The sequence below is a fragment of the Lonchura striata genome, chromosome 6 (assembly GCF_050655825.1).
Source record: "Lonchura striata isolate lonStrDom1 chromosome 6, ASM5065582v1, whole genome shotgun sequence".
Taxonomy (NCBI): domain Eukaryota; kingdom Metazoa; phylum Chordata; class Aves; order Passeriformes; family Estrildidae; genus Lonchura; species Lonchura striata.
In genome coordinates this window covers 40,098,231-40,169,376 of record NC_140708.1, presented here as the reverse complement: position 1 = coordinate 40,169,376, position 71,146 = coordinate 40,098,231, and the positions used below count along the sequence as shown (strand labels likewise).

Below are 71,146 nucleotides of genomic sequence, written 5' to 3'. Positions count from 1 at the left end.
CGTGGAGGGTTTGGAAAAGCTGGAGAGACATTTTCTAAACATTACTATTTTGAGGTGTAGGTTTCAATTAGGAAGAAGGTCTTTACTCAGAAGGTGCAGGGGAGATTTCCCAGAGAGCTGTGGCTGCCCCTGGATCCCTGGCAGTGCCAAGGCCAGGCTGGACACTGGGGCTGGAGCAGCTGGGACAGTGGGAGGTGTCCCTGCCATGGCAGGGGGGCACTGGGTGGGATTTGGGGTCCTTCCCACCCAAACCATTCCATGTGCCACCTCCTGCACTCCAGATGTTGCCAGATGTGCCCTGCTTGCCTCGAAACCCCCGTGCTGTAGGAACACGGGATGGAATTCCCCCCATCCCCATGGAGGCAGGCAGCTCCTGAGCTGAGCATTCCCCCAGGAATTCTCCCCCTGGAGAGCACAGGAGCTCCTGGGAGCTGGAGGAGCTGCTGGAGCCCTCACTGCAGTGGAGGAGGCCCCTGGGTGTCACTGCAGGGTCCCTCCAAGGTCCAGGCTGTTGTCCCCTTCTCCCAGGCCCACAGGAGCTGCAGCACAGCGTGCATGGCACCCAGGGCAGGCAGGAGAAGGAACACAAATCCTCCTGGCAGGGGTTTTTGTTCTCCCAGTTAGAGGCAGCAAAGGCAGGGCAGGCAGGAGATGGAGTTTCATCCTGCCCAAGTGTGGCCGTGGTTAAAGGCACTTTGGAGTGATAACTGGAGCAGAAATTGCCCCTCTCTCTCTCTGTTTTTCCTTCACATGCACCCAAAAGCACATCAATATTTCTGTTCCGACAGCCCAGACCCCACTGCTGGGGTGCCACCATCACTCTTTCCCCCCCTCTTTAATTATTTTCTCCTGTATAGAACAATTTGTTTTCCCCCACTGATAAATATCATCAATTTGAGCAATGTTACTCTAATATAAGCCATGAATATATTTAGCATATAGAAAGCATGCTCTCCCTTTGTCGCAGGAACAGAAATACAGCTTGATTTATAACACTGCTCTGCCCCATAATCAATTCATTTTTCCAGTGAAAGAGCTGCAGGTGTGGAACAGAGAGGAGAGAGGAGTTGCCAGGCTGCTCCAGCCTCAATGTCCAGCCTGGCCTTGGGCACTGCCAGGGATCCAGGGGCAGCCACAGCTGCTCTGGGAATTCCATCCCAGGGAACAATTCCCAATTCCCAATCTCCCATCCAGCCCTGCCCCTGGCAGTGGGAGCCATTCCTGTGTTCTGTCCCTCATCCCTTGTCCCCAGCCCCTCTGCAGCTCTCCTGGAGCCCCTCCAGGCCCTGGCAGGGCTCTGAGCTCTCCCTGGAGCTTCTCCTGCCCAGGTGAGCCCCAGGTGTGCCAGGCTGGCTCCAGAGGGGCTCCAGCCCTGGAGCAGCTCCATGGCTGCTCTGGCAGTGGCAGATCTGTTTTACAGCCTCTGTGTTGGGTGGAAATCCTTTGAAATCAGTGTCTTACAACCCCTCTGTGGGTATTTCTCAGAGAGAAAAAAGAGGAAGATTTGTGCCAGGCTAAGCCTGGGAAAAAGTCCGGGAGGAACATAAACAATCGATTACCTTGTTTTCTGTTCAAATTGCTCACAGATGTGTTCTACCACACTGACCTGAGTCCAGTGCCCCAATCAGGAGAAATGTTTTTACTCCAAGACCAATGGAATGAATGTTCATGATGTCCTCTATAAAAGAGAGAAGTGGTTTTGAGTAAAGCTCATTCTTTGCCTTCTGGAATCATTTTGCCCATCCCTGGCCCAACAGCATCACCCCTCCTGCTCCCTCTCTATCAAATGAGCCTTGGCTGTAACACTCATTTCTGCCCTCCTTCCTAAGGAGGAATTACAAACACTGCCTGCACCTTCCAGAGTCTGCTCCAGCCCCTCCCAGCCCTGGATCGATGCTCTGTGGGTCAGTAAGAAACCTTCACCTGTGTGACACAAATAAACTATCACCTGTGTGACACAAAGAAACCCTCACCTGTGTGACCCAAAGAAACTCTCACCTGTGTGACACAAAGAAAGAAACCCTGCCCTGTGTGACCCAAAGAATCCCTGCCCTGTGTGACACAAAGAAACGCTTCCCCTGTGTGACACAAAGAAAGAAATCCTCCCCTGTGTGACCCAAAGAAACCCTCACCTGTGTGACACAAAGAAACTCTCACCTGTGTGACACAAAGAAACCCTCCCCTGTGTGACCCAAAGAAACCCTCACCTCTGTGACACAAAGAAATCCTCACCTGTGTGACCCAAAGAAACCATCACCTGTGTGACACAAATAAACCCTCACCTGTGTGACACAAAGAAAGAAATCCTCACCTGTGTGACCCAAAGAAACCCTTCCCTGTGTGACCAAATCAACTTTCCCCTGTGTGACACAAAGAAAGCATCCCTGCCCGGTGTGACACAAAGCAAGGAGCCCTCCCCGGGGATGGAGGATGTGGCAGGGATCCCCAAGGGCTTTGTTCCCTTCAGCCCGCTCACAAACGGGAGCACGGAGCTCCCTGGAGCAGGAGCAGAGCCCTTGGCTGATGGCCAGGGCAGGAGCCGTGTCCTGGGGGATTCCTGAGCATCACCCCGCTCCTGTCTCAACAGCAAGATGTGTTTTCTGCCCCCATCCCACCAGACACATTTTCTGATGGATTTTCTGTTCTGCTGTCGCCTGGGCTGATCCAGAGACAGAAATATCACAGCAATATCCCCGTCTGCAGCACCTGAGCAACCCAGGCTGCTGGGGACAGGCTCAGCCTCCTTCCACTCCTTCCTCCTTCCATGGGGACAGTCCTCGGCAGGCTGGGGTGGCCAGGAGCCAGCACAGGGCTGGCACTGCCCGCAGCTCCTGGAGGGTGCCTGTGCCCAGCTGGGGCTGGGCTCTTTCTCCAGGAGCTGACAGAGCCAGAGCACACAGCCTCGAGCTGCACCCAGGGAAACACAGGCTGGATATCAGGAAAAAGTTATTTACAGAAAGGTGGAGAAGTTCTGGAATGTTCTGCCCAGGGAGGTGGTGAAGTCACCATCCCTGGTGTGTTTAACAAAGCCTGGATGTGGCACTGGGGACCAGGGCTGAGCTGAGGTGTTGGGGCTGGGTTGGACTCAGATCTTGAAGGTCTCTTCCAACCCGGTGATTCTGGAATTCTGTGAAACAGAGAGAACAAAGCCGGGCAGTCGGGATGTCCCTTCCCCTGCCCCCTCCCAGCCCTGCAGCCCTCAAATGCCCAAATTGCTGCATTTCCCTCTCAGAGTGTTCTGTAAGGAGCTGGGGCACAGCTGCAGGACAGGGCTGCTGTGCGTCTGACACAGGTATTATTAGTATTAGTATTAGTATTAGTATTAGTATTAGTATTATTAGTATTAGTATTAGTATTAGTATTAGTATTAGTATTAGTATTAATTAGTAGTAGTAGTCGTAGTAGTAGTATTAGTATTATTTTGTCATTATTGCTGCAGAGCTCTTCCCAGCGTGTCCTCAGGTGGCTCCTGCTGCCTGACCCCGGGGTGTCCATCGAGCTGGGAGCTGATCCTCCCCTAGGACAGAGGGAATCCCAGAAATGAGGCTGGAAAATCCCTCCCAGCCCACGGAGTCCCAGCTGTGCCCATCCCCAGCTCCGAGTGCCACCTGCAGGGATGGATCCAACCCTCCCTGGGCAGTGCCAATCCCTGAGCCCCTTTCCATGGGGAAATTCCTGCTGGTTCCACCCTGGCTGTCCCCTGGTGCCACCTGAGGCTGTCCCCTGCTGTCCTACCCCAACCCCACCGTTTCAGCCCTGCCCAGTGGAAATTTGGGGCATGGGGGACCCCAGCTCTGCCCCCAGCCCAGGCTGAGCTCAGCCTGCTGAGCTCCAGGCTCAGCTCTGACCACAGAAATGCGATTTTCCATCACCACCTCTTGGGAAACAGCCCCCAGAGGTGCTGCTGTGCCCTGCCCAGCTCTCCCTCCCTTCCCGTGGCCAGGCTGGAGTGCCAGGGGGCATGGAGCAGCTCCTGCTCCCCATCCATCAGCAGCATGGTGCCAGGATGGTGCCAGGATGGTGCCAGGAGGCTGCTCCTGCCCAGGCTGTGCTGGCCATTGCTTTGGGATGGATGAGCCTGTGCCTGTCTCGGCTGGCTGGCAGGGCAGTTATTGTGCCAAAATCCTCTGTAATTACAGTGCCCGGCGTGGAAATGCAGGGACAGGGAGGAAGGGTGCAGGACAAACAGGAATTTCACCTTCAAGGCCTTGCCTTCACAATTGAAAGAATTCCTCCCAGCCCAGCCTTTGCAAGGCTGGGAAGCTCTGGAGGGCCCTGATCTGCAGGTGACACGAGAGCAGAGGCTCTGGACTGCAAATGCAGTGAACCTGGTGGGGAGAAATGATGTCTGACTCCAGAAAGCTGAATGATTTCTTTATTATAACTGTACTATAACACATTAATATACTATTTAAAGGAGATTCTAAAACTACAAACCTGCTTTTTCTAACATAAATAAAAAGCAGGCGCAGCCCTTGGCCATGGAAGCTGGACCAGGAACTCGGGGCAGGAGATAACCCAGATGGAATGAAAGCTTTCAGCTTTGGCTGGAACAGGAAAGCTGGGGGAAATATCCCATAAACTCTCCAATGAACAGGTCTAAGAGGGATGGGGGGAAATCCCTGTAAAAATCCCAAAGAGCTCCAAGTCCAAAAGTGGGACTGAAATGCAGTTTTGGAAAAGGGGCACTGTGTCCTTTGCTCCAGAGCCGTGGGCTCAGGAGGGCTGGAAGAGGCCTCCAGGATCATCCTGAAATGTTCTTCAGATAAACTCAGGCTCCTCCAAAGGTATTCTGAAACAAAAACCGAACAGTCCTGAAGGTGGTGTAAAATGAAAGCACCAAAATGTTACTCCTAAAACTGGTTAGTCCTAAACTCACCCTGGTCAGCCCAGAAATGAGCCCTGAATTAGTCCCAAATGACATAACCCATCATCCCTTAGTGCAACAGGAAGAAATTTTAAACGTGCAGCATTGAAATGATTATCTTAATGTAAAATAATTATTTTAATGCTTGCTTGTGAGGCTTTAGAAAACACCCAGGAACGTCCCAGAGGAAAGCAGGGGGGAGCAGCAGGGATGAAGCTCCCGAGCTCAGCCCCTTCCTGCACCAGAGGAGGAATTCTGTTTGCATTTCTGTGCATTCTGTCTGCATTTCTGTGCATTCTGTCTGCACAAACTCTGCTCTCCTTTGTGCTCAGCCACACAGAAGCTTCCAGGTGAGTCCCCTGGATGAAACCTGGCCACTGGAGTCTCCAGGTGGGACAAAAATTCCCAGCAAAGGGCTCAGCAGTGGCTCCTGCTGCTGCTGAGCAGCTGCTGGGGAGGAGGTAAAAATAAACCCAGCCTCGTTACCTGCTGCTAATTCTGAGGCTCATTAAGGGTTTTCAGAGCGTGCTTTCATTCCTTCCTCCCTCAGCAAAAGGAATCTCATAAACCCCAGCCTGGCCTTGTTTGCGCCACTTTTAAAGGGTTTTTTTGGGGATCTGGGCTGTGATTGATGGCTCCCAGACAGAGCAGTGGAAGCCAGACCTGCCCCAGCCCATCCTTCCCCCTGTTGAACATTCCCTCCATGCTTTTCTTCCCACTCTTCATTTTCCCACGTGGCCATTAAAAGCTGACACTGGCTGTAATAATCCTGGAGCAGTAAAACCAAAGATAATTGCATTTAAAAAGGGATCTCGGCCCCAGCAGCTCCAATAACATCATCCCCTGCTTTTTCACCTGCATCCCTGAGTTCTGAGCAGGCCAGCAGGGATGGGACAGCCTCACCCCACAGCACCAAAATCCCAAAATCCCAAAATCCTAAAATCCAGGGTTCTGAGTCCTGGCAGACAAGAGAGCAGCCAGGAAAGGGCTGAGGGGCCATCCTGGGACAGCCCGGGGTGCCTGCTCAAATCCCCCCCACAAAAGTTCCAGGGAACTTTATTTTTTTCCCAATAAAAGCCTCCCAAAGAAGAACTCCCTGCCAGAGACCTTTAAGGATTGTTCAAGCAAGTGGTAATAAGCATTATAAATGTTTTCTGGGTTTTTTCCCCTTTAGAATATATATCAGAGAAATGAGTTTCAACGGCCTTTATTAAACTGTTCTTGTAGCCAGCAGTGCATTTTCAGTGGTGGGGACTCTATAAAAAAGCAAACGTTTATGATGTACACCAGGAGATTTTTGCATAATAGCTGATGTTTTTCATTTTAATTTATCTACCACGATTTATCTTCTTTATTCTTTCCCAGCCTTTTTCCCCCTAACCTACTGAACAACTTCCTCCTCCCAGAAATTCCCTTTGTCCTGCCCTTAATTCAGTGGGTTTGAGTCACCGTGTTCCAGGATGGAGCAGGACAGTGGTGCTAATCAGGGCTTCCAGTGTGCAGATAAACAGACTTACCCCAGCAAACAAAGGCATGTGGAAAGGACATGTGCAAGCTGCTGGGTTTGAAGCTGGAGACAGGCAGGAAAAAAAAAAAAAAAAAAGAGAAGGATCCTGGGATCACAGGAAAATCTCCACACAAAGCTCGGAGCCGAGCCCTGACCCGGAGGAGGCTGCAGAAGTGGGAGATAAGACACATTTTCTGGTTTGATCCTCCAAGAAAAACCAGACTTTTATGTTGTGTGCAGCAGCCTTCAGGCAGCGATTGCCCAGCAGCCCGGGCTCCCCGGGGACTGGGACAAACTCTGATCCAGGGAATCACAGAGCTGCCAGCACAGCGAGGGGCAGATCAGGGCATCCTGGGTGGGTTTGGGCTGGAGGGACCCCAAATCCACCCAGCGCCCCCCTGCCATGGCAGGGACCCCTCCCACTGTCCCAGCTGCTCCAGCCCCAGTGTCCAACCTGGCCTTGGGCACTGCCAGACTTTGGCACCAGCTTCAGGGTCCAGGGAGGGAGAGCTTACCCTCAAGCACAGCCCAAGTGCTTCAGCTTTGCTTCTCTGTGAAAATCAGCACCAGGAATAGTTCCAGGCACCCCTGAAGTGGAAGGAGTGAATCCCATTAAAATCCCACGGGAATGAGGGAATGTGTTTAATCCCAGTGGTGTGGAGAGCTTGGGCTCACCAGAATGGATTGGAGAGATTTCCATAAAATCCCAAATGCTTTGGGTGAGAGGGACCCCACATCCCACCCAATGCCCCCCTGCCATGGCAGGGACCCCTCCCACTGTCCCAGCTGCTCCAGCCCCAGTGTCCAGCCTGGCCTTGGGCACTGCCAGGGATCCAGGGGCAGCTTTATTCAATGACTGCTGGAGCAGATCAAGTGAAAAGAGCTTTCTCTCACACTTATCTGTCCCCATCAAGCTTTTATATCCTTTGTCAGCTGTGATTTTGAAGTAGCAGGAGCCGTGGACATGATTTTTGATTTATTTATGGTTCAGAATTATTATTGTTTTTATCAAAATGCAGCTGCTCCGGGCACCCTGTGCCAGGCCTGGGGTCAGAGACCTTTCTCCAATCCTCCTTCCCAGCTCCGTGATAAATGTTGGTGTCATTTTGAGGAACTCTCACGCTGATCCCACCCTCAGGTGTGTCCCACCTGCCCAGGGGGACACTTGCTCTGTTCCAATGTTCAGCCAGCTGGGAAAGCAGCCCTGCCCAGGGCAGCTTTGTTATTACTACCTGAATTTGCTTTGCCTGGAGAAATAAGATTTGCTTACAGGAAATCTGCATAATAATGGTCCCTGGTGCTGGGGGTGAGCCCAGCAGAGAGCTCAGAAACTCTGGGTGTGTTAAACATCCCAGGCCAGCAGGGACCCCTGCTCAGCCCCCAAATCACAATCTGATCCTGCTCTCATCGAGGGGGCTCAGCTGTTGTGCTGGAGCTGCTTGTTGAGCACAAAAGAACGTGGTGGTGGTGGGTGCCAGTGACAGCGGTGGAAAAGGCAGGTTCAGAATTGCACCCCAGCCCAAAAATTGCATCCCATTATTGGAAATGCAGGGGAACCCGGTGGGAAGAAATGCTGATGTGTGACTCAGCTCAGGATGAATGATTTCTTTATTATAACTATGCTATAACACATTAATATACCATTTAAAGGAGATACTAAAACTACAAATCTACTTTTTCTAACTCCCATATCTGACTCCCAGCTTGTGACCCTGTCTGAGAGCCCAGCCCCAGGTGGGTTGGATTGGATTGGATTGGATTGGATTGGATTGGATTGGATTGGATTGGATTGGATTGGATTGGATTGGATTGGATTGGATTGGGTTGGGTTGGATTGGGTTGGATTGGATTGGATTGGATTGGATTGGATTGGATTGGATTGGCCAAAAGACTCAAACAATCCTCACCAGAACCCAACCAAGCAACACCCCAGGGAAACAATTCTCCACACACATTGCACATGGGAAAATAAAAAGTGGAAATAAAAATTATTTTCTCTTTCCTTCTTCTGTGCTCCTCTATAAAAAATCCTGAAAGAAAGAAGAATGCACCTGCAACACCAGATAAAAACAAAACCCTGCCAGGTCAGTGCCACCTGTGTGAGGAGGAATAACCCAGAGATATCGGGGGAAAATCCAACAAACATCATCCATCATCATCCAGGAGAGATTCTGGCTCATTCCTCTGGGAAGGCTGGGTTTGGCTCACCCCCCTGAGCTGGAAAAACCAAACCCCAGCTTTTCATAAAATAAAATCATAATTACAGGATCTTAGGGTTGGAAACGACCACCTGTACATGAAAGGGCATCAGACCTGTGGTGCTTTGGTCCTGATTTAAATTAATGGGATCGATTTTCATTAGGAAGGAAATTGGCTCTGCATGGAGGAGATGGACAGGAGATGGATTTGTGAGCTGGCCAACAAGACCTAAATATTGTAATGGGGGGGTGTTAATGGAGGATTTGGTACAGAATGATTGGATTAAATTCCTGTCCTGGCCCTGGTCCTGCTCAAGGCTCAGGAGCAGGTGAATAAAAGCCTGCTGCTGTTTTCTCCCGAGCTGTCAGCACATCTTATTTAATGACTGCTGGAGCAGATCAAGTGAAAAGAGCTTTCTCTCACACTTATCTGTCCCCATCAAGCCTTTATTTCCTTTGTCAGCTGTGATTTCGAAGTAGCAGGAGCTGTGGACACGATTTTTGATTTATTTATGGTTCAGAATTATTATTTTTTTATCAAAATGCAGCTGCTTTTCCAGAGTTATTCATTTCGTGGTATCTCAGATCTCACACACACAGAGAAGGGAAGGTGCTAACTAACTACAAAAGCTGAGTGTGTTGTTTGCCTTCCCAGCTTTGATTAAAAGCTCTTTTTATCTCACACGATCAGAGAACCCCGGAATGCTTTGGGACATGAAGGGACCTCAAATCCCATCTATCCCCACCCCTGCCATGGCAGGGACACCTCCCACTGTTCCAGGTGCTCCAACCCCAATGTCCAGCCTGGCCTTGATCCCAAATGGAAGAATCTGAAGAAATCCTTATGTACGAGCAGCCTTTCCAGGGAAATGGCTGTTATCCCAAAAGATATCCCAAAATTTACCCCAAAAGATATCCCAACAGTTATCCCAACAGTTTTCCCAAAAGATATCCCAATAGTTATCCTAAAACATATCCCAAAAGGTATCCCAACAGGTACCCCAACAGCTACCCCTACAGTTACCTCAAAAAGAGATCCCAAAATATATCCAAACAGTTATCCCAAAAGATATCCCAACAGTTATCCCAAAACATATCCAAACAGGTATTCCAAAAGATAGCCCAACAGTTGTCCCAAAAGATATCCCAAAATGTAACCCAAAAGATATCCCAACAGTTATCCCAAAAGTTACCCCAAAAGATATCCCAACAATTGCCCCAACAGTTACCCCTACAGTTACCCCAAAAGAGATCCTAAAATATATCCCAACAGTTATCCCAAAAGGATTTCTGTGCCCACCATGGGCTGGCAGCGGAGGCATCGTGAGGGGACCCCACGAGTCACACACGGACACACAACAAATCAAAGTGCCAGCAGTGCAGCCCCAGAGGGACAGGGGATGGCACAGATCCCTCCCAATGCCTCGGGAAAATGGAATTCCATCCCTTTTGTGATTTCTGCTTCGAATCTCAACAAACACGAGCGTTATCTGAGCTCAAACACAGCCTGGCACAGCCTGGCACAGCCTGGCACAGCCTGGCACCCCCAGCTCTGCTTCTGCTCCACTCCTGGAGAGCCAGTCCTGGGGAATCCTGAGGGAGCTGGGAAGGGGCTGGAGAATTCCTGAGGGAGCTGGGAAGGGGCTGGGAACTCCTGAGGCTGCTGGGAAGGGGCTGGGAACTCCTGAGGGATTTGGGAAGGGGCTGGGAACTCCTGAGGGAGCTGGGAAGGGGCTGGGAGCTCCTGAGGGAACTGAGGGGGCTCAGCCTGGAGAAAAGGGGGATCGGGGGGACCTTGTGGCTCTCACAGCTCCTGCCAGGAGGGGACAGCCGGGGGGTCAGGCTCTGCTCCAGGAACAGGGACAGGAGCAGAGGGAACGGCCTCAGGCTGGGCCAGGGCAGGCTCAGGGTGGAACCAGCAGGAATTTCCCCATGGAAAGGGGCTCAGGAACTGGAAGTGTCCAGGGAGGGTTGGATCCCATCCCTGGAGGTGTCACTGGGAGCTGGGGACAGGGTGGGGATGGAGCAGTGACAGGGTGCATCGTTCTCAGCTGTGCTGCTGCAGGCCCTGGCTCCCCATCAGTCCCTGCTGAAGGAGGCAATTTGTGCCTTCGGTCTCACTTGGAAGTGACTTGGGGAGAACTCGTGTCTGGGATAATGTTCTTCCTGATAACAAATTAAGCTGCTAAATTAGCATGTCTCTGCAGCAGCAGCTGAAAGAGAAACATTAAATTAAAAAAGCAATTTTCTCCATGAGGTGATGATTTAGCAAGGATTTGATCACACCCTGTGAATCCCAGCCTGCTGCTGGGTCAGGTGGTTGTAATAAATATTGGAGAATCAGGGTTTGGATCTGCATTTCTCCAACCTTTTTGTTGTTCACAGTCAGAAATAATCCCAGGAACATCTGGAGCTGAGTGAAATCCATAAGGACCATCAAACCCAGCCCCCTTTTGGAGCAGGATTTGATATAAGGAGCATTCAGACCTCACCCAGTGCAGAATTTTGGGGGTAATAAAAAAGCATTTGATGAGAGTGTTGGACCAATCCCCATCAGGTGATTTCCATCCTCTCATGCCTGAAAAGAGGTTTAGGACAGAGCTAAAAGCTTCATTGGGAAAGTTGTATCTTCCACGTTTCATAGCATTAGGAACAGAGGAAAGGAGTGTCTGAGGGGGAAGAAGAAAATTCTGGGAGCAGCTCTGGAACTGGGCTGGGGGCTGTGCAGGCTGTTCCTGGTTTAAAGGGCTAAAAGCTCACCGTGCTGCTGGTTGATGCTCTCAGATGCCTTTTCCAGCCTGAACCATTCTGGGATTCTACAAAACCCCCTGGGGCAGAAAACATTCCAAATCCCCAGTTTTTCTTTCCTTTTCAGTTCCTTTGGGTGAGCTGGGAGTGGAGCCTCAGGCAGGGCTCTGCTGCCCCTCAGCCTGAGGCTCTTCCCTGACCCTGCTGCTGAATTCCCAAATTCCCCAGCCCACATCACCTGCCTGGGGGTGCCTGGGCTGGATGGGTTCCCCACTTCCCCCTTCCCTGTCCCTCGGTTTGCGCTTCCCCCTGCACTTCTGGGAGCAAAATGTGAATATTGGAGTGGAGGGTGAAGGAAGGGCCTGATTGAGATCCTGTGAAGGACTCCAGGGGAGGAGGGTGGGACACAGGGAGGGACAGAAAACAGAGCTGGAAGTTCTGATGGAGTTCCCAGGGAATCCTCTTTACAGGGAAGAACTGTAAAATCAGGGAATAATGGAGATTTTTTTCAATCTTGCTCCACCCACCTTAAATCAGAGTCGTTTTTCCAGCCCTTTTCCCTCTGGGAGGAGGGCAGGGAGGGGAGGTGCTGATATCTTCACTTTCCACTATTTCACCCTCTCCCAGCTCCTTTCCCTTCCCCTTTAGCTCCTTTCCATCCTCCCTTTCCAGCCCTCTCTGCTGAAGTCTCTGCCCTGGTTTTCCTCTTCCACAAATAAATGATGGCCCCCGCCAGTTGCATTTTAAAAAGTAGAATTTTGTTATATACGACTCCATATTTTTTATACTTTTTAATTTGCAACTCAATTTTCTGCCCCCACTCCATCCCCAAGTAGCTTCTTCTTGGTAAAATATTTTCTGTAGAAGTTGTTTTCATTGCCTGGGCTCTCCCTGCAATATTTCTCATCAATTAGATAATAAATTATGTCTCCGACAGTGTTGCTGAACTGGAGTTCACGCTCACAGTGACTCCTGAAGAATCCAAAAGTTAATCCATCCTGGGCAGTTCCATTTATTCCCTTTAGCTGGAGAGTAGGCATTGATTAGTGCTGGAATTTCTGATTGTATCCCAAGGGATAGCGTGGAAAAGAGGGGCAGGAGGAAAACCAGGGTCTCAATAGAGACTTCTTCAGAAAAATCCGAGATTTGCCTCAAGATTCTTCAGAATCTTTTCCCTAAAAGCCCTTTTGGCAGCCAAGGCAGTCTCCTCAGTGGGAATAAAAATCCTTTGTGTGGGTAGGGGATGTCAGCACTGCCCCAGTCCCAGAGCTGCCAATTCCTGACTGACTCTGCTCCCTTCCCCTTCCCCTTCCCCTTCCCCTTCCCCTTCCCCTTCCCCTTCCCCTTCCCCTTCCCCTTCCCCTTCCCCTTCCCCTTCCCCTTCCCCTTCCCCTTCCCTTTCCTCATTTCCCTTTCCCTTTCCCTTATTCCCTTTCCCTTTTCCCTTTCCCTTTTCTTTTCCTTTTCCCTTTCCCTGCCTGGGCTCTCCTGGAATTTCTGGAGCTCTCCTTCCTTCCAGCTTCCTCCTGCAGCCCTTCCCTCATTCCGGGCTGTAAATGTCCCTGTAAATATCCTGGAGCTGTGCAGGGCTGGGGCTCCTGAATGCCCAATACTCAGCACTAAAACCCACCTGCTACAGGAATTTTTCCCCACCTTTTCAGGAGACAGAATGGTCTGGAACTCCTCTTTCCTTCTGCCTCCTGCTCTGCGGGAGAGTAGCACAGAATGAGGGAATAATTTGGGTTGGAAAAGCCCTCAGGATCACCGAGTCCACCCTGTGCCCATCCCCACCCTGTCCCCAGCCCAGAGCTCCGAGTGCCACCTCCGGGTGACACCTCCAGGGATGGGATCCAACCCTCCTGGGCAGTGCCAATCCCTGAGCCCCTTTCCATGGGGAAATTCCTGCTGCTGGGCACTGGGGCTGGAGCAGCTGGGACACTGGGAGGTGTCCCTGCCATGCAGGGGTGGCACTGGGTGGCATTTGAGATCCTTTAAGCTGGGATTGTGCCAGTAAAACCTGGCAGAGGGACCCCAGGGGAGGCAGAGCTGCTGGATTCCAGCTCGGAGCAGGGGAATCCCTCTGGGAATGGCACAGCCAGGAGCACAGGCTGCTTTCCCTCTGTATTTTCTGTTTTCTCCCTGCTCTGCAGCTTGGTGCAGTCGCTGTTCCCCTTTCAAGCCGTCCCTGCTTTCTCTCTGGGAGAGGGGAGAGTGGGGAAGGAGAGGCAGCAAAAGCAGGTCATTATTTCCTGCCTTCCCTCTCACACCTTCCCCAGGCAGCTGCAGCTCAGTCCTGGCTGTGAACATCACCTGGAGCAGGGATTCTTACATGGAAAAAGCAGGATGGGAAAAGGCAGGACAACAAACAGCATTAAAAAAAAAAAAAAAAAAAAAAAGAGGAGGAAAAAATATCCAAAAGTAACAAAGCAACCTGCAGCAGGAAAGTGCCCCTCCCCAAACCACAGTGTCCCAAAATTCCCTGTCCAGAGGAAAACCCCAGCACTGTGGGAGCAAGAGAGGAAATCTTTCCTCCTTGAGGTGCAACCCAATATTTTCTGCTCAACCCCAAGGCAGTGTGACAGTGGCATCCTGCCAGACCCAGGCAGGGCCAGGATTCCCTGCTGCTCAGGGATTATAAATCCTGGAACCACAGCAGAGCTTGGCCTGAAGGGACCTCCAAAGGACACCTCTCACTGGATCTGTCCCACAGCCAACTTCCAGACAATTTTACCAAGGGCTTTGCCCCTTCTGCATCATTGCTGTGGAGTTTTGGGGCCGTTTTCCTGCAGTCAGACCCCACAGCCTGAGCGCCCCCAGTGAGATTTTCTGAGCCTGGTCCGTGCACCTGAACACGGATTCAGCCCCTGCCCTGCTCCTGGGGCAGAGCCACAAAGGGCTTTGGCCTGGCAGAGCTCCCAGGACATTCTGGGCTCTCCCAACATCTCCAGACCTCAGGAGATTCTGGGCCCTCAGCACCTCCAGGTCAGGGATCCTCAAGCCCAGAGCTCATCACACAGCACCTGAATTTGCCCAAAACCCTTTAAGAGCACAAGAATCTGTTTTGGCAGCCAAACTTCCCAGAACTGATGGCTCCAGGGGAAAAGCTTTCCGTGCACATCATTTCCAGCACTGCCAGGTCCCTGGGAATCCAGGGAACTGCAAAAACGAGCAAATATTTGATTTTTAAATCATTCAGTTGTGGGTTTTTTTTTTTTTTTTGTTGTTTTGTTTTTTTTTGCAGTCTCTTCTTCTGAAAGACATTAAAGGAAGCCTAAGGGATTGTCATTTTTGAGGGGGAAAAATACCTCCATTTTCTGCGATTTCTGTCACTCACCAAGAAAACCAACACTGAGCTGAACCAAACCCCAAACTGGGATAAGCAACCCAAGCTGAGGAAGTGACTGGCAGAGAGAATAATTAGAATTATAGAATCACAGAATATCCTGAGCTGGAAAGGACCCCCAAGATCATCCAAGTCCCATTCCTGACCCTACCCAGAGGGAAAAAAGGGATAATAAACCCTGGAAACATCAACCTGGCAAGGCAATTATAGCTTCTGTCTCCCTCTAAAAGGCAGCAAAGAACTCCCTCGAAGAAGAATCATCTCCCTGTTTCAATGAAGGGCTTCAGCAACTGCAGTGACAAGAAAAATATGAGGAGAGTTTTTGTAAAGGCTCGGGAACAAAGCAATAAAAGGATCATTTGCTTAATTCCATCATTACCAACAGCAGGTGTCCATGGATGGAATCAGAATATCAATTTGGGATGCCTTTTTTCCCATTAAAAATGGGGGGGAAAGACAATGAAGAGAATACCTTTTCTGTGCTTTTATGCTTTTAAGCACCATGGTGGGTTTGTTTCCAGCTCCCAGCATCAGGAGCTCTCCTTGCAGGAGCAGCTGAAGGAGCCAGCCTTGGTCTCCCACAGGATTTGGGAACCACCAAGGTTCTGGACACCTCTGGTGGCCTTCCCTCAGCTCCTGATGGGTCAGGGTGATGCCTCAGGTTTGGCTTTTCTATTTTCAGATTATTCTGCTTTAGGTGTGGGTCTGGGATTTATACCAGGGGATGCTGAGCTCTGCACAGAGCAGGGACACAAAACAATTCCTGCTCCAGCTGGGCACCAAGGACAAATGATCCAAACCTCAGCCCAGGAGCACAAACACCGTGGGCTGGAGAGAGAAAATCCAGCAGGGTGGGACTGCCTGGGCTGGAGCTGGAATGGGACAATGAACTCCAAGGTGCCAATGGAGCAGAACTGATCCCAGGGAGAGCCCCGGGAGCGCTCGTGCATTTTGGGACCATTTTGGGTCATTTGGGTTCATTTTGGGACCATTTTGGGTCATTTGGGTGCAGCCCTGGCTGGGCTCTGGTGCTGCTCGAGGTGGATCCAGAGGAGATCCTGGAATAAATCCCTGCTTTGTTCTGTGACTCTGCCCAGCCTCTGCTCCAGGGCAGCCTCACAAGGCACCAATGGCTCTGTTAACTCCAAATTCCAGGTTCACACTCATTTCTTGGCTTGGGGGCTGCAGCTGGGGCCCGGCACAGAGGGACCTGGATCTGCTGGAGAGAATCCAGAGGAGGCACCAAATGATCAGAGGATGGAGCAGCTCTGCTGGCAGAGCTGCACTGGAACCTGGAGAAGAACCTCTGCGAACTGCTTGGCTGGGACACAGCTGGAAAAAGGGAAGGAAACCACTCTGATCCTCAGCACAACTCCCAGCCTGGTATTTGCACTGGTTTTACATTAAAGATAGGTGGAAACCGAGTCTGTGGGCTCAGCCAGGTCAGAGCCATAATCTAACAACCATCCCTTAATGAGGCCTAATGAGGGATCAGAGGGAGCTGGGGGACAGCCCGGAGGGAAAGGTGAAATCCTGGAGCTGCTGTTACAAGAATGTTCCAAACACCAAAAACTCTTTGAGCAGCTCCTCTGCTTGCTCCTGGAAATGTGTTAAATTACTGGAGTCACTCTGGATGTGCTGGGGAAAAAATCTAAAAGGTGAATTCATGAACTTGCATCAAGCTTAATTGGTGAAATACTAATTATCTTCCAGCTCCTCAGCCTGGATCTAAGACATTGGAGCAGTTCCACTAATTAGGGCATGGATTGATAAGGAGAAAGGAGCATTTCAACAGGAAAAAAATAGGTGCTGGAAGAGAACATTTTAAATTCAATTATTATTTGATTAGGTGAGAAAATAAACACTAAAAAAATGCCCCGCTTGGCTCTGCTCCCTGGATCACAGAATCCCAGGATTATTGAGGCTGGAAAAGCCCTCCCAGCCCAGGCTGTGCCCAGTCCCCAGAGCTCTGGGTGCCACGTCCAGGTGACACCTCCAGGGATGGGCACTCCAACGCTCCCTGGGCAGTGCCTGCCACAGCTTGGCATCCTTGTCCACTCAGGAATTCCCACAGCTGGAAAAGGGCTCAGAACAGCCTGGCCACAGACTGCTTCCCACCGAGAACTTCCCGTTATCCACCAGCCTGGGAAAAGGCTCTCCAGGGCAGCGCGGGCAGGGCTTGGGGCACCCTGGGGTGGTGGGACGTGTCCCTGGCCTGCAGGGGTGGGATGGGTGGATGGATGGGTGGATGGATGGATGGATGGATGGATGGATGGATGGATGGATGATGGATGGATGGATGATGGATGGCTGGATGGATGGATGGATGGATGGATGGATGATGGATGGATGGATGGATGGATGATGGATGGATGGATGGATGGATGGATGGATGGATGATGGATGGATGATGGATGGATGATGGATGGATGGATGGATGGATGGATGGATGGATGGATGGATGATGGATGGATGATGGATGGATGGATAGATGAATGGATGGATGGATGGATGGATGGATGGATGGATGAATGGATGGATGGATGGATGATGGATGGATGGATGGATGATGAATGGATGGATGGATGATGAATGGATGGATGAATGGATGGATGGATGGATGGATGGATGGATGGATGGATGGATGGATGATGGATGGATGGATGATGAATGGATGGATGATGAATGGATGGATGATGGATGGATGGATGGATGGATGGATGGATGGATGGATGGATGGGATGGATGGGCTGCAGGAACCCTTCCAACCCAAACCATTCCCTGATCCACAGCAGCAGAGGCCAGGGACACATCTCAGATTCCAGAGGCGCTGGTTTAAAGCCTGGCAACTTGTATTTTATATTTTACATTTAATATTTTACATTCTTTTCAGGTATTGGTGACAGGGCTGTGGAGATTTCCCTCCACCTCTTGGAGAAAAAGAAACTGCCAGGAAATATGCTGGAGTTTCACTCTGAGGTGAGTCAGAAACCTCTGGAGAGCTCATCAAGTATTGGGATCTTCCAAATAAGAAGTTTTTCTCACAGATTGGATAAAATCAGCTCTCAGTTTCCTCCCCACCCATCCCAGCTGCTCCTCCCGTGGCATTTCCCACTCTGAGGCACCGTTTATTCCGGAGTTTCCCTCCTCGCAGAGCTGGTGATCCCTTGCACCCCTGTGCTGTTCCTCACAGCCGTATCTTAATTAAATCACCCCCAGCAGCAGATCGGCCGATTTCCATAACCTCGGTGTCTGCCAGCAGGACAAGCCCAGGCTGATTTAAGGAGCCTTTTCCCTCTTTACAGAGACACAAAAGCAAATCCCATTAATCCTTCATTATCTTCACTCCCCGCAGAGTAATTTGCAATGAATTCTGTCACCTCCCTGACTCAGCCAGCCCCACTTGGACTCCAAGCTTTATTTTTTGGGGTTTGTTTCAGGTTAGGGTTCAGTGTTCTGTAAAATTAAAAATTCTACAAAATGCTTTTGCTGGTATTTACAATCTTATTAAAATATATTTAAAAAATCAGTAATTTTTAAAATTAAAAAATTTACAAAACGAATATTTACTATTTTATTAAAATTAAAAATTATTCTGTGCTTTGTAAAATTAAAAATTCTATTAAATGCTTTTACTGATATTTACTATTTTATTAAAAATTGCTCTTTCTTTCCCCAAAAACTTAATTTTTTAACCCAAATTAATTCACTTTTCCCTACTTAATCCATGGTAAAGCAACCAGTGATTTTAGCAGCAGATTTTGTATCTTTGTGCTCATACACAGAAAATTCCTGCAGGAGCAAGCAACAACATCCCCCCAGAGGGAATGACACAGACGTTCCCCAGATATTGGATATAAATACCAAGGTTTGCAGTTGCAGGTTTTCCAGGTTGTGGTGACTTTTCTTCTTTTCTTTCCAGGAAGCCTTGGGACTGGAGAAAGCCCTGGAAGCTGGCAGCACCTGGAAGGGCCAAAGGTGGCAGGGGGGACCATGAGAGTGGCACGAGGAGAGCGGGGACAGGGTGGGACACACCCTAGAAGAAATCCATAAATCCATCGGATCACAGAAGCTTTGGGTGGGAAGGGACCTTAGGGATCATCCAGGACACCTCCCACCTGTCCCCACCCTCTGCCATTCCCGGTGTCCTTTGACTTCTCATACCCCACAAAAATCCCGACCAGCTGCTGAGAGGTTCCTGGAGCTGGAGCTCGGCACAGCTGGGGCTGCTCCTCCCGAGCCCAGCAGGGCAGGAGGATCTTCTCAGGGTCTGGGTGTTGGGATGACCCCAAAAAATGTAAAATTCCTCATTTCCCAGCCCTGCAGTCAAAGGAGCCTGAATGTGCAGGATCAGCTTCTCAAGGGTGTTTATTTTCCCTTGTCTAGAACATTCTCTCTCTGCCCTGCTGAGCTCTGGCCAGCAGCTCGGCCATGGCATTCTGTCTGCCCTCAGGGGTGTTTGCATTTTATACCAAAAACTGCCTGTGCCATGTTTGCAATAACGTGCCAATATCTGTCATTTGTGTTGGACAGTGTGTCTGTGCCTTAAACCAACAGAAAAGTGTCACCAGCACAGCAAGGCATGGAGGGCAAGGAGAAGGAGAAGAAGGTCAGGACATGCCCAAATCCATCCATTTTGTCCCTTTGGGCCCCATTCTAAAAACCCCAAAACTGTACTTTTTCACCCTGTGTTAACTCAACTCCCACACTGCTCAAGCCCCTGTGGCTTGTAATTCCTCACACAGAGCTGGCAGCTTTTTCCACGGGCTAAAATCGAAGCCATGGGTGTTTGTGACTTCGTGCCAGGGTCTGGAGGCAGCCAGGGCAGCCAGAGGGATGTGCTGGGCTCCCACAGGATCCTTCCTTCCTTCCTTCCTCCATCTCATCCCTCCGTCCCAGCCAGCCCCGAGCCTGGAGCACACCAGGCAATGGCTTTGGCAGTTTGTTTGGGCTGAGGAGCTTTTACAAAGCGTTCTCCTCGCTCTGGAGCACTGGGGCTGTGGTGGGGTGGGTCATCAGATGTCCCCTCCACCCCCAGAGGCTCCCCGGGACAGCCTGGAGTCAGATCTGGTACAAGGTTTGGCAGGCTGAAATGTCTCAGAATTGAGTAACTACAGAGGAGGGGTAAGTTCAATATCCCACTGCCTTATTTACCATCAGGAAATGTGTCTGTAACGAGGCCCAGGACTGTTCCCAGTTGTCCTTGGCTGTTTATTTCCGTTTATCCCAGTTTTGCTCTCTCCCTGGAATGAGAGCAGCTCTAGAATTAAGCAGGGCCTTGAAGTTGATCTGGTGGCACACAGGCACAGCTTTGCCTGGGTGTTTGCCGCTTCCCTGCCCTCCCAGTTCCCCTTTTGCACCCCTGAGGGGTGAACCTCCCACCCTTGCACGCCACATCTGAGCACACAACCCACGGCAGCCCTGTGAGACACGGGCTGGATCACACCAAAGCCAGGCTGGGGCTGTGCCAGGCAGCAAACACCTGCAAGTGTCACTTCCAGCCTCGTCACTGTCACACGCAGCCGGGCACAGGCGGGGCTGGCAGCTGGGACGTGCCACGGGATGTGCCACCAGGTATTTCCATAGCAGTGAGCCTCTCCCAGCAAGGGGGCTCCTGGAGGCTTTGGGAATTTCAGTGGCTGCAGCTGATGCTCAGGGCCAACACAGGAATGTGACACAGAAGGGATGGGTTGGATGGGAGGGATCCCAAATCCCATCCAGTGCCACCCCAAATCCCACCCAGTGCCAGCCCAAATCCCCCCAGCGCCCCCCTGCCATGGCAGGGACACCTCCCACTGTCCCAGCTGCTCCAGCCCCAGTGCCCAGCCTGGCCTTGGGCACTGCCAGGGATCCAGGGGCAGCCACAGCTGTTCTGGGAATTCCCTCCTGTGCCAGGGCTGCCCACCCTGCCAGGGAACAATTCCTGGCCAATATTCCATCTAAATTTTACCTTTTCTTAATTTAGCCATATTTCAGCATTTCAGGGGCTTACCATTCTCAAGAAAACCACCCTGTTCTGGAAGGCAGCAGATCCAAATTTCACTTCTAGGCACCATCATCTCTCCTGAAATAATCCAGATTACCTGTATTTGTAAACATACCAAAAAAGAATTTAATTGAAAGCCATTTTTGCCATGTGGATTGCTAGTAAGGAACACAACTCAATTTCAGAGTGAGAAGGAAAGAATAGGAGCAAAATTCCTGAATGGGGAAAAAGTAAGAAAACAATAAATTAAAACCCCCAGAACTTCTCCTAACCAAAATCTCCAGCTGCTCTGGGCACCTGTGCCAGGGCTGCCCACCCTGCCAGGGAACAATTCCCAATTCCCAATCTCCCATCCAGCCCTGCCCCTGGCAGTGGAGCCATTCCCTGTGTCCTGTCCCTCATCCCTTGTCCCCAGCCCCTCTCCATCCTTCCTGTGGCTCCTCCAGCCCCGTGAGGCCACCCTGAGGTCACCCCACCCTTCTCCCCTGCAGGTTCCAGTGCAGCTCTGCCAGCAGAGCTGCTCCATCCTCTGATCATTGGGCGCCTCCTCTGGATCCTCTGCAGCAGCTCCGGGTGCCTCTGTGCCAGCTCTGCAGAGACCCCAAGGATGAGACAGAGGCCAGGAGAGAACACAAATCCATTTCCCATTGATTGGGATGTTGAACATGGTTACTCTACAGAGCAGCACAGCGAAGCTGAGTCGTTTGTCAAAATCCTTCAGTGTGGCAGTGGATGGACGGGGAAGGGCTGGGGGTGCCGAGGGAATACAGTGAATTATCTCCTGGGGGCTGCCCGGCTCTTAATGAAGCAACACAGAAGAGAAACTCCAAGCCAATTAACGTTTCTCAGCTGTCAAACCAGGCTGACAGCAAAAATCATGGAATCAATTGTGGTTGTTCAGCCCGAGAGGAGGAATTTCAAGGTGACCTCACTGAGGCCTTGCAGGGCTGGAGGAGCTGCAGGAAGGATGGAGAGGGGCTGGGGACAAGGGATGGGGAGCAGGACACAGGGAATGGCTCCACTGCCAGGGGCAGGGCTGGATGGGAGATTGGGAATTGGGAATTGTTCCCTGGGATGGAATTCCCAGAGCAGCTGTGGATGCCCCTGGATCCCTGGCAGTGCCCAGGGCCAGGCTGGACACTGGGGCTGGAGCAGCTGGGGCAGTGGGAGGGGTCCCTGGCATGGCAAGGGGGACACTGGGTGGGATTTGTGGTCCCGAACAAGTCGGGAATTCTGAGATAGGCCCTGTTTATTGAAGGCATGCATCTGGAAGTGCATTTACCTTGTGCTCTTTATGCTAAAGGACAATTATCCAGCTTTACCTCTCCCTCAGGAATTTCCCCAGCTTCCTTCTCCTCCAGCTTTTTCTTCTGGATGAAGCAGCAGCGAGTCCATAAAGAGAGAAAGGGATTGAAATGAAGTGATGGATAACCATGGTGTGCATGGGGAGAGTTTGGGATAAAGAGCCTGGCTGAGCCTCTCCTGGATCCCTCCCCAGGGAGCTCCAGGAGAGTTTTCCATCACCTCCTAAGTGCCCCATGCCAAAGGTTATTTCACTCCTTGCAGCCCCTAATAAAGATTTACTTGAAGCTGTAAAGCAGAAAAATGTTAGCCTGTGATTATAATTCCCTTTACGCTGAGCCTGACAGGAGACTGTAAATTCAACATTTACATGGGAAAAAGTGCTGAAAATGGGAACCAGTAAATTCCAAACACCTCCATAACCAGGGCAGCTCCACACCCAGGAATCCCAGGGCAATTTTAAGGAGAAAGGGTGAATCTTTAAATTTGCAAGGAGACGGTGCCAGGATTATCACTGCTCTTCCTAAGGACATTTTAAACTGCAGGCAGGGATTTGCGCAGGTACTTTAGGCTCAGCTTTAGGATCAGTTTCAGGGTTAAAAATCCCACTATTCCTTGTGTGCCCAGCGCAGACCTGCTCAGCTGGTGCCAGCAGAAATCCAGAGGAGCTTCCACAGCCAGCAAAGCCGGGAACTGCAGCCAGGGAATTCATCCCCACTCTTCCCACAGAGCAGACTATTCCCAGTGGGTAACACGGGCTCTGGGGTTTCCATGGCCTGAGGGACACAGAAACAAACCTGGAAGGAAAGGAAGCCATTCCCTGACCTTTATGCAGAGGCTGAGGCTGCTGCATTCAGGGACTTTTCCCACTGTGCCCGTTTAATTCCGTGAGAAAATCCCAAATTCTCAGCGCCACTGGAATTGAGCTGCACGGAGCAGAGCAGCAGACTTGGAAGTGAACTGGGAAAGTTTCCCAGGGTCTTCTCCTGGTTTTCCAGCATTCCCTCAGTAGTTAAAGGGGAAGGGACTGAGCTGGGCTCTGTGATCCCAGCAGGAGCCAGCCCCAACACCCCCCTTGGGCTGGATACCACGGCAGCATCAAACCAAAGCCCACCCGGTGCCAAGGGCAGGGATTCCTGTCCCTGTGCCAGGCTCCCCCAGCCCCACGCAGTGTAAAATATCCCGGGATGGGCCAGGGAGAAGGGCCAGGGCTGCCTGGGGCTCAGAGCTATCCCGACAATCCCAAGCAGCCAGATGGGATCTTTGTTCTCCCAAAGAAGAGACTTTTCCACTCCAATCTGCAATTCCTGCCCTTTTCACTCCTCTGCACATTTGCCATGAATCTTTTATGAGCCCTTCATTAGGATTTCAGGGAGGCTTTCTCCAGCCAGGAGTGAAATATCCCAGCCTTGGTTTTATGGAGTGGTACAAAAAATGGGAGTGTTCTGTGCATGGTTTGAAGTTTAGAAACTGCTTTTTTAATGGGGCTTTCCTTAGGTGAGTGAAGTTTACTCTCATGCTTTTCTTAGACTTCATTTTCAGTTCTGAGCTGTTTTAATGCCTTGTTTGAAACACAGTAAGACAATAAATATCAATCATTTTTTTTCTCCTGCACAATGCTGTCAGGAGGATGTTCTTGTTACTGGCCTGCTGCTGGAATTATGGGGACTTTAAAAAATGCTTCCTTCAATCCTTTATGAATATTTTCATGGAAATCTCTGGAAGTTTCTTGAAAAGTTTCAGTGCTATTTTAGTGCATTAAATGTAGAGAGAGAATTTTCAAGGTTCAGTAATTTTTTTAAGGGAACTCCTATTAAATTTGGTATTTAAGATTCTAGAGCACAAAAAAAGCCTCTGTTTGAGGCTTGCAGGGCCTGAAGGGGCTCCAGGAGAGCTGCAGAGGGACAAGGGATGGAGGGACAGGACACAGGGAATGGCTTTAAGCTGACAGTGGGGAGATTTAGATGGCATTTTGGGAATTGGGAATTGTTCCCTGGGATGGAATTCCCAGAGCAGCTGTGGCTGCCCCTGGATCCCTGGCAGTGCCCAAGGCCAGGCTGGACACTGGGGCTGGAGCAGCTGGGACAGTGGGAGGTGTCCCTGCCATGGCAGGGGGGCACTGGGTGGGATTTGGGGTCCCTCCCACACAAACCCATCCATGATTCTGTGCTTCTGTGCAGAATTCCCAAATTTCTGCCCAGGAGGAGGAAGGGAAGTGCCTCTGACATTCCCTGGCACTGCACAAGCCCCAGTAACCTTCACAGGCAGAGCCTGGAAGGGACAAAGTGGAAATTTTCATGGAATGTAAATTCAATCCCTTTTGTTACACAATTGAATCTGCATAATTTGCTTGGTGCTTCAGTCTTTTCCTGGTTTCTGTATTAAAGGAACATTTTCCCTCTAATAAACACCAGTGTAGGCTCAGTGCCTGTGAATTCTATGGAATTAGGCTGACTTTTCCTCCCCTAATAATCAGGAGAAGCAGCTTGATTTTTTATGACACACTCAAGTTTTGATTTTAAATTTTAAACAACTGAACACAGAATTAAGTTTTGTGTTTAGCTGAGCTCCAAATCCCATAACCAGTGGTATTGAGTCTACAGAGCTTTGATGATATTGCTCTAAAGAACCCAAAGACAATTATTGGCAAAAAAAGTCATTTTAGTTTTAGTGTTCCCTGGTTACTCAGGGCTGGGTTAGAAAGGAGATTGGGTTTTTTTATTATTATTTTTATTATTTTATTATTTTTCTCTTACCTTGATGTGGAAGTGGCTGGAATTCTCTGCAGCCACACATCCTGGGAGGTGAAGTTTGAGCAGCGAGAGGCTCCATCCATCATCTGCTGCTGCTCCATTCCTGCAGAGAGGTTTGCTCCTGATGGAAACCATCGTAACCAGGGGGGGAAATCTCTGCTCGGAGCTCCTGCAGCACCTCGGGATGCCAGTTTGGGCAGCACTGCAATGACAGAGGCACAGAGATGCCCAGAGGGGTGGGAATCAGTCCTGGAGCCAGGCTGGCACACCTGGAGAGGAGAAGTCCCGGAGTCCAGGAATCCCTCTGGCTGCCCTGGCTGCTCCAGACCCTGGCACAAAGTGAAAAACACCCGTGGTTTTGATTTTAGTCTGTGGAAAAAGCTGCCAGCTCTGTGTGAGGAATTACAGACCACAAAGGTTGGAGTAGCGTCGTAGTAAAAATAACACAGGGTGAAAAACTGGAAATTTGGGGTTTTTAGAACGGGGTTCAGGGGGACAAGATGGAGGGATTTGGGCATGTCCTGACCTTCTTCTCCTTCTCCTTGCCCTCCATGCCTTGCTGTGCTGGTGACACTTTTCTGTTGGTTTAAGGCACAGACATACTGCCCAACATAAATGACAGATATTGGCACGTTATTGCAAACATGGCACAGGCAGTTTTTGGTATAAAATGCAAACACCCCCTGAGGGCAGACAGAATGCCATGGCCGAGCTGCTGGCCAGAGCTCAGCAGGGCAGAGAGAGAATGTTCTGGAGAAGGGAAAATAAACACCCTTGGGAAGATGATCCTGCACATTCAGGCTCCTTTGACTGCAGGGCTGGGAAATGAGGAATTTTACATTTTTTGGGGTCATCCCAACACCTAGACCTGAGAGAGAAGCTCCAGGGAGAGCTCAGAGCCCTGCCAGGGCCTGGGGGTCTCCAGGAGAGCTGCAGAGGGGCTGGGGACAAGGGATGGAGGGACAGGACACAGGGAATGGCTCCCACTGCCAGAGGGCAGGGATGGGTGGGAGATTGGGAATTGGGGATTGTTCCCTGGCAGGATGGGCAGGGCTGGGATGGAATTCCCAGAGCAGCTGTGGCTGCCCCTGAATCCCTGGCAGTGCCCAAGGCCAGGCTGGATTTTGGCTCATTCACCAGTTACCGTGGGGAATTCCAGGAGCTCACACCTCTGAGCCATCAAACATCCCAAAGTGCCTCTCCCATTCAGATTTCCTCCAGGAGCTCCACAACCAGCCTGCCCTGGAAATGCCCTGCCAAGCAGAGGCTGTGAGGTGCAGCCAGCAGCCCTGTACAATAAAATGTGAATAAAATGTGAATAAAATGTGAATAAAATGATCCTACCCAGCAGGGCTGAGATGAGGAACAGCTCCAGGCACAGCCCCTCAGCCCTGTCCTCCCCATCCAGCCCCAAAGCAGCAGCACAGGCAGATCCCGCCCTGCAAAGGCAAAAAACCCACAAAATAAAACAGCCCCGAGTTCTGGGATGGAGAACCACAGGAAATCCAAGGGGCCGGGCTGAGGCAACACCTTTCCTTTGAGCTAAAAGACAGAGATTTTCCTTTAATATTATTACACCTGCTTGGGAGCTGCTGTAATTAAAATTGAAATTCAATTTAATAATGGCACAGAAATGCTTGTGTCAGCCTGATCCCTTGAATTTATCACTTACATGGGCAGAAAGCCGGGCGGCAAAGCTGACTCAGAAATCAAAACTCAGCTTTGGGTTCTGATGGGATCCTCCACACCCCTCTGGGATCTCTGGGATCCCTCAAACCCCTGACACCATTTTGGGATCCCTCAGAACCTTCTGGGACCTCTGACACCATTTTGAGATCCCTCAGACCCCTCTGGGACCCCTGAGATCATTTTGGGATCCCTCAGACCCCTCTGGGATCTCTCACACCCTTTTGGGATCACTCGCACCCCTCTGGGACCCCCTGAGACCCTTTTGGGACCCCTCATACCCCTCTGGGATCTCTCACCCCCTTTTGGGACCCCTCACCCCCTTTTGGGACCCCTCAGCCCCATTTCCCTGTCCCGGCGCCGGGGCTGTGCCCCTCTCCAGCGGGAGCAGAGGGAGCTGAGCCCATTCCAATGAGCACATTGGGTTCCAATGAGCACATCTGACACCAACAACCGCTCAGCAGCAGCGCCCATCCCTTCCTGTGTGGCTGCAGTGTTTGGAAGGGCCATTTCCTCATCCTTTGAGCCTCCAATTAAAGCTGCTCGTTTCCCTCTTCTTCAGGTGCTCATAAATCTGCAGGGGAAGGCAGGAGAGAGGCAAATCCATCACCCTCGCACAGGATTCCTGTTTATCCACCAGCCAGCACCGGCTTCCAGCCACTCCACAAAGCAATTTGTTCCCACAGCCCATCCTTCCCCACGGGGAACTTTTCCCTGTCTCCGTGGCAACAGAGGGAGCAGGGATGAGGGGCACAGGCACAAATGGGGACAGCACGGCCAAAAATTCCAGAGCTGGTGGCCACGGGTGCCCAGAGCTGCTGGGCTCTGCTCAGGGCTGGTCCATCCCCCTCTGGTCACCTCTCCACGCTTGTTCCCTGCTTTACCAGGTCCTGCCCCAGCAGCAGGACCCCAGAGCTCCTGGAACAGCTCCGTGTTCCTGGGTTGTGTCCAGAGCATCCCTCTGCCTGCCCCGGATGCCTCCAGACCCTCCAAGAGCTCAGGGACCTTGGCAGCAAGTCAAAACCACCCGTGGCTCCCATTTTAGCCCAGGGGAGAGGTTGCCAACCTTTTACAAGCCACAAGGGTTTGAGTGGTGTAATAGGGGAATTGACACAGGGTGGAAAAGTGAATTTGGGGATTTTTAGGATGAAATTCAGGGGTACAGGATGGAGGAATCTGGGTGTGCCCTGGCCTTTTCTTCCTTCTCCTTGCCCTCCAGTCTCGGTGTGATGGTGACACTTTTCTGTTGGTCTAGGACAGGGACACACTGTCCAATGTAGATTTTAGGTATTGGTGTGGGAACTGTAAACATGGTACATGAAATTTTGGGTATATAATGTGGGAGACAGCGTGGCTGGAAGGAGACTGCCACGGCTTCTGTGCTAGCTGGAGCTCAGCAGGTCAGAGAGAAAATATTGTAGATAAGAAAAAATAAACATGAAAACTCAGCTTCACACATTCCAGACCTTTTCTTCAGTGGAAAAAAGGATTTTCACACTGCTGGGGCCTTGCCAGCTGACCCTGACAGGGTTAGAGGTGCCTGGGGTGTGTTCTGTCCAGGTGAGGTGTACCTGGGTGTGTGTTCCATCCCCCTCTGTCAGAGCTGCGGCAGTTCTCTCTGTTCATGGGGCAGTTTTCTTTATCTCTTGCACAGCCAATCCTCCCTCCAGGAGATCTCTGCTGTTCCTGAGCCATTAATTATTAATTATCTTCTGTTCGTGGCCAATGAGTGTCCCTGCATGGCTGAGAAAATTCCATCAACCCATGGGGAGATGCTCCACCCAGGGGAGGAGCCAAAAATTCCTACCTGGATCCAATCTGACCTGGGAACAGCACAGCAGCCTTTGCCCCCTGCATTCCCAGAGGAGCAGCTTCCTTCCCCCTGCATTCCCAGAGGAGCAGCTTCCTTCCCCCTGCATTCCCAGGGGAGCAGCTTCCTTCCCCCTGCATTCCCAGAGGAGCAGCTTCCTTCCCCCTGCATTCCCAGAGGAGCAGCTTTCTCCCCCTGCATTCCCAGGGGAGCAGCTTTCTTCCCCCTGCATTCCCAGAGGAGCAGCTTCCTTCCCACTGCATTCCCAGAGGAGCAGCTTCCTTCCCCCTGCATTCCCAGAGGAGCAGCTTCCTTCCCCCTGCATTCCCAGAGGAGCAGCTTTCTTCCCCTGCATTCCCAGAGGAGCAGCTTTCTTCCCCCTGCATTCCCAGAGGAGCAGCTTTCTTCCCCCTGCATTCCCAGAGGAGCAGCTTCCTTCCCCCTGCATTCCCAGAGGAGCAGCTTCCTTCCCCCTGCATTCCCAGAGGAGCAGCTTTCTTCCCCTGCATTCCCAGAGGAGCCCAGGCCCATCTCCCCCAGCCCTGGAGCTCCAGAGGAAAACTCCCCCCTTGTGCAGGATCCTGCTCCAGCAGAAGCACAGCTGGCACTGCAGGAGGCCTGAGCCACCCTGGGATGGGGCTGAGCCACCTCCCTGACACACAGGGGACAGGGCTGCTCTCACTCTGGCAGGGTTGTTCTGTATTACTACATTTTAAAATTTATTTTTATTTTCTTCCCTAATAAAGAACTGTTATTCCCATTCCCACATCTTTACCTGAGAGCCCCTTAATTTCAAAATGATAACAATTTGGAGGGAGGGGGTTTCCATTTTCCATTTCAGGGGGGCTCCTGCCTTCCTTAGCTGTTCACACCGAGACATCCGTGCCCACCTCCACATTCCCAAGGCTTGCTGGATCAACCGAGCAAATTCCACAGCACAATTCATTAGAGAACTGATCCTCATGTACAGTAATGCTGGAGTGGGGAAAACATTCCCACAAAACATGAGAACCAATTCTGCTTGTCCAGAAACATCATCCTGCAGGAGGATTAGCATAAATTACAACAAATCCCAAACACAGCTGCACTAACAGAGCATGTCCTGGCCCAGTGGGGCCAGGAGTGGTTTTAAGCTGGAAGAGGAGGGATTTAGATGGGATTTTGGGCAGGAATTGTTCCCTGGCAGGGTGGGCAGCCGTGGCACAGGTGCCCAGAGCAGCCGTGGCACCCCTGGGTCCCTGGCAGTGCCCAGGGCCAGGCTGGAGCAGCCTGGGACAGTGGGAGGTGTCCCTGCCCTGGCAGACAGTGGCTTTGAGGTCCCTTCCACCCAAACCAGGCTGGTTTTCCATGATTTTCTCCAGCTGTTAGCTGCAGCCCAGGTGAGCTGTGGGCTCCCTGCACCTTGAGCCGGGCAGAATAATTCTCCCTCTTAGAAAAGTGGCTTTAAAAAGAGAAATGACCCAGCTAGATAAAATCAATGTGTCTGAGGATCTCATCATGAGCTGCTCTAACACCCCACCGTGAGACTCAGCTGTGCTCCTGTGTGATTTTTGATTCATCTTCCATGCTTACTAAAACCAAGAGAACGTGGTGCAGGCATTGTCTGCTCTTGTGACCCAGGAAATTTTCTCCAACACCCCTTTCCAATCCCTTCTCTTAGCTTTTAAGGCAGCAGAGGAAGGAACATTATAACCTGCCATGGACAAGCTCTTCTCTCCTGCGTGCCAGGGAGATCTCAGGATCGGAAGTTCTGTTGAGCAGGGTAGAAATAAGATTTTCCTGGAGGGTATTGAAGTGGCCAAGCAGAGAGCAAAGCCCACAGACATCACCTGAGGGATTCAAGAGTTCTTTGGAGCCACTTCCAGGGCTGGGAAGTGGCTCCAAAGAAGTTTTGCTGGGAGAGCACGAGAAATGGATTTGTGAAGAATGTTCAAAACTTGATGGAAATGTGTGGCAAGCATTTCTCTCCCTTTCAGGATTGTTTATAGACGTGCACAGAGAGAAGTGAAAGAGAAAACAATTTCTATTTCTGTTCCTCATTTTTCTTATGTGGAATGTGTTTGGAGAATTGTTTACCTGGGGTGTTGCTGGGTTGGATTCTGGTGAGGATTGTTTGAGCCTGATGACCAATCCAATCCAATCCAACCCAATCCAATCCATTCCAATCCAATCCAATCCAACCCAATCCAACCCAATCCAATCCAATCCAACCCAATCCAATCCAATCCAACCCAATCCAATCCAATCCAATCCAATCCAATCCAACCCAATCCAATCCAACCCAATCCAACCCAATCCAATCCAATCCAATCCAATCCAATCCATTCCAATCCAATCCAATCCAACCCAATCCAACCCAATCCAATCCAATCCAATCCAATCCATTCCAATCCAATCCAATCCAACCCAATCCAACCCAATCCAATCCAATCCAATCCAATCCAATCCAATCCAATCCAATCCAATCCAATCCAATCCAATCCATTCCAATCCAATCCAATCCAACCCAATCCAACACAATCCAATCCAATCCAATCCAATCCAATCCAATCCAATCCAATCCAATCCAATCCAATTCAATCCAATCCAACCCAATCCAATCCAACCCAACCCAACCCAACCCAACCCAACCCAATCCAATCTAATCCAATCCAATCCAATCCAATCCAATCCAATCCAATCCAATCCAATCCAATCCAATCCAACCCAATCCAACCCAATCCAACCCAATCCAATCCAATCCAACCCAATCCAATCCAATCCAATCCAATCCAATCCAATCCAATCCAACCCAATCCAACCCAATCCAATCCAACCCAACCCAATCCAATCCAATCCAACCCAATCCAATCCAATCCAATCCAATCCAATCCAATCCAATCCAATCCAATCCAACCCAATCCAATCCAATCCAATCCAATCCAATCCAACCTAACCCAATCCAATCCAACCCACCTGGGGCTGGGCTCTCAGAGAGGGTCACGAGTTGTGTTGGAGTTCGAGAAAGTAGTATGTAGTTTTAATATCCTCCTTTTATATAGTATATTAGCATAATTATACTAAAGAAATCATTCAGCTTTCTGAACTGAGTCAGACATGGTCATTTCTTCCCATTGGGTTCACCTGCATTTGCAATAGAAAGGTCACACTGTCTGGTACATCTGTGTGCAAACACTGAGCTGCTGAGAGGCTGAAAAGCATTTCAAGGTGTTGTAAGCAGGAAATAGGTTTGGCTTCTGAAGGAATGGTGCTGAGTTTGACACCTCTTGTGCCTCACTGTCCATTGAGACTGATAATGGAATAAAATCTTTTAAAAGGCCTCTCGGTTGTCCCATCTCTGTAAAAGCTGGGAAAAGCAGCAGGAGAGCAGCCAGCAGTGCAGGAGTGCAGCAGGAGCTGATCTGCACGGAGCCAGCTGGAGAGGTGGGAGGGAAGCAAAATTCCCCCAGAAGGATCAGATAGATTCCCCCAAAGGCTCAGATCAGCTCTTGGATGGAGCTCCCTGCCCTGGGGAACATCTCATGGGTTGGACACAGGAAATCTCCTGGGCTGGACAGGAACACACAGGAATATCTCATGCTGGACAGGCTGCAGGGTTGCTCCCCCCAGTGAATTCCCCCTGGCCAAACCCCAGCAGCCCCTGGGTCAAACCAGGGCTCTCCACACACAGAGAGCTGAATTCCCAGGATCAGAGGAGGAGTGGGACTCCAGGAGCCCTTGAAGTGCAATCACAGCCATCACAAAGCCTTTGGCACTCAGCAGAGAGATTTAATATCTCTTTCGAGAGCCATTCCTGCTCTGCTTTGGCTGAAGGCAGTCTCTGAGTGTCTGTCCAGGGGAGAGGGAGCTGATATTTTACATTTATTGGAGTTGTCAGGGCAGCAGTGCTCAGTCCTTGCTTCCTGGCAGACACAAACCTGCTGAAAGGGACCATCAGCCATCCTGCCCTGCCTGCCCTGGCAGTGCCCTCCTCACGGGCACAGTCTGTGCCAAGGGGGTAAATCTGCCTCGGTCCTTGCTGCCACAGGAATGAATTCCTCACAAATCCTCCCAGACAGCGCTGCCAAACCTTGGAGAGAGCCCTCCAGCCTCCTCCTGCCTTTCCCAGCCATCTGCTCTCTCCCTCAGGGCAGGACAGGAGCCACAAAGAGCCCACAGCTCTGGGAACACAATCCTCTTCTCCTCCTCCCCTTCCCAGGCTGGCCTCACCTCCCTTCATCCTGCCCGGGTTCCAGAGCCAAACCGTGCCACAGCTGGTGCACACGAATGTTCTCTCACCTCTCTCTCTTCTGAGGCAGCTCCGCACAACCTTCAAGTTGTTTTTTCTGATGCTGTTGTTTTATTTTTCTCTGAGAAAACCCCCCACCTTGGGCAGCTCATTTCTTCTGCTTTCCAGGAAGCCTGGCTGAGCGAAGGATGAAGCATCACCCTCAGTAACAGCAGAACTGTGCTGGGCAACCCATCAGAACAGCTCCTGCAGAGCCTTCCAGGAGAGGAACGAGCTCTTTGCCTGGCCACCACGGGCCTGGCAGCCTCTGGCAGCTGCAAGAGGAATTATTGAGGGTTTTAGGACACGTGCTGTGCTGGGGCACTGTTCCTTCATCAAACAAACTCAGCTGCCAATGCAACCCCCACCCTTCAACAGCCAAAAAACCCCCAAAGATTCCAGAGCCTCAAGAGCATCTCTGACACCAGCTGAAATGTGAAATGTTCCTGGGGAAATGAAGAGGAGAATATTTTACAAGGCTGTCTTTCTGCAGCTCCAAGTGCCCAGGGCAGCGTGTTCCTGCTCCTACTGAAGCCGTGTCAGGTATCTCACACCTGACTCAGATCAAACATTCCTGGAGCAGCCACCAAATCCCAAATCAGGACTGGGAACATGCAGGGAGTCATCCATGACACACCCAGGCAGCACAGGGGGCGAGAAATATCTCGATTGATGGCTCTACACGTGCTCCATTTGGCCCTCACGGATGGATTCAAGGACATTTTTCCTTCCTGCAGCCCCAAACTCTGAGCTGGGAGAGGCTGAAGCTTCAGGAGGGAGGAACCAGGGCCATTCCTACTGTGGCATCAGCTTCAGGGTCCAGGGAGGGAGAGCTTACCCTCAAGCACAGCCCAAGTGCTTCAGCTTTGCTTCTCTGTGAAAATCAGCACCAGGAATAGTTCCAGGCACCCCTGAAGTGGAAGGAGTGAATCCCATTAAAATCCCACAGGAATGAGGGAATGTGTTTAATCCCAGTGGTGTGGAGAGCTTGGGCTCACCAGAATGGATTGGAGAGATTTCCATAAAATCCCAAATGCTTTGGGTGGGAGGGACCCCACATCCCACCCAGCGCCCCCCTGCCATGGCAGGGACACCTCCCACTGTCCCAGCTGCTCCAGCCCCAGTGTCCAGCCTGGCCTTGGGCACTGCCAGGGATCCAGGGGTGCCACAGCTGCTCTGGGCATTCATCCCTACCCTCCCAGGCAACAATTCCTTCCCAAAATCCCATCTAAAAATCTCCCCCACTTCAGCTTCTGGATCATTCTGCATTTCTCTCTGTGCTCAGCCTGTTTTGCTGGGAGTTCAAAAGGCTCAGAAGCACAAACACACACACACAGTAAACAAACAAAGCAAAGAGAAAAACCCCACAAAAACCCTTCAGCTGTTTTCCCAGCAGCCTGTGAGCAGCAGATGCCACATCCCCGTGCCATAATCCAGCTTTGCTAAACCTTGTGGAACTTCCCTGATGGAGCTGGCCGGGTCCCCTGCCCCGGCTGCTCGGGGACCTCTCAGAGTTGTGGCTCCCCAGCCCTGGGCAGGGCTGGATGGGAGATTGGGAATTGGGAATTGTTCCCTGGCAGGGTGGGCAGCCCTGGCACAGGTGCCCAGAGCAGCTGTGGCACCCCTGGATCCCTGGCAGTGCCCAAGGCCAGGCTGGACACTGGGGCTGGAGCAGCTGGGACAGTGGGAGGGGTCCCTGCCATGGCAGGGGGGCGCTGGGTGGGATCTGGGGTGGCACTGGGGGGGTTTGGGTCCCTCCCATCCCAACCCAGCCCAGCATTCCGTGGTTCTGAGCAAGATTTCCAGCAGATTTCTGGCCAAACCAAGCCCCACCAGGATGGGGACCCCACCCCTCACCCAGCCTTCCCCAGTCCCTCTCCCACAGGGACAGAACACCCTCAAATCCAATGCCTCCCTATAAATTAAACAACTCTCAAATATTAAAACCATAAGTTGAAGTTCTTTGCTGGATTTCAACCCCTTTGCAGCAGCACTTTTGTTCCCAGCTGCTTTTTTGGTTTGCTTTTTGTTTTCTTTTCCTAACTTTATGATTCTAGGGCAGAGCGAAGAAAGTCCCTGGTTTCTGTCAGCCTCTGCTCGCTGGTGACTCAGGTGCTCTGGGGGAAAGCCAAGGCTCTGGCTGCAAATGGAATTCATTCCCAAACTCCTAAACTGCTCCTGAATAGATTGAGAGCACACATTTAAATCTGCATAGATTTAAAGCACATCTTCATCATATTTCAAGCTTTAGAAGGAGCTTGTGTGTGAGCAACACCCCAAACTCACCCTGTGGGTTTTGTTTCAGAATCCATTTCAATAGCAATCAGGCACTTTGAAATTTGAAGGAATGACATCAGAAGCTGACAGGAATTGTGCAGGAATGTGAAAAAGGGATGGATACACTCAAATTTATCGATATTGAAAGATTTTTCTTGTGTTCTTAAACACAACCATTAAACTTCCTAAAGACATCCTGAGACACATAATGGGGATGGGAGAACTTTCCAAGAGAATGATGAATTAATTAGCTGTGAGTGAAGCTGATGGAACCCTGGCATCTCTCAACTTGGAGGGGACCCTGAAGGATCCCTGATCCCTCTGCTCTGTACCTGAGGTGGCACCTCCTGCTTCCTCTGGAGTTCCTCCCCCAAATCCAGGTCTGCTCCCTCCTCTTTTGTTTTTTACCTTTTTTCTTCCCTTTTCCACTCTGATCTCTCTGTCCAGGGAGAGAATTCCACTGCTTTGTCCTGCAGGATAGCTGAGAGCCTCCTCCCTCTGTTGGGTGGTTAATCCTGGATTCTGAGCTCAAAGAGCAGCGTGCTCCCTCCCTCTGCCCACTGCACACCTGCAGAAGGGCAAAGTGCCTCCTGCAGCTCCACCACTGCGGGGATGCTGGAGAAAAACAAACAAACCACACAGCTGCCTCCAAAAAAAAGGGATAAAAGGAACCTGAAAGGATTCCCACAGTGCTGGGCTCTCTTGGCTGGGCAGCACTGGGACACTCCTGTTCCCAGGGCTGCTGGGGGGGAATGTTTTCCCTCAGCAATCTCAGCCCTGTCAAGCACAATCCCACGTTTCTTTTGCACTGGGATGGCTCCAGGGCAGCCCAGGGCTGGGCTGTGCTTGGGGCTGTGGAAACTCAGCCCTGGGAACCTTCCCCCAGCAAGGGATGAGGAGAAAATAGAATAATAAAGTACTGGAATTGTCTTGCCAGGGAGGTGGAGGAATCACCATCTCCAGATGTGTTTTAAAAAGGACTGGCCATGGCACTTGGTGCTGCAGTCGAGGTGTTGGGGCATGGGTTGGACTTGATGATCTTGAGGTCTCTTCCAACCTCATTATTCTGGGATTCTGGGATTCTGGGATTGATTCTGTGATTTTGTGATTCTGTGGTTCTGTGATTATCTGGGATTCTGTGATTCTGTGGTTCTATTATTCAGTGATTCTGTGGTTCTGTGGTTCTGTAATTCTGTGATTCTGTGATTCTGGGATTCTCGGATTCTGTGATTCTGTGATTCTGTGATTCTGTGATTCTGTGATTCTGTGGTTCTGGGATTCTGGGATTCTGGGATTCTGTGACTGTGATTCTGTGGTTCTGTGGTTCTGTGATTCTGTGATTGTTGATTCTGTGATTGATTCTGTGATTCTGTGGTTCTATTACTCTGTGGTTCTGTGATTCTCAGATTCTGTGATTCTGTGGTTCTATTATTCTGTGGTTCTGTGAAAACACCCTGGCAGCAGTTACCTGTGGGTGTGGGGCTCCCTCCAGCCCAGGGTCCTTCTCCAGGAGGGAAATCTCTCAGACACTCCGGGGCACGGGCAGCAAACCAGCAGGAAAAGCAGCAAGAGAAGAAAATGGGGTTGTTTTTTTCACTGAAAAGGAAAAGGAAGAAGAGGTAGCACGGTTTCATGTTTGGCAGTGCCAGAAATCAAGGCCAGTTCGGTGGCTTTGGGAAAGCCTGGTCTGGTGGGAGGTGTCAGGAGAGGACAAGGGGGGAAGGCTTTAAACTGGCAGAGAAAAGCTTTAAATTGGATTTTGGGGAGGAATTGTTCCCTGTGAGGGTGGGGAGGGGCTGGGCTGGAATTCCCAGAGCAGCTGGGGCTGTCCTGGGTCCCTGGCAGTGCCCAGGGCTGGGCTGGGACAGTGGGAGCTGTCCCTGCCATGGGACAGGGATGGGCTTTAGGATCCTCCCAGCCCAACCATTCCATGAGAAATTCCAACCCTTTGATCTTTACTTGCAGGAGGAAAACTCACCGAGGCAAAGTGGCTCCTCTTGGAGGCCAGGGCTAACCCCACCCTGCACAAACTCAGGAATAATTTAACTGGAAACTTCCAGGCTCTCCTCCAGCACTGCACCCCAGATGCCAGGCTCCAGCAGGGGAAAAGCTCTCCTTGGAATGCCCAGACCAGGTGGCATTCCTTTGTAATCTGCACTCCCCTCCAGGCTTTTTGAAGCTTCACTTTAGGCTGAGTTCAAGTGAGTAGTCTTGATTTGTGATTCCTCGCGGCATTTTCACTCTGGAGCTCTCTGTTGCTTTGTTTGCTTGGAAGAGGATAAAAAACAGAGAGTGAAGAGAAATCACTCTGTAAATCAATGCCTGGCGAGCTCTTAGCTGAGAAATGATTTTATTTATTAAAGATGTGAAAATCCCCCTTCCATTTCACACCTAAATCTTCACTTAAGCAAGATAACTCCAGTCCTGGATGAGGAACAAGCAGGGAGAAGGAGAAATGTTTGGGAGTAGCACAAGTGCTGGGGGTTGAGCTCATCAGGATTTTATAACACACAGAAAAAAGACAATGGAGTTCACAACACCAAAAAGAGAGAATAGAATGTGAAATATGGCTCTAAAATCTGCTCCATCCATGCAACAACAGCTTTTCCCAGCTGTCTGACAGCTTTAAAGATGTTCCATCAGGAGGAATAACAGGTATTTGTCACCCAGGTCAGTGGTTATTTTATCCCCAGTTTAGGTTTTCTGACTCATTCAGCAACCCAAGGCTTGTGACAGGCACAGGATGATGAAGGATTTGGGCAGTGCTGACCCACAGCACATCCCCCACCTCTGCTGTGTCCAGCCTGCTCAGGAGCTGCCCTTCCCTGTGTCCTTTTATTTATACTGATATCAATAGACAGTCTTCTGGTCATATTTTGTAGTGGAGCAGCATCATTTTAATATGAACCCATGCTCCTGCTAGAGAAATTAAAGTTCTGCAGTGGCTTCCCAGTGATTTTGGGGAGAGAAAATTCCTCTTTTAACATCATTTACTTGATTTACTTTTTTTGTTTTGTTTTGTTTTGGTTTTTTTTTCATTTTAACTGGAAAATTCCCATGTAGCTCAAACCAAAGAGTGCTGATTTTAGATTACGGGGGTTTTAAGCAGGAGAAATTTTGGGAATGAGGAAGGAGCTGCATTGGCACCAGGGCTGGGTTCAAGTCTTGCTTCTCCACTCCAGAGCCCTTTTCCCCATCCATAGGATGGGATGGGATATTGGGAGGGAATGTTGGTTGTGAGGGTGGGGAGGGGCTGGGATGGAATTCCCAGAGCAGCTGGGGCTGCCCCTGGATCCCTGGCAGTGCCCAAGGCCAGGCTGGACACTGGGGCTGGAGCAGCTGGGACAGTGGGAGGGGTCCCTGCCATGGGATGAACTTTCAGGTCCCTTCCCACCCAAACCATCTGGGGTTCTGGGATTCCATCAGAGCAGGCTTTTCCCATGGATTCCTCACCTCTGAGCTTTTCCCATGGATTCTTCACCTCTGTGCAGATCCTCAACCCAGCCCAGCCCAGCTCCTGCTGCCAGGGGGATATTTGGGACATTCCAGGGAAAAGGAGGGTCAGGAAGAGTTTTGTTCCTGCAGGAGAGTGGAGAAACAGCCATGAGAACCTGCTCCTGCAGCCTGCATCCCCTCCTGTGCCAGAGCAACCCTGCCTGGAAAATCCCCCAAAAAGCAGGGAATCTAAATCCCCCAAAAGCAGGGAATCTAAATCCCCCAAAAAGCAGGGAATCTAAATCCTGCAAAAAGCAGGGAATCTAAATCCCCCCAAAAGCACGGAATCTACAGCAATGCTGCTGCAAAAGAAGCGGATTTCTGTGGCTGGCTGGGATGGGCTCCCAAGGAGCTGCCAGGAGATGGATCCTCCCTGGGATATTCTCAGTTCAGTCAGAGAGGAAGGACAGTTTCTAACCAGGCAGAAGCCTGGGAAACTGATGAGAAAGAATGTAAATAATTATTTATCTCTCTTGTTCACATTGCTTATCGATAAGTTCTGCCCCTGTGTGTCATTCACTGCACACCAATGGTGTGAGATGTTTTTACTCTGGGATCACTGGAATTGGTCTGGATGAAGCTCTCTATAAAAAGAGTGATATATTTGAAATAAATCAAAGTTCTACTCGCAGCCTTCTGAAGTGGAGCCATTTCACACCGTCCTGCCCCAATCACCTGCCCACCCTGTGGCTGTTTGAGCAGGAATCCTTGGGAGCCCCTTCCAGCCTGGGAGATGCCAGGGATTGCAGGGATAACGCAGGGAGACAAAGCTGAGCCACCCACGGGTTTGGTGGCCTGGAGGTGGAGTCCCCAGGAGCCCTGCAGGGCTTTAAAGCTGTGGGGATGTGGCACCTGGGGACCGGGTGGCCTGGGCAGTGCTGGGGTGGCCGGACTCAATGTTCCCAGAGGGGATTTCTGAAGCTCCTCTGTCGCTGTCGAGGCAGGACGGGAATAAGACTGACTAGAAGGTTTCTGAGAGTAAAATTCTGGTTTATTCAAAATACACTGCTCTTTTATACAGAGCTTTGTGAGGAACACCTCCATTAAACAAGCCACAGCATTGGTGTACAGTGCTTGACACACAGTGATAGAACTTAACTATGAACAGTGTGAACAACAAGAGACATAAAGAATTATTTATATTCTTCTCCAGCTCTTTCCCAGGCCTCTGCCTGGCCAGAAACTCCCATTTCTCTCTCTGACTGAACCGGAGTCCCACACTCCTCCTCTCAAGGAGCCCCTCTGCTGCTGCCTGAGGAGCGTTCCGAAGCTGCAATAAAAGATTCCTCTCGATGCTGGGATCCCTGAGCACAGGGAGAGCCACGGCATCCAAAAATCAGAAATAACATCAGAGTGCAAGCACAGCACTGTCATGGACAAGCTGTAACAACTGAATCCATTATTGAAAGCTACATTTCCCCTATTTCCAGCAACTTCTTCTGCCTTTGGGATGGATTGTGCAGCTCTGTCCCCTCCAGCAATAAAACCTTAATAGACTGAAACTTTTCAATTGTGTGGCGGGCAATGGGATGCAGTTTCATTTTATAAGGGGCCATCAATAACACATAAAAAATGTTGTAAAGCAGAATGTGATTATTTTAATTCCTCAGAGCAGGTCTGGAGAAGCAGGGGGTGAAGTGCGACACTCAGCAGGGACCAAATGCAATTATTTATTCCTGTTAAATTCCACTGGAGCTGGCCAGACCCTGCTGTTCCAAAAACAAACCTCCTTCCACTCTTGCTGCCCAGAGAATTGTGGATTCCTGACCCCCAGCAGTGCCCAAGGCCAGGCAGGATGGGGCTGGGAGCAGCCTGGGATGGTGGAAAGTGTCCCTGAATGTGGCAGGGGGTGCAATGGGATGAGCTTTGAGATCCATCCACACAAACCATGCAATTCCATCTGAATTAAACCCTAATAAAGGATAAAAAGATTATAATATAATATAATATAATATAATATAATATAATATAATATAATTAATATATTTGCCATAATATAATTAATATATTTGCCATAATATAATATTTGCCATAATATAATTGTCAATATGATGATATTAATACTATTATTATATATAATTTTACATATATCTTAATTTATATTATTGATATAATAATACAAACAATATTATTACTCCTATTAATAGTAACATTAATAATAATAATTAATCATAACAATATTATTATTATCCATCTTAATTAAATCCTAATAGGATATGTCCTAAAATAGCTAGGAATACCTGACAGGAATCCCTGCCAGGGCACATCTGGGGCACACAGGGCTGGGTTTTCCCTGGGGAAAGGTGCCATGGGGCATTCCTGGCAGTGTGTGAAGCCGAGTTTTCATGTTTATTTTTTCTTATCTACAATATTTTCTCTCTGACCTGCCGAGCTCCAGCTAGCACAGAAGCCGTGGCAGTCTCCTTCCAGCCACGCTGTCTCCCACATTATATACCAAACATTTCATGTACCATGTTTACAGTTCCCACACCAATACCTAAAATCTACATTGGACAGTGTGTCCCTGTCCTAGACCAACAGAAAAGTGTCACCATCACACCGACACTGGAGGGCAAGGAGAAGGAAGAAAAGGCCAGGGCACGCCCAGATTCCTCCATCCTGTACCCCTGAATTTCATCCTAAAAACCCCAAAATAAATATAAAAATATCCCGGGCCCCGTGGCCCTGGCACTGCCCACCTCGGGGCTGGCAGGAGGCAGCAGCCAGGCCTGAGCATCTGCTCCCCTCCCTGCTGACATCTCCCTGCTGCAAACCCCGCAGCAGCACCCACGCCTGCGAGCAGCAGGCATCCCGCGGGAGGATGGCACCCGCTCGGCAGGGCTCGGGTGCCAGCTCCGTCCTCCACACCGTGTCACACCCGGCTGTGTCACTGGGGATGGCAGATTGTCACTTGGAGAGGCTCCCCAACTCTGGCCAGGCTCCTTCCCAGGCTGCTTTCATAAACCCTGCCTCACCAGAGCACCCAGCTGCTACCCTGTGCTTTTAAAAGTTTTAGCATTCCTTTAAAAGTTTTAGAGTTCTTCTAAAAGATTTCTGTACCTTCTGATGTTTACATATTTCTACTGTGTTGGAATCCAGGGCTTCCCTCTGGCTGCCCTGGGACCCTGGCAGGGGTCAGGAACCCCCTGGACAGAGCCCCCAGAGACACTGGCTGTGATCTCTGCCCATGGAAAAGAGTTTTCAATCTCACAGGATGAATTACCAGCTCTGAGTGTCTGATATCAGTAATAATTAAGTGTGGCACGGGTGCAAAAGTAAAATTTTAGGATTCTAGATGAGGGGTCCAAAGGGGACAAGCTGGAGGAAATTGGGTGTGCCTTGTCCTTTTTCTCCTTCTTCATGCCCTCCATGTCTCACTGTGGTGTTGGCATTTTTCTGTTGGTTCAGGCTGGGGACACACTGTCCAACGTAGGTGACAGATATTGGCACGTTATTGTAAATGCAGCCCAGGGAGTTTCTGGTATTTAATGTTTGTCACATCCCACTGAGGGCAGAGCCCCACACGCTGCCCTGCAGGACAGAGCTGGGCAGGGCAGCAGAACATGTGAGAGATCAACAGAATAAACAACCTGGAAACCAGCACAGACCAATGATGGCTTCTGCTTTGGCAGCGGGGCTGAGAGACAGAGACTTTCTACAACCTCGGAATCACCAATAGTACAGATTCCAACACTACTGGAGTTCTCATGCACTATTCATGTAAATAATGATTCTTTTGCATCCTTCTCTGTGGGAGGAGAGAATTGACGGGCTGTTGGTTTGACCAGTGTGGTTGGAGAGGTGGCACTTCCATCCTCCAATCCACTGCCACTTGTAAAATTCTATATATTGAGAGGTCAGAAATAAAAGTTACTTCCTTTTGCTCTTTTAATCTTAGTGTGAGTGAGTTATTTTGTGGATGATTCCCAGCGCCCTGTGTGGCACCAGTGACCCCAGGGAGTGCCTGGAGCTGGGCCAGGGGGTTTGGGATGGGTTTTGGGAAAGGTTCATCCCCAGAGGGGGCTGGCACTGCCAGGGGAATGGGCACAGCCCCGAGGCTGCCAGAGCTCCAGGAGTGCTCAGGCACCACTGCCAGGATGCCCAGGTGGGATTTTGGTCTGTGCAGGGACAGGAGCTGCACTGGGTGATCCTGTGGGTCCCTTCCAGCCCAGGATATTCTGGGGTGCTAAAATCCCCTTTCCCTTGCCCCCACCCAGCCCCAGCCCCTCAGGGTCACTCTGGGACCATTCTGGGGCTGTTCAGTGCCTTCACCCTTTGGCTGCTCACAGGGCAGTGCCAGAATTTCCCTAATTCCCCATCCCCAAACTCTCCAGCAGGATGGCAGTGACCAAAACAAAAAGCAAAGGCTGTTGGTGAGGATTTCTCTCCATTTTCTTGTTGCAGCTCCAAATATCAAAACCCAAGAGCAGCTGGGGGTGTCCTCTCCCCTACCCTGAGGGATTTATAGGGAAAAGGATTTCCAAGATCATCAACCCAGCCTCTGACTGAGCACCACCATCCCCACTGAGCCTCACTGCAGAGCACCCAAAACTCCTGGTTTTGACCTCCCATCACGGGGAACCCACACAAACCCTCATGGGGAACATCCCTGGAGTCCAGGCAGGTTTTGGGCTGGGGTTTCCAGGCTGTGCAAAGCCCCACAGCCCCCCTGAACCCTGCCTGTGCCTCCAGGGAGCAAGGACCCAGCCCAGCAGCACTGCCCTGGAGCGCTGCTGCTCTGCTGCACCCTGCAATTGCCAAAAGACAAAAGAAAACATGTTTGCTGCATGAGAAATGTGTTCCTAGCTCGGGAGAGGGGGCGAAAAAAAAAATCTTCATTTTCTTGAAAGAATAGCTGGAAAATTGGATATTTCTGAAAAACAAACCCTGTGAATATCAAGCAGCCGAGTCCCTGAGGAGCAGCAGCTTCCCAAGGAAGCCTCTGAGGATCCTTCCAAGCACACAGCATGAATAATTCCTGAAATCATCATCAGGGGAAGCAGACCTGGGCTCCACAGCCTCCAGTGAGGGGATCACTGCGGGGAGACAAAGCTGAGCCACCCCAAGGAGTTTGGGGACATCGAGGTGGAGTCCCCAGCCCTGCAGGGCTTTAAACTGTGGGCGTGTGGCACCTGGGCACAGGGTGGCCTTGGCAGGGCTGGAGTGGCTGGACTCGATGTTCCCAGAGGGATTTTCCAAAAAAAAAAAATGATTCAGTGACCCCTCTGCCCATCCTCTGGGGACCGGGGTGGTGACAGGAGCAGGTCCCTGGCACCCAGCCCTGTCCCTGCCCAGCCCAGCCTGGGATTTGGGGTGTTCATAAACTCCAGGGCCTTGAGCACACCTCACCTGGGGATTTTGGGGTGTTCATAAACTCCAGGGCCCTGAGCACACCTCACCAGGAGATTTTGGGGTGTTCATAAACCCTGCTCAATCCACAGCCCTGAGCACACCTCACCAGGGGATTTTGGGGGCTCATGGTCACTCAAACCCTGCTCACTCCAGGGCCCTGATGCATCACTGAGCACTCCAGACAATCTTTGTCACCCTGGGAAGGGACCAGGCCAGCAGAGAGAGGGACACGAGGAGCAGGGGCTGAGAAGGCTCCAATTCCCTGCCCAAGAATCACGAGAAATCCCTTTCAAATTGAAGATACACGGGGGCTTCTAAATATTTATGTGAGGCCTGCAAAAAAATCCATGCTAGGGCAGAAATTAAATCCATTTTAGAAGAGTTAAAAAGTGACTTTTAAACTTTTTGTTAAAGTGGGAGTGGGCTTTGAGGGAGTGGAGGTTTTGGGGTGCTGGAGGTGTCTGTGCAGGGATGCTGCAGAGGGGCAGAGCTCTGGGTTGAGGAGCTGTGGTGAGACTTTCTCTTCCCCTGTCCCTCCTCTCAGCAGCTCCTCACACCCACAAAGCTGCTCCAGCAGCACACAAACACCACCTGAGCCAGGTCAGGTCCCTGCAGGGGATTGTTTGCCTGATTTAAGGCTGAATCTGGAGGGTTTGAATCTCCTGCTGCTGCTCTGGGGGCTCCTCCTTTGCCACTGCAAACCTGCAGAGAGAGAAAAAACAGAGAAAAAATTGTAACCAAAAAAAAAAAATCCCAAACTGAAAGCAAACCAAACCCTGCCTGGTGAAGGTGGCTCTGCTTCCCCCCTGCCCCAGCGTCCTGGCTTTGGCTAAAGTGGCCAATGTGGAGCTCTGAATTGTGGAATTATTAAGGCTGGAAAAAGCCTGTAGGATCATCAGCCACCATTCAGCAGCCCCGGGGTCACCTCTGCCCTGTTCCAATGCTTGACAACCTATCCTGAGGGGAAATTGTCCTTATGTCCCATCTAAGTCTCCCACGGTGGCACCCGAGGCCATTCCCTGTCCCTGCTCCCTGCGAGGAGCCAGTGCAGGCCTGTACCAAGGGCCAGAAACGATGGCCAGGATTCCCCAAGGGCCAGAAATGGTGATCAGGATTCCCCAAGGGCCAGAAATTATGATCAGAATTCCCCAATGGCAGAAATGATGGCCAGGATTCCCCAAGGGCCAGAAATGATGGCCAGGATTCCCCAAGGGCCAGAAATGGTGATCAGGATTCCCCAAGGGCCAGAAATTATGTCCAGGATTCCCCAAGGGCCAGAAATGATGACCAGGATTCCAAGGTTTGGGATATTCCACACCGGGATTCCAAGGTTTGGGATATTCCCCACCAGGAGCTCCTCTCTCCTGCTCAGGCAAGCCCCTCACACAGAGACCACTCCCATCAGAGACTTTTTGGGACAATCCCCAGGAGAAGAGGTAAATGGTATGATTTCCACCCGGCCCCAATCCTTCTGGCTGGTCATAAGCCATTAATGAGCATGCACTAAACATTCCATAAAATATGTAAAGCCCGGGTGGCGCTCAATAGATCTTGGCAAGTGCCTCGTTTAACCTTCACAGCTCATGAGAAACTGTTCCGGCTTCCCCTCTCAGACATGAGAACCATTGATTGTTTACAGCTCTGCACGACCTTTGGTGACAAGAGAGGGAAATTATGAGATATTCGGGGGTAATTCAATCATGAAATGTGCTCCAAATTAGGGGGCTGCAGAGTGCCTGCGTTGCTCGTGCACATTTATTTCAGCTCCCAGTCTCATCCGAGTCTTTGGAGGTGTGGAGGAAACTCTTTCAAAGTCTTCTGAGTGCAGATAAACTGTTAATGGCTGGGAGACAGCAGGGCTGAAGAGATGCTCATAACTGTAAAATCCATAATTAATTTAAAAAGCATCAGCTAAACGACACTTTGCTGTTATAGATGTGCAGCACACGCACCGAGATCCTCTCCTGGAAGAGCTGTGCAAGGACTTCTTCAGGCTCACAGGACACAGTCAGCCTCCACAGCACCAAATCTGACTGACAGCACCTTCGTCACCCACCTTGAGGACTTTGCTTCCCTGCTGGTCCCACAGCACGCAGCCCTTCAGGGGTTAAAAACAGCACAGCCACTCTTCCCCTCCTCCGGCTCTCATTTCTCCTCCTCATATTTTCGGTTTATTTCACTTCAAACCCTCTTACCGCCCAAACTCCACCTCCTGTGACAGGGAATTGTTGTCTCTTCCTACCAACCTGTAATTACAAGGCACGAGCGAGCCTTGAAATGGATTTTTTGGGAGCCAGTGTTATGAAAACACCTGGAAACGGGGCTGTGCCAGAATACATCCTTTGCTAGAGATACCTCAGCGCTGTGACCCTGTGCCAGGGAAGCCTGGCAGGGCCACGCCGGGTCCTGGCCCCGCTCGTGGGGCAGAGCTGCAGCTCTGGGTCCTGCCAGGCTGGACAGGCTCAGCAATCCTCAGACATCCCCACCCTGGAGGCTGAGCCTGCAGAGCTGCGGGGGCTCGACAGAGCCCACCCTGGTGTGGGGTGGCTCTGTGGGATGGAAAAATCCCTCCTCCAGCCCTGCTCCCAAAGAAAGGCTCAGCAGTCTCTGTTGTTGGGTCTCAAGGCAGTTTATTTCAAGTTATCTCAAAGATTTTCTCCTGGGGCTGCTGTGGTTTGCTCACAGCTCAGGCAGAGGCACACACACACCCTGACATCCTCTCTGACCCCGACTGCTTCTTCTCTCCCCGCCTGTTGGAACTCAAAATGTCTCTCAGACATTTTTGGAGGTTCCAGGCCTTGGTCAGAAGCATTTTAGACCCTGGCAGGCAGCTGCAAACAGCTGTGATTTTGAGTTTGAGCCATGGAATGAGTTACCAACTTTGGAGGTGGAACAAGCAGTCACAAAGGGTTAGATAGGAGAGTAAAAGTAGTTACAAAACAGAGAGAAATTTTTTTAGTATTGTACAGGGGGGTTTTAGCACCTGTGCAGGGGGGTTTTAACACATGTACATGGGGGTCAGAAGTTCTAAGATGGAGGAAAGTGGGCTTATCCTGTTCTTCCTCCTTCTTCTTCCTTGCCTCCATGTTCTTGGTGATGTTGGCACTCACAGATTGGTTTAGAGTAGAAAAACACCATTTAATATAGGTAATGGGCATTGGGGAAAAACTGTAACCATGTAACACGTGATGTACCATATAAAAGATAGAAAAGCACCATTTAATATAGGTAATAGGCAATGGGAAAACCGTAAACATGGAACACGTAATGTACAACAGTAATTTACAGCAGGCAAAACCCTTTAATGCCCCTTTCAGGAAAACCATTCAGTCTGGCTTTTGGGGACAGGCTGGATCACATCCACCCCAAATCTGGATGGGGACGAGCTGAGCCCAGCTGCCCAGAAGATCCTGCTCATCACCACCACTCTTTTAACAACCAGTGCTCTGAGTCACTGCCACGCCTCAAATCCCAGCTTTTACTGTTATTTATGTCCCACTCTGTGCCTGTATTTCATCGTTTTCACTGCAGCTCGAGCATCAGAGTCACTTGAGGAAAGACAAAGTTCCCTTCAATAGGTGTTGGTTTGGAAAGGCTTCAGAATGCCCAAAATAAAACCTGCAGACTTCTGAGGCAGGATGAGCTTCCCCTGCTAAAATGGATGTTAAAAGCTTTTTACAGGTTTGTCAATGTTTAAATCTGCCTGCAAACAGGATCACAGAATCACAGTGTGGATGTTTCAATTTTACTGCAAACAGGATCACAGATTCAAATTGTAAATATTTAAATCTTACTGCAAGCAGGATCAGAGAATCATTCTGTGGATGTTTAAATCTGCCTGCAAACAGGATCTCAATCACTCAGTGAGTGTTTTAATCTGCCTGCAGACAGGATCACAGAACCACACTAAAGATTTAAATCTGCCTGCAAACAGGATCACAATCACTCAGTGGATGTTTAAATCTGCCTGCAAACAGGATCACAGAATCACTCTGTGAATGCTTAAATTTTACTGCAAAGAGGATCACAGAATCACAGTGTGGATGCTTAGATTTTACTGCAAACAGGATCACAGAATCACTCTGTGGATGTTTAAATCTGCCCCGAAAATGCCACCTTGGGGATGGCACATCTCCGAGTGCATCCAGGCAAAGGCACAGGGAACATCTCACTCCTCCCAGAGAGCTCAGACACGGGAACATGCTGGCATTCCCTGCACCAAGTCCTCTGTAATTCAATAAATAATTTCACAATTTACATTCCTTCATATCAGATAGTTTGTGCTTTCTCACATTAAATGCTTCACTACCAGAGCATTTTTGTTTGATCAGTGAGAAATCAGTGCTCCATTTGTTTCTTGTCCAATTTCTCATCCAATTTCACCCAGATTTCATTGTGCTGAACATCTTCCCCAAATCTCAGGTGCAGGATCAAACCCATTGTTGGATTTGTTTTATGCACCACGTCACAGGCACACAGCCTTGAGGCCAGAGCATCCCAAATATCTGTGCAACTGGCACAGCTTCCCTGCCAAAATTCACAGTTATTCCCACTTTCCCAACTAAATCATACAACAGCAGAGCTTCCCAAGCTGCAAACAAAAACAGATTAGCTGCTGTCTTTCCATGGTAAAAGATTGTTCAAAATAATTTTTCTCATTGATTTATTCCCCTGAGGCTTAAACTCTTTCTGTTTAAAGAGTAAATTTTAACGTGAGGGGCGAAGTTTCGTAGCCAGAGGATTTAGAGCTCAGCACAGTTGTTTTCTAAATTCTAAATATTTCTGAATTCAAGTCTTAAGGCACAAAGAAACTCCAAACATTAAAGCAGCAGACCCAGCACTGGCCAGCTCCTCAGAAATGATCTCTTTAAAGCAGCTGAGCTCCTTGGCTCACAGAGTGGGATGTGCTCTCCCTCTAGAGCTGCAGCTGGAGCCCAGAGCTGGAGGGAGAGGAGCGTTCCTGCCGCTGCTGGTTGCTGTTCTTACCCATTCAAACCCAGAAGTGGCCTTGAAAATCCATTTTTGCCTCAAATCCTCCCACCAGCATTTTATCCAGCCTTGACCAGGGGCCTGAACACATCCCAGAGCCCCTTTTATCAAATAGCTACAAGAAAATCACTCACAAACCTCCCATTTCCACTGTCTCAGCACTCATTATCCTCAGCACATCTTCCTCTTCACTTCTGCCATTGTGATACAATCAAGCAAATTCCCCCTGAAGAGTTTAATTAAAGCCCTCTCTGCTCAAAAAAAAAGCTGCAGGATTGCAGGATCACTCCTTGGAACAGCAGAGGAATAAAAAGCATTTGCCTCGTGCCCATTCAAACATCTGAAGTGCAGGCAGGAAAAAGAGAAATAAATAAAACCTCGCAGGGAAGGAGCTCTCCAGGCAGAGCCATCTGCTCCTCTGCCTCGTCAGGAAATGGCAGCAGCCTTGGGCTCGGGGAGCCAGGAGCTCTGCCCTGTCCTGGCACCACCAAAGGTCGGGAATAATCTGCTTTCCATCTGCTGAATAATGCAGGGGCTGCGGGCAGTGCTGCCCTGGGGCTGGGAGGGGGAGCTGGAAAGGTGGGGTGAGGGTCCAGGAGCCCAGCACCTCCCAGGGCTGCAGTTATTCCACATTTTTCTCATGCTAGCAGGAAATGGGCTGGAATTCATCCTCACCGAATGGCTGGGTTGGAAGAGACCTGCAAAACTGAGTCCAGCCCAGCCCCAACACCTCAACTAAACCCTGGCACATCCAGGCTTTGTTAAACACACCAGGGATGGTGGCTCCACCACCACCCCAGTCCCTGGGGATTCCCAAAATTCCCCCAGATTCCCAAAATTCACAGAATCCCCGGGTTGGAAGAGATCTGCAAGATCATTGAGTCCCAACACCTCAACTCAACCACCCAGTGCCACATCCAGGCTTGTTTTAAACACACCAGGGATGGTGACTCCACCACCTCCCCATTCCCTGGGAATTCCCAAAGTTCCTCCAAATTCCCAGAATTCACAGAATCACCAGGTTGGAAGAGACCTTCAAGATCATCGAGTCCAACCCAGCCCAACCCCTCAACTCAACCCTGGCACCCAGTGCCACATCCAGGCTTTGGTAAACACACCCAGGGATGGGGACTGCACCACCTCCCTGGGCAGAACATTCCAAAACTTCATCACCTTTCTGTAAATAACTTTTTCCTGATATCCAGCCTGTGTTTCGAGAAAGAGCCCAGCCCCACCTGAGCACAGACACCTCTTAGGAGCTGTGGGGAGTGCTGAGCTCACCCCTGAGTCTTCTTTTCCCCAGGCTGAGCACCCCCATCTCCCTCAGGGGTTCCTCACGGGGTTTTTACTGTAAAAGCAGGTGGAATTCCATCCCAGCCCCTCCCCACCCTCCCAGGGAACAATCCCTGCCCAGTCTCCCATCCAGCCCTGCCTCTGCCTCTAAGGAATATTTAGCATCCCTTCCCTTTTAAAAGTACATTGCCAAAAAAACGTGTCGAAGCCGTTTGGCAGATGCTGGAAAGCAGAGCCAGAGTTCCCCAAACCCCTCGGCAGCCACTGGGAAAGGCAGGAAAAGCCCCGGATCCACTGCTGTGGGTAATTTCACCCCCTGGGTGAGTTGCTGTGTCCCAGAGGGGGCAGGAGCTGGTGCCACCCTGCCCGAGACCCTCAGACATCCCAGTGGAGCAGCCCAGGCAGGAGCTGCAGCTCCTGAGATGCTCTTGGCTCCAGGGGGTGCAGAGCTCCTGTTTGTAGCACGGGCACAGGTTTAATGATGGGATGGCTGTTCCTCAGAAGTGTCTAAAGGCTTCCAAAAGGCTTTGAGCATGAAAGGGAATGGGAGATCAGGCTGGAATTGTGCCCGATTTGGTGTTTTCCGCTGGTTTCTCTCCCCTTCCCCTCTGCCAGGCTCAGGACGGTAATTAGAGCACTTTGCCTTCCCCCTGGAAATTGGAGTCATTACGGGAGCCTGGGAAGAAGGAGTTCAGCTCATCCCTGTTCCACAGAACAGCTCCTAAAACTACAGCCAGGCTGTAATCACGAGGATGACACGGTCTGAAATAACAAAGCCAGGCTTTAATTTAGCCCTGACTAAGGTGGCCCTGCAAGGACCTCTCCAGCCACTCTGCCAGGGGCTTCAGGTGGAAAAAGAGCAAAAGCTGACCTGCAAAAACAGCAAAAAGAAATCCTCCCTGGCAAATCTCTGCAGCATTAATCAAGACAACATAAATGTTCATTTGAAGGGAGGGTAATTTGGCTCCACACGATCCAACCCCCACCATTTCCCAACATCCTAAAAGCTTTTCTAACTAGCACAGCCTCTTAAACTGTCATGTGCTGCCTCTAAACCATCTCAGTCTCAGCCTCAGCCACTAATCTCTGATGGAAGAATCTCTCTGGTGAAGGGGACTCTCAAGGGCTAAAAATTTAATGATTCGATTATTTGGTATCATTTTAACGGAATCATTTCAAGAACATGAAATTGATGCCACCTGTGGAATATCTTTTGTATTTTTGACAAATTAGGGGCTTATTCAGGTCTGAGATTGGGGTTTCCAGCAGCCCTTTTGTGCAGTTATTTACAATTCAGCTTAATTACAGCATCCTGCAAGCTCAGCTGTCAGCCCTGACGTTGCATAACCCTCTTTAAAAGAAACAGATTATTTAATACAGGAATTGGAAACTGTGACAAAAATCCAGAGAATGAAATAGAAATTTATCTTTCCGAACACATTTTCATTACCCCATAAATTTCCCTGAAAGCTCTGGGAGGCAAACAGAGCTTTGTTGAATTTATAGAATGATCTTATTCCAGTTATAGGATGGAATAAAGGATAAAAGTCCGTTTGATCCCTGTGTTCTAACACGAGCTTCCTGAAGAGTTTCAAAATGCCAAATGCAATGTTAGCTTTACACAACAATTGGGTTTGTTGAGACTGATGATACCTCTTTTAATTAAAAAAAAAAAAAAGGAGAAATTAAACATCAAAATTAAATGTCAAAACGAACATCAAAACAACAAACCCCATCTTCATTTTCTCTGTGCAATAACTTAACTCAAAGCTCTCTGACGGAATAAATGTTTTAAAAGTGAGGGTAGAAACTGGGTTGTTCAAAATGCAGCCCCATAATGCCAGGTATTTTCATTTTCCAGGTATTTTCATTAACGAAGGGTTTTCCCCTCTGTTAAACCAGCACAGGAGGGGATCTCTCACACTGGGACCAATGAAATTCCTTCGTGCCAGTGGAGAGGAATCCCCAAATAAACTGGAGGGTTGCAGAGCTGAAGAAGAGGAGGAAAAAAAGGAGGGCAAGGAGAGCATTTGTGTTGGTTCAGCTCCTTTGGAATTCTTCACACTTGACCTGAGAGAATATGAATATTAAACTGTATGACATAGGTGAAGAAAAAACCCACAAAATGCCAGAGTTATAAGAGGAAACACAGAGTAATAAATGGGAAATAAAAAGCCGTTTAAGTGGCTTTAATGTTGAATGGAATCGTTAGGGAGGTTTATTGATGACCTGAGGAATTCCTGCATTAAATTGAGATCCAGGCAGTGCAGGAGGCTGCTGCCTTCCCATAGGGAGGAATCCCAGCAAGGACCCTAAACTGCCCCAATTCCATGGGATTTCTCCAGAAAAAGAGCATGGAACAGAGCAGGACAGGCTGCAATGGCTCAGCACAAACTGGGTGGGAAATTGCACTTTGGAGCAATTCCATTGGTCACAATATATTATTTTTAAAAAAGGCCTTTTAAATCAGGCTTTGCTCTACTGAATCACCAGCTAAGCCTATAAGTTCCATAAAAAAAAAATCAAAGAAATAAAATGCCAATTAACATAACAACCTATTCCTCTAAAGAAAAACAAATTGCACCTGTAATAACAGAAGATCTGTCCCATGAGAATCCATGAAGAAAAAATGTAAACACCTGTAGATAAAAACACGCACAAACGCTTTTTAACCAATGAATTGGGTGGCAAGAAGTCGGCTAGCCAATTGGAGTTAAACACAAAGTCTGTGAAAACTGTATAAAAATGAGATATGTGAATAAAAAATTGGCTTTTCCTGCCTGAAGAAGCTGAGTCCCATCTGCTGTACTGCAACACAATCCCAGCCTAAATCCAGGAGAGGAGAACAGTGCTGGGGCTGAGGATCAGAGGGTGGAGGGGTGTGGATGTTCTCAGTTCAGTCAGAGAGAAAAGGAGAGATTTCCACCAGGCCAAGCCTGGGAAAAGCTCCGAGAGGAATGTAAACAATTATTATCTCTCCTTCTGTTCATGCTGTTTGTAGATCTGTTCTGCCACCGTGTGCTGCTCACAGTGCACCAGTGGGGTGAGATGTTTTCACTCTGAGACCAATCGTGCTTCACCTCAGCAATAAAAGAGGAATACTAGCTGTTAATAAAGTTTTTTCATTCCTTGCCTTCTGATCTTGGAGTCGCATTATTCCCGTCCCTGCCTCAACAGCGACAGAGGGGCAGCACTTGATGAAGCTCTGCCAAATTACAGTGAGGATGATGAGGATGAAAGGGAATTCCCCCAGCAGGGGACACAGGGCTGGGGAACATTCACTCAGCCCTGATGTTTGAAAGGTTTACTGAGTTCCCGGCTCATCCCAGAGATAACCCCCAGTGCAGACAGCCCCAGGCAGGGCAGGGGTGGCTGGAGGGACTCGAGGGCTGTGCCCAGCTCTGCCCCTCAGTTTGGGAAGGACCTTGGGATGCTCGAGTGCATCTGGAGGAGGCAGCGAGGCTGGAGAGGGGCTGGGAGCACAAACCCTGTGAGGAACGACTGAAGGAGCTGGGGGTGCTCAGCCTGGGTTGTTCAGCCTGTTCAGCCCAGAGGACACAGCCCCAAAAGAATAATAAAGCACTGGAATTGTCTTGCCAGGAAGGTGGTGGAATCACCATCTCTGGATGTGTTTAAAAAAGACTGGCCATGGCACTCGGGGCTACAGTCTAGTGAGGTGTCAGGGCATGGGTTGGACTTGATGATCTCAGGTCTCTTCCAGCCTCGTTATTCTGTGATTCTGAGAGGAACTGAAATCCCAGTTCCATGGCAGGGACACCCTCCCCTGGGCCAGGCAGCTCCAGCCCCTCCAGGCTGGCCCCGAGGGACTCAGCCCCGTTACTGCTGCAGCACCAGATGTGGGGGATGTGTGGGATGTGTGTGGGGTGTGTGGGGTGATGTGTGGGGTGTCTGTGGGATGTGTGGGATGCTGTCTGAATGCTGTCTGGGATGTGTGTGGGATGTGTGGGATGTTGTGTGGGGTATCTGTGGGATGCTGTGTGGGATGTGTGGGATGCTGTGTGGGATGCTGTGTGGGATGCTGTGTGGGATGTTGTGTGGGGTATCTGTGGGATGCTGTGTGGGATGTGTGGGATGCTGTGTGGGATGTGTGGGATGCTGTGTGGGATGTGGGATGCTGTGTGGGATGTGTGTGGGATGTGTGGGATGTTGTGTGGGGTATCTGTGGGATGCTGTGTGGGATGTGTGGGATGCTGTGTGGGATGTGTGGGATGCTGTGTGGGATGTGGGATGCTGTCTGGGATGTGTGTGGGCTGTGTGGAATGATGTGTGGGCTGTGTGGCAGGTCTCTGGCGGGGCCTGGGCAGGCAGGAGCTGCTGAAGCAGCGTTTCCCTGGGGTCCCAGGCTGTTTCCCACGATCCGTTTCCCTGTGCAGCGGCTGTGGCTGATGGTTCCTGACGGAACGGGGTCCTGGAGCAGGATTCTGCTGACGGCTGTGTGCACAGGCCAGCGAGGAGGCCCTGCAACAGTCTGGGCTTTGACAAATCCCCAAATCCCCGAATCCCTGGGGCTGGGAAACACCTCCAGGATCACCAAGCTGTGCCCAGTCCCCACCCTGTCCCCAGCCCAGAGCTCTGAGTGCACCTCCAGGAATTCCTTGGGCAGCCCAGGGATGGGATCCAACCTTCCCTGGGCAGCTCCAATCCTTTACAGCCCTTCCCATGAAGGAATTGGTTCCAATATCCAACTAAACCTTCCCTGGCACAGCCCGAGGCTGTTTCCTCATCCTGGCTCATGGGAGCAGATCCCAACTCCCACCTGGCTGCCAATTTTCATGGAGTTTTGGAGAGGGAAAGGATCCGATCCCAGGGGGTCCCTCAGCAGGGCCAGCACAGGGGACAATCCCAAACCTGGGGGACAATCCCTGCCACAAGGACAATCCCTGCCACAAGGACAATCCCAGCCCTGGGGCACTGCCCACACAGGTGCCCGGGAGCTCCCCGTGCCAGGGGCTGGGCACGGGCACAGAACGAAGCAGGGATTGATGAAAAGCCCTCCCAGGACACACCCTGGGCCCTGCAGGAGCCCGGCCCAGGAGCTCTCACACTTTTATCAGTTCTGCTCCATTCCCACATCGGGCTCAGTGCCCAATTCCAGCCCCAGGTGCTGCAGTCCCACCCTCCCAGGCTGCTCTCCTCCATTCCTGCTGGTTGCACTTTTTGGGGCTGGAGCTGCAGCGTGTCCTTGGCTCTGGGCTGGTTCAGGATTGTTCTGGGTGCTGAGCTGGCTCTGGGCTGGTTCAGGATTGTTCTGGGTGATGAGCTGGTTCAGGATTGTTCTGGGTGCTGAGCTGGCTCTGGGCTGGTTCAGGATTGTTCTGGGTGCTGAGCTGGTTCTGGATTGTTCAGGATTGTTCAGGGTGCTGAGCTGGTTCAGGATTGTTCAGGATTGTTCAGGGTGCTGGGCTGGTTCTGGGCTGGTTCAGGATTGTTCTGGGTGCTGAGCTGGCTCTGGGCTGGTTCAGGATTGTTCTGGGTGCTGAGCTGGTTCTGAGCTGGTTCAGGATTGTTCAGGGTGCTGAGCTGGTTCAGGATTGTTCAGGATTGTTCTGGGTGCTGAGCTGGCTCAGGATTGTTCTGGGTGCTGAGCTGTGAGCAGAGCCGCTGGCTCTCTGTGTGGGGCTCAGAGGGGCACTGAGGCAGAGCCTGGAAACGGGGGACCAGAGCTGCGGGCACCAAGGCTGGGGCTGGCACAGCCCAAGACCATCGCCCTCCTGCCCTGGGCTGGTGTCCAGCTCTGCCAGCAGCACCCCCGGGGCTTTTCCAGCGGCAGATTTCCGGGGAACCCCAGCTTGTCCCTTGGCCAAGGAACGGGGGTGTCCCTGAGCCCAGGTGAGCACACCTGTGTGTGCACAGGGAACCCGCAGGGTGCAGCTCCCACCCTGCCCTTCCCTGCTCCCTGTGGATTTTACTCCAGGATGGGCTGGGGAGCATCTCAGGCAGTGCGGAGCAGCCTCAGCCCGGTAATTAGCGGTGCACAGAACGAACCTGGGAGATAATTGCATTACCTGAGGGGTCAGAGCATTCTCACATGGCTCTGTGCTCACTAACATGAGCCCGGATTCCTGCATTAGGCAGAGCTTAAAAGGAAATGAAATGTGGCATGGTTTGAATTCTGTCAGCAGGACCTGCCCTGCACAGCCAGCCTGGCACAAATCAGCTCCTCGTCCATGTCTGAGGAAAATGAAAAGTCAGAAAGGGCTTTTTGCTTGGAGCTCTTTGATCTTTGTTCCTTGGTCTCATCTGAGGGGAGACCTCCTGCCAGGGACGCCCAGCAACAGCAGTGAGGGCTCAGTGCTGAAAAAACAAGCAGAAAACCTCTAAAAAGGGGGTTTTTATTCTCTTAAATCTGCATTTCTCCATCCCAGAATCCCAGAATGGTTGAGAGGGACTGCAAAGCCCATCCCATTCCAGCCCTCCCATGGACAGCGATGCCTTCCACTACCTTAGGGCCTCCAAGCTTTTAAAATCTAAATTATTTCCACATCCTGTGTAACTTAATGAACTTCACAAACATACAAATCCGAGGCTCAACAAAAACTGCCTTAAAGCAAACAAAATATCTCCCAAACTTTACTTAAGCATCAAGGTCAAAATCTGGACGTGGCCTTGTTGATGTCCCTTGGAAATAATGGATTTTGACATCCAAATGTGAGGATTCATTTCCTAACCTGAAAAAAACCCACATGGCACCCAAACACAAATCGTTCATTCAAACAGGGGTCGTTAAAAATGCAAACAAATAAAACAGGGAGCCCTGAGAATCAGAGGTGTGCTGAGAATATAAAAACCCACCTATAAAACCACCCTTAAAAGCACCTATAAATAGCCTGTGACTTAACTTTACACATCTATAATATATAAATAATAAGGGTTTTAAACTCCCTCATGGCTCAGCAATCACGGAGAAAGCCACTCCTGGAGACTCAGGACTACCACAACTCCCTGCTACGCATTTTAAAAGCAGGCAGCAATTACCAAGTTGCCTGATCAAAGCTTTTAACGCTGAATTTTCAAAGCAATTTGTAACCATTAAGCAAATGTTTCAGCTCATGGGCAAGGCAAACATCGCTGTGCAGCTCCACTGAAGAGTTAAATTTGAGTAAAAGAGGAAAAATGAAACTTCCAGGGTTATGCAAAGAATTTGTAGCATTTGAACCAGAGCATAAAGCCCCAGTTCATCCTTTTTGGCCTTAAAGAGATGTGGAAGATCCTGCCCTCCTGTAATTGTTTTTGTGATAATATTTGCATTATTTTATTGAGCAGGAGGAGAGTCACACTTTGAAATATCAGCACCAGTCCAGAAAACCATTATGAGAAGCAATTACTGCAGGTTACTGATTTGGAGCATCAGGGGAGATGGATTTTCTTTGGGTTTGGATTTAAATTTAAAACAAGAATTCCCTCAGACCCTGCACATCAGATTAATGCTAATAAAGCTCTGGAGGGGTTTGGCCCCTCTGGGTTGGACAGGGGGTAAACCCAGGATTGTGCTGAGCCCTCTCCAAACAGAACCTTGGGAATGCCTGAGGCTCCTCATCCCTCAGGAGCCACCTGGATTTGGGTGTTCAGTGAAGGAAAGGCTGTGGGAAAAGACTTAGGAGCAGCTTGGGACTCACTCCCAAGAGAAAAAATTCCAGTTTATCCAATATCCAACTCCAGGTGAAAAGTGGCATGAAGTTTTCAGGAATCTGGGGCCTTTTCTTCAGGCCTGGGGTTGGTGGGAGCAAACAAAGCTCCTGGATCCCCAAACCTGGGTTCAGAGCAGGGATTTGCCATTTTCCTGCCTGAATCCAAAGCCAAATCCAGTTCAGACCAAGGATTTGCCATTTTCCTGCCTGAATCCAAAGCCAAACCCAGGAGCTGGGATGTGCCTGCAGGGCTCTCCCAAAGCTCCCTAAACCCATTGCCAAGTTCCTGCAGGGACCACGATGTTCCCGCCTCTGGGGAGGAGAAAATCTGAATTTTTTCCACTTAGGAATATTGTCCAGGCTTGTTGGAGTCCAGCACATCCCTCTGGCTGCCCTGGCTGCTCCAGACCCTGGCAGGGGGCTTGGAGACCTTGGCACGAAGTCACAAACACCTGTAGCTTCGGTTTTATCCTGTGGAAAAAACTGCAAATTTTGTGTGAGGAATTACAAGCCACAAGGGTTTGAGTAGTGTGGTAATTTAATTAACACAGGGTGAAAAAGAATGGAATTTTGGGGGTTTTAGAATGGGGTCCAAGGGGACAAGATGGAGGGATTTGGGCGTGTCCTGACCTTCCTCTCCTTCTTGCCCTCCATGTCGTGGTGTGATGGTTCTCTATTAAAAAAGTTATCTATATATATCTATATAAAAGTTTTCTATATAAAAGGTTATATTTTAAGGTAGAGACACACTGTCAACATAAATGATAGATATTGGCACGTTATTGTAAACATAGCACACGTAGTTTTTTGGTATGCAAACCAGGAGTGAAGAGTTACATGTAGATTATTGCAGAAAATAACTGAATTCCACCCAAATGGAGGGGTGTGACCCTCAAACTTCATCTCAGGTGGGAGAAAAGCCCATCCCATTCCAGCCCTTCCATGGACAGCAACACCTTCCACTACCTCAGGTTGCTCCAAGCTGTTAAAAACCTGAATTATTTTCATGTCCTGGTGACACTTCAAGTGTGAACACATCCAGCTGCTCTGGAAAAACACTGAAAATTAAAACAAATAAAATTTAAACACTCAGATTTCAGAGAATCCCAGCCTGGTTTGGGTTGGAAAGGACCTTAAATCCCACCCAGTGCCACCCCTGCCACGGCAGGGACACCTCCCGCTGTCCCAGCTGCTCCAGCCCCATCCAGCCCCTCTCCAGGTCTGGCTGGGGATGAATTTCACAGCAGAAATACTCATTTTTTCATTGAACGTGCAAAAATGAAAAGGATTAGTGCTTAATAGATGATCTTTCATCATCTGAATTTTAAATGCATTTTAGAGCAGCTTCATTATCCGCTCAGTGGAGCTTTATTTGTAGCAATGCTTCTTCCAGCAGCCCAAGGAGGGGTCAGCAGGAAAAAAGGATTTGGTGGAAATTTAATTGCCCAACAAAGCAGAACAAAGTAAATTGTGGGAATTGTGAGGGATTATCACCAGTTTCAGAGCAGCCACAACACAGGGGCCAGGGATGGACGGGGGGCCAGCATTCCAGGGGAGAATTCCTGCGGGATGGAGATCCAAATTCCCAGGGGAGAATTCCTGTGGGATGGAGATCCAGGATGGAGAATTCCCAGGGGAGAATTCCCAGGAGAGAATTCCTGTGAGATGGAGAGCCAGCATTCCCAGGAAATAATTCCTGTGGGATGGAGATCCAGCATTCCCAGCAAAGAATTCCTGTGAGATGGAGATCCAACATTCCCAGGGGAGAATTCCTTTGGGATGGAGATCCAGGATGGAGATCCAACATTCCAGGGGAGAATTCCTGTGGGATGGAGATCCAACATTCCCAGGGGAGAATTCCTGTGGGATGGAGATCCAGGATGGAGATCCAGGATGGAGAATTCCCAGGGGCAAATTCCTGTGAGATGGAGAGCCAGGATGAAGATCCAACATTCCCAGGAAAGAATTCCTGTAGGATGGAGATCCAGCATTCCCAGGAAAGAATTCCTGTGGGATGGGAATCCAGAATTCCCAGGGGAGAATTCCTGTGGCATGAAGATCCAACATTCCCAGGAAAGAATTCCTGTGGGATGAAGATCCAACATTCCCAGGAAAGAATTTCTGTGGGATGGAGATCCAGCCTTCCCAGGGGGAAAGCAGAATTCCCCATCCACAGAGCTTCTGCCTGTTGGGAATGCAGCAGTGCCAAAATGAACCTGCTGGAAAAAAGAGGGAAGGGAAAACAAGGTGGTGGAAAAGCAGCACTGAAATGTGGGAAAAGGGAAAAGCAGGAATCTGCAGGGATCTGCACCTCCAGAGCTCATTTTTGAGGGTAAATCAGGATCGCAGCAAAGAAATGTGGAACTTCAGGAATCTTCCCTTTGGAATACACAGGGTTTGGTTTTCCTGCAGGATTTGTGTGAATCCAATAAAATGAGTCATTTATGGATGCCTATAGAACCCAGTCCTGCCCTAAAGCACACACATGCTTTAAATTCCCAGTTTTCTTCAAACATTCTCTCCAGTTTGGTTTGCTCTGGATATTTTTGAGTTTCTTTTGGGGTTTTGAGGCATTTTGGGGTTTTTTGCTGGTTATCACCCACTCCAGCCCCAGCTCCTGCAGCATTCCCAGGCTCCAGGTGGACATTTCCAGTCATCACACTCCAAAATTCCCAATATCCCTCTCAGGTGCCTCAAAGGGTGCTGGGGAGGAGGAGCTGCTGTGGGAACCCCTCTGCCCAGCCCTGGCTGATTTTGGGAAGGGAGCACATGGAATATCCCATCCCAGAGCCTTGGGATCCCTCCACAAGCAGCCTGCCTGCATGTATTGAACATTTTTTTGACATTTCCCCAGGCACAGCCCATCTCCAGGCTGCAGGACTGGGTGTGACAGGGAATAAGGGATGGAGCAGCTTTGGGAATTGTGCAGCCCAGATCCCAACAGCAGCACTGCTCCTGCACACCGCGGTGCCCGGGCACTATTTACAGCCTGGGTGGCAAAATAAATACTGCAAGGAATTTCCGGAATTTCCTTCCCTGTGCTGTGAAACTTTGTTGTCTCTGCCATTCCTGGAGGTTTTATTCCTCCTTTTTTTTTCAGGAAGCTGGAAAAGAGCCTCTGGAATGAGCAATGGGTCTCTGTCCCTGCCTGGGATCCCAGCAGGATTGTTCTCCCTGTCAAAAACAGGGACAAAAAAACCTCTGCACAAACTCCCCAGCCAGCCCCACTGGTTTGGTTTGTGCCATAAAATCCAGCCTGGAGCCAGGCGGAGGGCGATGACAGAGAGGAGCTGAAATCACTCAGAGCTTTTTACACTTTTCCCTGGAATTATTCCCACCCTGGAAAATGAAGCAAGTTTTGCCATCTGCCCACAAACCTCTCTCTGCTTCCAGCTTTGACTTTGCTGCTGGTCTCCATAAATCTCAAATTCCTGTGGAAATCACAAGGATCCAAGGGAGTGAATAAAGATGGATGGGGGCACCTCAAAGCTGGTGTGGGCTGGCAATTGTCCACCTGCTTCCTGAGGCATGGGGCTGGGAAAAGGGAATGGACAGGAGAGACAACTCCCACTGCAAACGTGCTCCGAATGACCTGGAAAACAAGACTTGTTTGGGTTTTTTTTTTTTTTCTCTTTGGAGAGGAGGGATGGCTGCAGCAAATAAATGGTGGAGGAAATTGCCTGGAGTTAATTACTTATCCTGTTTATTGCTGTGCTGCAATCAGACCGAGCTGGTTTCTAGACATCCTCTTAGATCCAAGGAAAAAAACAGCAACAACGACTGGGAAATATCCCCAAATTCTGGGAATTCTCTCCCTTGTTATTATTTTTTTTTTTGTAAAAATTGTGGAGAGCAACCACTTCAAGCTGGACTAAGCAGAGCCTGGGCATTGGAGCAATTCCAGAGCAGGAAAATCCCACAGCCAGGAGCCAGGAGTTTTCCAGGGTCCTGCAGAATATTTCCGTGGCTGTGACTTGGGGAGTCTGTGGGGCATGCTGAGCTGTGGAGGCTGAAATTCCTGCTCCACAACTAATAATAATAATAATAATAATAATAATAATAATAATAATAATAATAATAATTTTAAACGCCCCAAAATCCCCAAATTAATTTCCAAACCATTTTGTTCTTCCATCAGTTAAACCCCAACTTTCCCTACCCGAATCCCTCACTTCTGACCCACTCCATGATACCAATTTATTCATAAAAAACACAAGAACAAACATTTTGGGAAGCCTCCCAGGCACCCCAATGGCCCCATTTCATCTGTTGCATTATCGAATTTCACTGCAATTATTGGCCTTATTTCATATTTTAATGTAATTATGCTCGGCCTTTGCTCTAATAAACACCTGAACCAGGAATTCAGACAAGAAACTCAAACACTCAGAGCCTGCTGAGGAGCAAATGCTGAGAGAAAGGTGCTGGTGCTCCAAGAGCTCTGCTCCCCAATCAGTACAGAATATATTCATAAATTAACAATCAGTGCAGAGTCAAACAGTCATTGCTGGAGGAACACTGCATAATTAAACCGGGGGAATGAATAGCCAATTAAAATTTCATTTTCATTTTTGGTTCCTTTTTTAAGCCTTTGGTTAAAAAATTAACTTGGCTACCTGACTTGGTTTCTGCTGGAGGTTACACTGGTCACGACTCCAAACACTGCAGGTTTTTAACTGGATTTGGGCCATAGCTTGGGAAAGGGAAAAGGACAGGGAAAAGGACAGAGTAAAGGAAAAAAGGAAAAGGAAAAAAGGGAAAGGGAAAGGGAAAGGGAAAGGGAAAGGGAAAGGGAAAGGGAAAGGGAAAGGGAAAGGGAAAGGGAAAGGGAAAGGGAAAGGGAAAGGGAAAGGGAAAGGGGGAAAGGGAAAGGGGAGAAGGGGAAAATGTGAAAGGGGGAAAACCAAGAAAATAGGAAAAATCAGGCAAAGTGGAAAAAGTGGAACTGAGCTGGAAAAGCTGCCAGCAAAGCCTCACAGCCAGCTGTGGCCAGCCAGGAGAGGACAGGTCTGGGGGCAGGAGGAGTGATGCTGCTGCTCACATCCAGGGGAAAAGTTAATGATATTCCTTACACAAATGTGCTTTATCACAAGCCTGCCTGAGTTTGCACAGGTACAAAAAGAGTTTGCTCAATTGAGCTGACACGGAGGTTTTATTGAGATAATAAAAGGAACTATCAGGAAAAATAAAAGATAGATCCTTGCTGGAATCAATCAAAAAGCCTTGAAGAGACTAACAAAAAAGCCAAGCGAGTTTTGCCTGCCAATTCAGGAGTTTAAAGGAAGCAGAAAAATACATTTCAATTATGCAATCAAAGATCACTGAATGGTCCAAAGGCTATAAAAACAGGGGCTGAAATATTAAAATAGATACATCTGAAATAACCCCAAAGACAGGCAGCTCAATAAAGACAACACCAGTGAGAAGTAATTACAGGGGGAGAAGTGAGCAGTTTGTGAATGAGTTCCCTGGGCCTCAGACACTGGATTTGTGCAGGAACATTTTCTTCTGAAGGAATAAAAAGTGCAAGAAAGAAAAAAAAAAACAAAACAGTGAAATACCAGGGAGGTTATTATGGATTTAAAGGGAATATTGGTAACGTGTGAATGGGAGGTGTGCCCCATGGGAAGGAGCTTGGAGCATGAAGAGGAAAAGGGAAAGGACAGGTGAAGTTAAAAGTCATATTGGGAATTAGTGGGAACTTTAAAAGTCATATTGGGAATTACTGGGAACTGAGAGAAGGAAAATTGATTATCTTTAGAAGGTAACGAAATTCTGATATGCAGGAAAATTTACAAGCATGGAAATCTGAAGGTTTTTACAGAGGACATGAAATTCCTTCTTCCTGGGTGTTGGTGGAATGTTTATTGGTGCACATCTGGCTTTTCCTGGTTTCCAGGTTCAGGTTTGGCATTCCGAGGCTCTCCCTGCCCCGCCGGTGCCTGCTGGGATGGCTGAGCAGGAATTCTGTGTTTGCAGGGAACACTTCCAGTGCAGTGATGGAGCTGTCGGACAGGGATGCAAAATCCTCTTTCATGAGGAATGGGAAAATTCATCCTCAGAGTTGGAGTTTAGGGTCACAAACATAAACCACAAAATCCCAGGCTCCCAAAATTCACTCCAACTTGGAATATTGATCAGGGAACAGAGGGACACAGCTCAGATGTGCAGGTAGGACCTTGGCTCCACCACACCAGGCAAATTTCCTTTTTTACCTCATTTTTGTAGGAAGCTGAGGACATTTTCTCCCTTGCAGAGTGCCGGGCTGGGAATGCTGGGCACTTCACAGTCTCTGAAAGGCTGCTAAAAGACAAACCAGATTTGTTTCATCCATGGAGGAAAGCCCAGCAGGTGGTGGGAGCCGATCCAAAATCCCCTTTTCCCAGCCCAAACCCCAGGCTGTCCCCCTGAGCTGAGCAGAATCCACTAAAGCAGCAGCTCCTCACATTGGGAGTAATGGAAATCTGGCTACACTGACTTAAGGCAATTCACAGTTGTTAAATTTAATTTCCCATCAATAAATATAATTACCTAATTCAATTTCTGCCTCTTAATAAAAATGGTTTCCAATGTCGTTAGAGCCTCGATCCCCAATATCTGAGGCTGCTCAGGATTATGGGCTGTGTAAATACAATTTCTGCAAGCAGATGGATTTTCCATGCAGATGGAGAAACACAAATTGGAATCAGTGGCTCTGGCAGCTCCCAACACCTTCAACCTGAAAAAAAAAGAGAAACAATAAAGTTACAGAGGTTTTTTTTACTCTGTCTTGCTGAGGAAGGAAAATCTCTGTTTGTGCTTTCTTTAAATTGGCAAGGCTTAAGGTGTTCCTTTTCAGGGATTTAATTAGCTAAAATATATCCCCAGCAGAAAAATTAGGAGTGTCCTCGAGGTTTCTTTGACACTCTGCAAACACTGGAGCTCCCTCTCGAAAGGGAAATCTCCTGCCTGGAATGATGGTGGAGGTTTAATGGAGCCACTTGACCACAGCTCTGAGAGCCAGGAGAGGATTTCTCCTCCCAGATCCGAGTCAAAATGGGATTATGATCAAAGCCTCGAGCTGCATGGGGGGGTTTGGTTGGATAATGGGAAATTTCCCCATGAAAAGGGTTGGCAGGAGCAGGAGGGGCTGCCCAGGGTGGAGTCACCCTGCAGGAGTGCAAGGAGTGTGGATGTGGCACCTGGGGACAGGGAGAGTGGGGAATGTGCTGCTGGTCTGGGTGGGAATTACCCCAAATCCACCCAGTGCCACCCCAAATCCCCCCCAGTACCCCCTGCCATGGCAGGGACCCCTCCCACTGTCCCAGCTGCTCCAGCCCCAGTGCCCAGCCTGGCCTTGGGCACTGCCAGGGATCCAGGAGCAGCCACAGCTGCTCTGGGCATCCTGTGCCAGGGCTGCCCACCCTGCCAGGGAACAATTCCCAATTCCCAATCTCCCATCCAGCCCTGCCCCTGGCAGTGGAGCCATTCCCTGTGTCCTGTCCCTCATCCCTTGTCCCCAGCCCCTCTCCATCCTTCCTGTGGCTCCTCCAGCCCCGTGAGGCCACCCCGAGGTCACCCCACCCTTCTCCCCTGCAGGTTCCAGTGCAGCTCTGCCAGCAGAGCTGCTCCATCCTCTGATCATTGGGTGCCTCCTCTGGATCCTCTGCAGCAGCTCCAGGTCCCTCTGAGCCAGCTCTGCAGGTGGGGCTCACCTGGGCACGGGGCACAATTCCCCTTTCCTGCTGCCCACGGGGATGTTTGGATCTCTCCTTGGCCAAAATCTCCTCCCCGTGTCCCCCTTCCAGGGCTGTGCAGGAGTTCCCACTCAGGGATGGATTTTGAGCCTCAGCTTGGGAATTGCACCTCGGGCCCTGCTCAGTGAGAATCCATCACTGCCACCAGCTGCCACCTGCAATCCAACCACTCCTGAGCACCAGCAGAGCAGGAGAAGAGGGGGAAAAAGGGAATGAAGGCAGCCTGGAAAAAAAACTAAACCAGAGAAAAGTTTGCAGAATACAAATCAGAGCTCAACCACAGCTGGAGTGGAGCTTTTAATTGCTTTTAAGGGAAGCAATTCCCCGTGGGCTGGGAAGATGGGACAGCTTGAGGTCTGCAGTCATTTACCAAGTCTATTGTTCCGAGGTGCCTTCAGGCAGAATCACTTCTCTCTTTGCTGGGCTTTCTTTCTTTTCTTTTTCATATTATTTAGCTGTGGGAAGCATCATTCCAGCCTGCCATGTTCAAATTTGTTTTCGTTTTCCTGGCAATTAGGCCAGTTCTGATGGAATGGGGGGGTTCTCCCAGCAGGGCAGGGATCTGATGGCACCAGGATGGGCTGGCTGGGGCAGGGACACCCCCAAACCCCACCTGCAGCTTCCCAGCCTCCACTTCCATGTGCTGGGAGTTCATTTTCCAGCTGAACAGGAATGGTGTTTGCTCCTTTTCCATCACAGGAAGCTCTGTGGGGATTTCCAGCAGGGAGGGAAAGGATAAATGCACACTTTGCCACCCAAATTCCAAAGGGAATCTTTGCCTGTCCCATTTCTCTCCCTGCACAAACATTGCTTCCTTCATGCTCTCTCTGCCCATTCCCAGGCACTGACCCACATCCCAGATTTTCACGTGGAAAATCAGACTCCAGGCTCAGCCTCAAGCCCAGTCCAGGTCAAAATGGACAAAGTGAGCCCAGGAATCCCAGAAGGTTGGGGAGGAAGGCAGGAGCCCCTCCTGGGGAAGGTCTGGGAATGTGGTGCAGTTATTTTAACCTTCAGACCTCTGAACGCCCAGGGCTGATTCCTGGGGACCTGAGCCAGGAGAAAACAGGGAGAGCTGGTGATTCTGTGGGACATTTTCTCTCTGAATTGGGTTCTTGGTGTGTTCTGCCAGCCCATCCCAGATGGGATTCCCCACCAGGAGAAGGTTCCTCGGCCAGGAACAGTGAGTGCAGAGTTTGGCCACGTTCCTCAGCAGAGCCCAAAGTGCCTCTCCAGGAATCCCAGCAGCCCCAGGAGAGCTCGGGGGTGGTTTTTGGGGATCCAGTTCCCTCTGCACTCCTCCCTGCAGCCCCTCAGGAGCACAGGAGCACCTCCAGCCCAGCTGAGCTGGGGTCAGCCCTGGGCTCCACACGGGGCTCTGTGCCCAGGGTCCCCAAGAAAGCAATGAAAGGAAACCAAGAATTGCTGGGAAAACCATGGATCCAACACTCCTGGCTCTGACATTGAGCATCCACCAACATTTGTCTCTCTTTTATCACCATTTTCATTACTGATGGGGGCTCATGCCAGCTGGGATCATCAATTAACACACATTAATCAAGATTCACCACAATTCACCATTTCTGGGAAGTGTTTGTAACGAGGACACTCCTTCCATCTTCCCTTCACTCACCCTTTGTATGAAGGGAGCAAACAGCAGCTCAGGACAGGCTGTGCCCATCCATCCCCTGCACAATCCTCATGCAAAACCCTTCCCTGACAAGTCCCCAATTTCCCCCACGCCTCCCTTTTATCCTGTGCTGGCCTGACAGCACCTGCTTTATCTGGCACCAGGGGCTGTTTTTCATGGCCAAGTTGAAGCACTTCTTTGCTTTCCCCCTTTTCTTCTCTTTGTCTTTCCCTTTTCCATAATTCATTCCTTAAAGATAACAGCACTGGCAGTGAAGAAGTGCATCTGAACTCGGAGAAACTCCCCCAGAGCTCCCCAGCCGCCCTGAGGAGCCTGCAATAAATCAGGTGTTTCACCCAGCCGGGCAGCCAGGCTGGGAAGCAGGCAGAAATAACTGCAAATGAAGTGACTTTGTTCTAAATGCAGCCCAGCCAGGCTGCTCTGCTGATACTGCAGAAATACTGTGCTCTGACTTTCCTTCCTCTCCATAAGTTTCTTCCTCATCACGCTCCTGACTCGGCTGGGATTATCTCAGGAAATGTAAATTGTGGGAATCCAGCCATGGGCAGAGTTGTCAAAGAAGTGTTCTTGGCTCAAAAAGGAGGGGGAGATGTGGGAGTGCAGGGAATCCTCTGGCTGCCCTGGGACCCTGGCAGGGGTCAGGAACCCCCCTGGACAGAGCCCCCAGAGACACTGGCTGTGATCTCTGGCCATGGAAAAGTTTTCCATCTTACACGATCAATTACCAGCTCTGAGTGTTTGATATCAGTAATAATTAAGTGTGGCACGGGTGCAAAAGTAAGATTTTAGGATTCTAGATGAGGGGTCCAAAGGGGACAAGATGGAGGAAATTGGGTGTGCCTTGTCCTTTTTCTCCTTCTTCATGCCCTCCATGTCTCACTGTGGTGTTGGCATTTTTCTGTTGGTTCAGGCTGGGGACACACTGTCCAACGTAGGTGACAGATATTGGCACGTTCTTGTAAATGCAGCCCAGGGAGTTTCTGGTATTTAATGTTTGTCACATCCCACTGAGGGCAGAGCCCCACACGCTGCCCTGCAGGACAGAGCTGGGCAGGGCAGCAGAACATGTGAGAGATCAACAGAATAAACAACCTGGAAACCAGCACAGACCAATTATGGCTTCTGCTTTGGCAGGGGGCTGACAGACAGAGACTTTTACAATCTGGGGATCATTTAAATATCACCAATTCTGACAGTAAATACCTGCTTCATTTGTCTGGCTGCAGCTCTGCCGTGGGTTCAGCTGGTTTTTGGGGAACATTGGGTTATTCTGCCCAGAAGAGAGCGAGGCAAAGGATGAGGCAATGGTTTGGGGGCAGAAGGGTTTCAGCAGCAGCCCCTGTGAAGTGGTGGGTGTTAAAGGACATCACCCATCCCCTGAGCACTGGGGGTCAGGGTGAGCCTGGGGGGACCTGGGGGCTCTGTGCTGCTTGGAGAAGGGCAATGGGAGAGGGAGGGGGTCAAACAGCAGATGGACTCGGGGATCCACCACAAGTCCCTCCTCCCACACAGTCTCCCTCCTCACAGCCCCAAACGAAGGCAGCCCCGGGGTTTATCCAGCCCAGCCTGGCCAGAAAAGGAGATCCAGGGCAGCACAGAGCACAGAACCTTCCCCCCACCCACACCCTGCAAGGACAGCGATGGAGCTGTGCCACCAGCACCTCCCTGTGCTAAAACAGCTGGGATGAGCTGGCTCCCCGTGATTTTATTAATTACCTCTTCACTCTGCCACTTGAGGTCTCCTCCAGCAGCTCTACCCTTTAATTAAAGCCTCGCAGTGTTTCTCTCCTGGAGGTGCTGGGTTTTCTGGTCCTCGCAGGAATTTCAGTGTACAAAGCCCAGCATCCCTGCAGGGCTCCTGCTCTGAGAGAGAGACAATTGTCATTCCCAGTCCGTGTTTTTGCACCCATCCCAGCCCAAGAAAAACCTGGTGGAGAGAGCCCAGAGGAGCGCCCTGCTCTGCAGCCAGGTTGGGAGAGTTCACCTGGAGGACAGGAAGATCCAGGGAAACCTGAGAGCCCCCTCCAGACTAACTCCAGCCATAAATAGCCAAACTCAATTTCCTTCTTTACCCAACATTTCACCGCTGACCTCTGGTTTCTCCTGAACAGAGAAAACTCCATTTGCAATTATCCATGGGAACAAGCCAAGTTATTCCAGGGTTGTCCTTGGATGCCATCAGACTATAAATGCAAATGCTGAAGTGCTCAGAACCTGCCACCTTCTGCTTCAAATACACAGGAACACCAGGAAAAAAAAATAAAAAATCCCAGGGATGACAATCTCCCCTTCCCAGAGGGTTTCTGAGAGCATCCCAGCATTCAGAGAATTCCTGGAATTTCTCCTCTCTCGGGCTGATATTTCATCCTGAACACTTTGTTGTTGTACCTTGGCAGGAAGGTGCTCTCACTGAGCTGCCCCTGGAGGAACTGGGCTCAGAAACACCCATCAGAGGAGTTCTTGTTATTTACAATAATTATTATGAACCGTCTCCTGGAAAAGATCTGTTTTATCCTGACAGTCCCTACGGCTGATGGCTCCAATAAAGGATTTCAGCATCAACTGCCTGCTGCAAAATTCATGACAGAACGGTTGGGTTGGAAGGGACTCCAGTTCCCAGAATTCAAATCTCATTTTCTGGGGATATTTGATCCCAGCAAGGGCCAGCTAAACAAGGTAATTTGATCCAAAGCCTGGGGATGCAGCATGGAAAACACAACAGCAGCTGATTTACTCCGCAGCCTCAGAAATGTTTTCACTCCAACTCTGGCAGACAAATGGAGAACTCAGCCCAGGATCTCCAGCAGAGCTGTAGAAACAATTGATTTTTCAGTTCAGTAGCCAAATTGGAAAAGTAAATAGTTTGAAATTACCCAGAATGGGGTTTTTGTTGCTTTTCTTGTTGAATTGAAACATCGGCTGAGGAGCAGCAGCTTCTCCAGCAGCCTGGCAGGGGGATTCTCCAGCCAGCACGGGAATGGTCAGGATTGAGCACCCTGACCCCTCCAAAAAAGGGTTTTTGTCATCAGCTGAGCCTGTGCGGGAGGAGGGAGGGCGGGGTCTGCCTCCCTGCTCTTCTTCCCAAGGCTCCGTCAATGATGGAATTACTGACGATGGAATTATTGCCCATGGAATTATTGATGATGGAATTATTGATGATGGAATTATTGACAATGGAATTACTGATGATGGAATTATTGCCCATGGAATTATTGACGATGGAATTATTGACCATGGAATTACTGATGATGGAATTATTGACCATGGAATTATCGCCCATGAAATTATTGACGATGGAATTATTGATGATGGAATTATTGACAATGGAATTATTGATGATGGAATTATCGGCCATGGAATTATTGACAATGGAATTATTGATGATGGAATTATTGACGATGGAATTATCGCCCATGAAATTATTGACAATGGAATTATTGATGATGGAATTATCGGCCATGGAATTATTGACAATGGAATTATTGATGATGGAATTATTGACAATGGAATTATTGATGATGGAATTATTGACCATGGAATTATCGGCCATGGAATTATTGACAATGGAATTATTGATGATGGAATTATTGACCATGGAATTATCGCCCATGGAATTATTGACAATGGAATTATTGACAATGGAATTATTGCCCATGGAATTACTCCCACAGGAATTGTTCCCACAGGAATTACTCCCACAGGAATTGCTCCCACAGGAATTGCTCCCACAGGAATTGTTCCCACAGGAATTACTCCCACAGGAATTGCTCCCACAGGAATTGTTCCCACAGGAATTACTCCCACAGGAACTGTTCCCACAGGAATTGTTCCCACAGGAACTGTTCCCACAGGAATTACTCCCAAAGCCCTGCATGGTGCCAGCTGGAGCTGCCAGCTGCAGAGCAGCACCGGGAGAAGGGCTGGGATCCCCCTGGGAGTGCAGGAAAAGCTCCAAAGCCCTGGACCTCTGTGTCCCAAACGGGAACAGGAGTTTCTCACCTGGGGCTGAGGCCAGCGGTGGATCCCTGCAGGAAGGATCAGCACAGGGAAAGCTCTGCCTGTGTTTGTCTGGAGTTTCCCAGACTCCAGCAGCTTCCAGGCACACTTAGTGCCTATTTATCAGCCTTTGATGGAGAATTTTCCCAGTGTTCCAGCTCTTTCAGGATGCCTTGACCAGCTAGTAGCCATCAGCTGAGGGGTCAGCCTTCCCCCCTGGGTTTGGAGCTCAACCACGGCC

At 49.9% G+C, this 71,146-nt stretch overlaps 2 long non-coding RNA genes across 2 annotated transcripts; both read right to left on the bottom strand.

The window, feature by feature from the left end:
• Positions 1-21,227: 21,227 nt before the first annotated feature.
• On the bottom strand, positions 21,228-34,078 carry LOC144246571 (uncharacterized). Its single transcript, XR_013340227.2, has 3 exons — positions 33,306-34,078; positions 31,156-32,742; positions 21,228-26,964 (listed from the first exon to the last, which is right to left on the bottom strand). It is a non-coding gene; the product is annotated as an uncharacterized LOC144246571 (long non-coding RNA).
• Positions 34,079-35,610: 1,532 nt separating this feature from the next.
• On the bottom strand, positions 35,611-49,289 carry LOC110479898 (uncharacterized). Its single transcript, XR_014956204.1, has 4 exons — positions 44,183-49,289; positions 38,198-38,323; positions 36,723-37,011; positions 35,611-36,340 (listed from the first exon to the last, which is right to left on the bottom strand). It is a non-coding gene; the product is annotated as an uncharacterized LOC110479898 (long non-coding RNA).
• Between the last annotated feature and the right edge of the window lie 21,857 nt (positions 49,290-71,146).